We start from the raw sequence: 72,089 nt of genomic DNA, 5'->3' as shown, positions 1-72,089 counted from the left end.
AGTCCTGCCCGGTTCCTGGGGCCTAGTCCTGACCCTAGGTCGGCTAGGGAGGGCCCCTCCCCCAGGGCCCGGTGCCGCAGCCCCAGGGACTGGGGACACCTGAGCCCCACTGCAGGACAAAGCCTGCCACCCCGCAGGAAACCATGCCCCTTGGGAGGCTGTAGAGCATTCAGGGTGGGAGAACCGGGAGGGCCCCCAGAGCCCCCGGAGAACTTCAGCGATCCCTAAGCCCCAACCTTGATGCCCATGCTCACCCCACCCCGTACCCTCACCTCAACCCGTGGCAGAGCTCGCCACATAGCAGGCAGATCTGGCCTGCGGGGTTCCTGGGCCCCAACCCTAACCCTAGTTCATCTGTGGAGGGGCCCCTCCCCAGGAGCCTGGAGCCACAGCCGCAGGGATTCGGAACACCTGAGCCCCACCGCAGGACTCAGTCTGCCACCCTGCAGGAAACCGTGCCCCTTGGGAGGCCATAGAGCATTCAGGGCGGGAGAACCAGGAGGGCCCCCCTGAGCCCCCAGCGAACTTTGGCGGCCTCCCGCACCCCAACCCTGAGGCCCACGCTCACCCTCCCCACACCCTCACCTCAGCCCGTGTAGCTCACCATACAGCCAGCAGATAGGGCCTGCGGGGCTCCTGGGGCCTAACCCTAACCCTAGGTCAGCCGCGGGTTTGGCGGCCTCCCCAGGAGCCTTACACCGCAGCCCTGGGGAATTGGGATACCTGTGCCCCGCCTCAGGACTCAGCTTGCCAGTCCACAGGAAACCGTGCCCCTTGGGGCGCTACAGAGCATACAGGGCACGAGAACTTGGGGAGGCCCCCGGAGCCCATCCCCACCTTTGGCAACCCCCCCTGAGTCCCATGCTCACCCTCCCGCATGGCCTCATCTCAGCCCTCCACGGAGCTCGCCGCACAGCTTGCTAGATTGGCCCTGCCGGGCCCCTGGGCCCTAACCCTTACCCTAGTTTGGCCACAGAGGGGCCCCTCCCCAGGATCCTGGCGCCCAACTCCGGGGGATTGGGGACACCCAAGCCCCACCGTAGGACTCAGCCTGCAGCCCACAGGAAACTGTACCGTTTTGGGGCACAATAGAGCATTCAGGGCAAGAGAACTGGGACACCCCCTCAGAGCCCCTGCTGGTGAACCCCGACCTTTGTGAGCCCTTCCGGATCAAACCCCAAGGCTCACACTCACCCGCCCTTGTGCCCTCATCTCAGTCGGCCTGGGAGTTCTCTGAGCACTGGGCAGTTCGCACCTGCTGTCTCTTGAGGCCTAACCTAACCCTGGGTCTTCTGCTGAGGGTCCCCTCCCCATTTGCCTGCCTCCAAGGTACCAGGCATTGGGCTCACCTCTGCACGACTAGAGGACTCAGCCTGCCCCACTGCAGGAAACTGTTTGGGGCTGCAGAAAGGATTCATAGCAGGAAAATCGGAGGGCCCCCCTCAGCCCATCCCAGGGAACCCCCACTTTCAGAGATCTCCCCGGATCCAATTAGTAGCTTCACACTGACCTTTAAACTTGCTCTCCATGGAGATCTTTTGAAATTCTCCACAATTCCAACCGATTGCATCATCCAGCTTCAGTGCCTTACCCAGCTTTAGGTCTTGAGATGGATTAAAATGGGAAGTCATTTCACTGATGACGATGTACTGGTGACCAAAAGATACATGCATAAATGCTTCATATCACTTGGCTTCAGGGAAATGCAAATCTAAACCCCTATAGATGCCATATCACACGAGGCCGAATATCTAAAAATAAGAAGACATGAAACTATACATGTTGGAGAGGATGTGGAGAAACGGGAACCCTCTTACACCCCTGTGCGAATGCAGTCCGGTACAGCCACTCTGGAAAATGGTACGGAGTTTCCTCAAGACGTTATAAATAAAGCTACCCTATGTCCCAGCAATTGCACTACTGGGGATTTACCCCAAAGAGACAGAGGTAGTGAAGACGGGACACATGCACCCCAGTGTTCATAGCAGCAATATCCATAATAGACAAACTGTGGAAAGAGTGCAGATGACCATGGACAGATGAATGGATAAAGAAGATGTGGATCATATATATAATGGAATATTACTCAGCCATCAGAAAGGATGAATACTTACCATCACACCGATCTGGGTGGAGCTGGAGGGTATTATGCTGAGTGGAATAAGCCAATGAAAGAAAGACAATGATCATATGCTTTCACTCCTATGTGGAATATCAGAAACAGGGAAGAAGACCATAGGGAGGGAAAATAGAAAGGGAAGTCATCAGAGGGAGAAAACCCATGATAGACTCTTAACTATCACAACAAACTGATGATTGCTGGAGGAGAAGTTGGGGGGGGGTAACTGGGTGAGTGGCATTAAGGAGGTCACACGATACAATGAGCACTGGGTGTTCCACACGACTGGTAATTTATTGAAGACTACATCTGAAACTAATGATGTACTGTAAGTTGGCTAATTGAATTTAAATTAAAGAATAAAAGACCTCGAATAAACAATCCTAAACATTTGTATGGAACCACTAAAGATACTGAACAGCCAGTGCAATGTGGAAAAGAAAAACAAAGCTGGAGGACTCACAATTTCAGATTTCAGGTTATACTACAAAGCTGCAGTCATCCTAACAAGAGAGTACGGCACAAAAATAGACACAGCGACCAAAGGAACAGGATACAAGTTCAGACAGAAACCCACAATTATGTGGTCCATGAATCTTCCACAAGGCAAGCAATGATATCAAAAGGGAAAAGGACAGTCTCTACAACAAATGGTGTTAGGAAAACTAGACAGCTACGCACAAAAGAATGAAATTAGACTGCTTTCTTACACAATACAGACAAACACAAAACAGTTTCAAGACCTCAATATGAGACCTAAATCCACAAAAATTCTACAGGAGGGAAGACAGTAACTTCTTGACATGGACCATACCAACGTTTTTCTAGACTGTCTCCTGAGGCAAAGGAAATGAAAGCAAAAATAAACTATTGGGAATAGAGCAAAATAAAAAGTTTCCACACGGCAGAAGAACAATGAAAACATAAAAAAAATAAGACAACCTACTCAAAGGGAGAAGATGTTTGCAAAGATCATATGCAATAAAAGGATAGTGTCCAAAACATATAGAACTGATACTACTCGACCCCCAAAAAACAAATAATTCAGTTAAAAAATAGGCAGAAGACATGAACAGACATTTCTCCAAAGAAATACAAATGGCCAACAGTCCCGTGAAAAGATGTTCACCATCACCCATCATCAGGAAAATGTAAATCCAAAGGACAATGAGGTATTACCTCACACCTGTCAGAATGGCTAACATCAAAAGCACAAGAAAGAGCAGGCGTTGGGAGGATGTGGATAAAGGGGAATCCTCGCGAACTGTGGGTGGGAATGCAAACTATGGTGGCCACCGTGGAAAACAGTATGAAGGTTCCTCAAAAAATTAAATATAGAACTACCCTACGATCCAACAATCACACTACTGGTATTTGCCCAAAGACTATGAAAACAGCAACTTAAAAGGATACGTGCACCCCTATGTTTCTTGCACCATTATTTACAATATCACAATATGGAAGCAACCCAAGTGTCTGTAGAAAAATTGACAAATGAGATGATAGATGTGTGTATTCACACACACACACACACAATGGAGTATTACTAGGCTTGAAAACGAATGAAACCTTGCCATTTGCAGCCACATGGATGGAGCTAGAGAGTATTATCCTAACTGAAATCAGTCAGTCAGAGAAAGACAAATCCCACATGATGTCACTCTTATAGGGAACTTAAAAAACAAACAAAACTAAATAAATAAAAGAGAAAAAGGAGACACACCAAAATACAAACTCTTAACAAGAGAGAACAAACGGATGGTTACCAGAGAGGAGGTGGATAGAGGGATGAGTGAAATAGATGAAGCGGATTAAGAGGACACTTTTCTGGATGACCACTGAGTAATATATAGAATTACTGAATCACTCTCTTGTACACCTGAAACGAATGTAACACTGTATGTTAGCTCTACTGGAATTAAAATAAATTTTTTAAAAAGATTTTTCTTTCAGGAACCTCTTTGAAAAAGCTTTTCCTCTGCAATGTGCATAAGCCCTACTTGGGAGGATTCACTCTACAATAATTATTCACTCTATGCCTCGAATTCAGATTTCACTGAGTTCTTACTGTGGATCCCAGCCCACGGGAGCCATGGTCCTTTTCTGTCCAGGCTCAGCACCTATGCATTCAAGATTGGAAGTAGAGACACATGTCACTTCACAGTCCAGAAAGCTATTATTGTTTCTGTTTCAGTGTGAGAGAGTCACAGACTTTGGGACAGGTTTCAGAGCAGGTTTATTATGGATCCTGGATCTCTACTTCAATGTTCATTACCTGGATCCATTTGGCTAATAGGTTCCCTGTGGATGGGCTTGCTTCCAAGCACATACATGGAAGATGCAAAGGTGGGTGGGCTTGGTGCGGGACAGGAAGAAGACCAAAAACAGACAAGGGTCTGACCCCTCCCCTATTCCAGCAACTGCTATGGGAGAGGGTTCAGGAGGTAGAATCCATGCGAAACTCCAAGGTCACCAGCTGAACACAGGAGGCATAGAACAAGGGATCTGGAGATGCAGGGGTTGAAGGCTACTCTGAGCTACCTCTGGGAGGAAGGGAGGGAAGGAATGAGAAGGAGACACTGCCTGCCCCTGGCCCATGCCAGCTGCCCACCGCTCCGACACGCATCCGTCTACACAGCTGACACACAGCCTGGGCTCAGGATGGGCTGGCTCGGGTCCCTCAATCCTCAGAGGGACAGCTGGCCCCAGGGCTCAGAGACAGGCTGAGGGAGATGAGAGGGAAAGCTGCCCCACCCAGGTCATCCCCTCCTTGAGCAGACAGCCCTTCAGAACTGCTAAAAAAAAAAAAAAAACCCACTAACGGCGTTGAAAGACATGCCATGGATGAACTAAGGCATAGAGATATGTAAAATAACATTCACTTTTAAGTTCAGAGCTGTCATCTCAGGAAGTGGGGAGAGCTTCCCTGAAGAAGACTGAGGGGAGGGCAGGCCATGCTGAAAAGGGAGACATGGCTCTCCTGATTGGGGACCTGCAGCCCCCTTCCAGGGCAGGACATCATCCTCGCATCACACGAGATCCATGGAAGTGTTCCATCAGGGCCAGATGTTTGCCTCGAGAAGGCTACCCTGGCATCGGACTGCACAGGGCACCAGGGACGAGGGCCAGATGGAGGACGGACAATACCCCGGAGGCCATGGGGCAAGAGCAGAGGCACACGACCTTGAAGATGATGATGAAAAGCAGGAGGTGGCAGCATGGAGCCGGCCCGAAAGTGCCATGGGAGCAGTGCCCACAGCTACACTGACTGGGGGCCTTCTGTGCCAGGTGTGGCTGACTTCAGTGGGCTCCAGACTAGTCCTGACCACAAGTCTAGGAAGTGTGCACCACCCCCGGCCTCCTCTCCCCTTGCAGCTGCTAGGAATCACGGTCACAGACCCTGGTCAGCTTTCGTGGAAACCAAGCAGTGGCTCCCCCGCATGCTGCACCTCTGGTGGTGGTCCAGTGTGACCCTCGTGCCTGGCCAGACACTGATGTCTACCTGTCTCCACACAAATCCACAGACAGGAGGGTGTCCCTGAATTCCACAGCACCTGATGAAACAGATCCACGGAACCCAACACCCAGTGGGTCCCTCGGGACCTCACCTATGAGGTCATGGAGCTCACCATACCCTATTTCCGTCACTTCCCACAGAAAGCCTGGTTCTGATCCCCCACAATACCATACATCCTGGTTGCTGACCTGGGGTCATGCCATGAACCCACATGGCACCTTTCTTTTAGAGAAGCCTATGCCTACACCTCCTAGAAAATATTTCTAATGAAGTACAAGCCCATCAGGACTACGGTGTGAACGGTAGCACACAGCCTGCATGGTAGTAGTCAGTAATTCTAACAAGGGTTAACCCCACCCCCCGTCTCACAAAACCTTCCTCCGTCCCCACGGAACTCATGGTCTGCCCTCAGAAAACCCTCCAGGAAACAAACCTTTCATCTGAATGCTCTCTTCACCTTCTGCTACAAATCTTGTCCAACCACAATGATATGAAACTAGAAATCAGTCTCAAGAAAAAAATGGGACAGTCAAAAACAGGTGGAGATTGGGGGGCCTGGGTGGCTCAGTCATTAAGGATCTGCCTTCAGCTCAGGTCGTGATCCCAGGAGCCTGGGATCTAGCCCCGAATCAGGCTCCTTGCTCAGTGGGAAGCCCGCTTCTCCCTCTCCCACCCCCCTGCTTGCGTTCCCTCTCTCGCTGCCTCACTCTCTGCCAGATACTTAAATAATCTTAAAAAAATATGTGGAGATTTAACACCATGCTACTGAACAACCAACAGTCAAAGAAGAAATCAAAAAAAATTTAGAAGTACCTTGACACTGATGAAAAAGACAACCTACAAAAACTTATGGGATGCAGCAAAAGTAGCTCTACGGGGGGGACGTTCATAGAAATTCAAGTCTTCATCAATCCATGAGAATGCTCTCCAATAAACAACCTGATTTCTGTGGTAAAGAAGTAGAAAAAAAAAAACAGCAAACAAAGCCCCAAATTAGTAGAAATAAGGAAATAACAAAAAGGAATGCATAAATAAATCCAACAGAGACTAAAAAGACAAAAAAAAAAACAACACACAATGAAAATGAGAGCTGCCTTTTTTGGAAAGATAAACAAAACTGACAAACTTAGCTAGACTCACCAAGAAAGACAGAGGACTCGAATGCAATCAGGAAAGAAAGATAATGGATTCCTGTCTCATATCAAAATCAAAAGAACTCTTCAACCTTGGACACAACAACTTCTTGCAAGCCACGTCTCTAAAGGCAAAGGAAATAAAAGCAAAAATGAACTATTGGCACTTCATCAAGATAAAAAGTTTCTGCACGGCAAAGCAAACGATCAACAAAACAAAAAGGCAACCTATGGAATCGAAGAAGATATCTGCAAATGATATTACAGATAAAGGGCTGGTATCCAAGATCTATAAAGAACTCCTCAAACTCGACACCCAAAAAATGGGCAGAAGACACAAAGAGATACTTGTCCAGAGAAGACATACAAATGGCCAACAGACACATGAAAAAAATGCTCCACATCACTTGCCATCAGGCAAATACAAATCAAAACTACAATGAGATACCACCTTACACCAGTTAGAATGGTTAAAATTAACAAGGCAGGGGGCACCTGGGTGGCACAGCGGTTAAGCGTCTGCCTTCGGCTCAGGGCGTGATCCCGGCATTATGGGATGGAGCCCCACATCAGGCTCCTCCGCTATGAGCCTGCTTCTTCCTCTCCCACTCCCCCTGCTTGTGTTCCCTCTCTCGCTGGCTGTCTCTATCTCTGTGGAATAAATAAATAAAATCTTGAAAAGAAATTAACAAGACAGGAAATAAAAAAAAGTCAGAGAGGATGTGGAGAAAGGGGAGCCCTCTAACACTACTCGTGAGAATTCAAGCTGGTACAGCCACTTTTGAAAACAATATGGAGATTCCTCAAGACGTTGAACACAGAGCTATCCTACGACCCACCAATTGCACTACTGGGTATTTACCCCATAGACACAGAGTAATGAAAAGAAGGGGCACCTGTATCCCAATGTTCATAGCAGCAATGTCCCTAATAGCCAAACTGTGGAAGGAGCCAAGATGTCCTTCAGCAGATGAATGGACAAAGAAGATGTGGTTCATCTATACAATGGAATATTACTCAGTCATCAGAAAGGATGAATACCCACCATTTGCACCAACGTGGATGGACCAGGAGGGGATTATGCTAAGTGAAATTAAGTCAAGCAGAGAAAGACAATTATGATATCGTTTCACTCCTATGTGGAATGGAAGGAATAGCATGGAGGACATTAGGAGAAGGAAGGGAAAAGTGAAGGTGGGGAATGAGAGGGGGAGATGAACCATGAGAGACTATTGACACTGGGAAACAAACTGAAGGTTGCAGAAAGGGAGGGGTAGGGGAATGGGTTATCCTGGTGATGGGTATTAAGGAGGGCACGTGTCATAATGAGCACTAGGTGTTATATGCAAACAATGAATCCTGGAACACTACATCAAAAACAAATGAAGTACTGTAGGGTGACTAACATAATTTTAAAAAAAGAGAAAGATATGAAATCCATACAGGAAAACTGTCACTATTTGCAAATGACATGAAATCCCAAAGGATTCCACACACACACACACAAAAACTGTTAGAATAAACAAATTCAAGAAAGCTGCAGGATATAAAGTCAATATACAGAGACCTGTTGTCTTTATTTTTTTTTTCAGATTTTATTTATTTATTTGACAGGAAGAGAAAAAGCACGAGCCGGGGGAGTGTCAGAAAGACGGAGAAGCAGACCCTCGCTAAGCGGGGAGCCCAACACGGGGCTCGATCCCAGAACTCTGACCTGAGCAGAAGGCAGACGCTTCACCTATGGAGCCACCCAGATGACCCAACTTCTTGCATTTCTGTATACTGATGACACACTTTCGCAAAGAGAAATTAAAAAAGCAATGCCATTTACAATTGCATCAAAAAAAAAAATCTAGGAATAAAAGTAACCAACAATGAGAAAGACATAGTACACTCAACACATGGCAGAAAAGAAATGAAAAACATGTGTGTCGAGGGGGGCAGAATGTATGGGTCAAAGATTTGGAAGGCAACACAAACAAATGGAAGCATACGCCATGCTCCTTAACTGGAAGAGTTAATTATGTGAACATGTCCATCGTACCCAAAGCAATCGACAGATGTGATGAAATCCCCATCTGAATTCCAGTGGCATTATTCGAGGAAATAGAAAACAGTCCTCAAACTTGTATGGAATCACAAAAGACTCCAAATACCCAAAGCAACCTGGAGAAAGAAAGGTGCAGTCAACACACTCCTGGATTTCAAGCTAGATTACAAAGCTGTTGTCATCAAAACAGGATGGTACTGGCAGAAACACAGACACCAGGTCAGTGGAACAGAACAGAAAGCTCAGAAACTTACCCACACGTAGATGATCCTAACTTACGACACAGCAGCAGAAGATATGCCATGAGGGAAGGACTGTCTCTTCAGTGAGCGGTAACAGGCAAACTGGACACTAAATGCAGAAGAATATAACTGGGTCACTTTCTTACACCACACACAAAATTTTTAATGGATGAATGATTTGAACATAAGACCCGAATCCATAAACCTCCAAGAAGACACAGGTACTAAGTCTCTCGACATTGGTTTTGGCAAAGAGTCTTCAGATCGGACACCAAATGCAAAGGCAACAAAAGCAAAAATAAACAAGTGGAACAACACCAAACTGAAATCTTCCACACGGCAAAAGAAACCATCAAAAACTTAAAAGGCCACTGACCCAATAAGAAAAAAATATCTGCGAATCATATGTGTGAGAAGAGGCTAATATCCAAAATGCACACAACACTCATACAAATCAAAACAAAAGAAACTGTATAAAAAATGGGGTGAATATGTGAATAGATACTGTCCAAAGATGGCACACAGGTGCCAACAGACAGAAAAAGTTGTTCGACATCACTAGTCATCGTCAGGGAAACATCAGTCAAACCCACAATCGGCTATCCCCTCACAACTGTTGGAACAGCAATTGTCCCAGAGACAGACACCAGGTGGGGTCAAGGGTGTGCAGACGAGGAGACGCTGTGCGCTGTTGGTGGGAATGGAAATTGGTGCAGCCACTGTGACAAACGGTATGGAGGTTCCTGAAAAAATAAATACAACTACCACATGACCCAGTAATGGCTCTACTGAGTATTGATTTGGAGAACACAAAAATACTGCCTCAAAAAGACAGATGCACTCCCACGTTCACTGCAGCATTATTCACAATAACCAGACATGGAAACACAGACCTTGGGGGCCTTATGCCAAGTAACTCAGACACAGAAAGACCAATACCAGATGCTCTCATGTACATTCCACGTGGAATAAACAAATACTGAACGCATAGCTACTGAGAGCAGATTGGTAGGTGCCAGATTCGGGGGTGGGGTGGTAGAAACGGGTGAAGGTGGTCCAAGTCTCAATGTTTGAGTGAGAAAATCCGACAGTCATGAAATGTTCTGTCCAGCATGGAGACTAAAACTAACCCCGCAGCATGGGGTATAGGTTTCCCTGCTCTTTGAAAGTACAGGGCTTCTGAGAAACCTTGCACAGCAGAAATGGTGTAAAGAAGGAATGACCATTCATTTACACGGAAAAATTGGACAGTGTGCTCAGACTCCAAGATTCCTTCTCTTTGGCTTTTCTTAGGCCTCAGGACACAAGTTTCTAACGGAGGCCCAGCATAAATGAAGATAAAGCACAGCAGAGGCTCACAGACACAATTCAAAGTGCTGGTGGCTGGATGCGGAGAGCGGTTCCCAGCGGAAGGAGCTGGTTGGGGTGCACGCCGCCTCTGTCGTGCTTCTCCCCAAAACAGATGCTGAACGCGATTCTCACTGTTCACCTTTTTTCATAAGAGGGAAATCCTCTTTAGGTCTCTTCCTCTCACTGAAGCTGGGTAATAACGTAGTTCTTTCAAGAAAGCCAAGTGTCTTACTGTGAACGTTTAAAAGCTGGGGGATACTTGTACTTGAGCATTGCTGAGGGAGGAGATGTGAAAGGTTCTCCCAGACACAAACCTCAGCAGATCCACCGGGAAAGGCACCTTCCTCAGCATGCGGAACACGGACTACCTCCTTACCCCAGAAACCCTCTCCTTCCCCTCGATCAGGACAACCCACAACAGCTGGGAGTTACCCCAATTCCTCCGTTCTCCTGCTCCTAATATCTAACTCATCAGCAAATCCTGTGAGCTCCATCTTCAAAATGGACCCAGAATAGGTCTAACCACTCCATCCAAGGCCACCTGTCTGGTCCACAGTGCCTGAGTTCCTGGAAAAGCTTCGTCATTGACCTGCCTTGCCATCTTCAACCCTCTGTCATCTGTTCTCAACGCTGTAGCCACGATGGCCTAGTGAAACAGGGTCTCATGGGGTTATAGCCCTGGAATGGCTTTCTGTCGCCCTCTGTCACCTCCCTGAGGTCATGTCCTAAGCTGTCCCCTGTGGCCACAGGGCCTTCTTGCTGCTCCTGGACATATCTGGAATTCTCCTGCCCCAGAGCCTTTGCACATGCTTTCCCTTCTGTTTAGAAATGCTCTTGATGTGTTCTCACTCGCCTTCTGAGAAGTCTGAATTGGAGTGACAGGGACAGAAGGTGAGGCTGTGTGTGTTGGGTGAGGCTGGTGGCCCAGAAAAAGGTTTTCTGCCAGCTCTCCACCTGTGCCTCACTTGTCCTCAGCCAGGAACTTGCACACAGCCCTCACCTGTCACAACTCTCACACAGGAGACCCACAGCCACCCCTGGAGCCCACCCTGCCCACACCCTGCTGCAGAATGCATTCAGCTCTCCTCTGGGACCCCTGTCAGCTTTACCCAGACCTGGAACTCCCCCGTCTCCTGCAAAGCTCCCGGATTCCCCCTCTTCTTGCAAAATCACACTGGCGCAAGGCTTTCATGAGAAAGCTATAATGCTAACTAATGAAAGGTTCACACCTACTTTCCCCTTCCGTTGCCTTTCTCTCCTTCTGTCCTACCTGTGCAAACTGTAACATATCAGTGGAACATGAACATGCTCTGAGATCTGAATCTTTCCTTGCAGCTTTCTGAGGACTCCTTATGTGATAAGAAACTAGTGTATCTTACAACAGGGTGTTTTACAACTATCATCTATAGAACAGTACAGCCCAAATCACTACAATTTTACCTCACTCTTCATGAAGCAGAACACTTTTTCCTTTCTTCTTTTACTTAAATTCCAGTTAGTTCACATGCCATGGAATATTCGCTTCAGGGGTAGGATTTAGTGATTCCTCACCTGCATACAGTACCCAGTGCTCATCACAAGCGCCCTCCTTAATACCCCTCACCCATTTAACTCTTCCCCCCACGCCCCTGTCCTGCAGCAACACTCAGTTTGTTCTCCAAGGTTGAGTCTATTTCCTTGTTTGCCTTTCTCATCACCCCTCAACTCTGTTCATCTGTTTTCTTTCTGAAATTCCACAAGCGTGAGAGCATAGGATATTTGTCTTTCCTCACTAATTTTGCTTAGCTTAATACACTCTAGATCCATCCACATCCTTGCAAATGGTAAGATTTCATTCTTTTTGAAGCTGGGTCATATTCCCATATATATATATATATATATATACACACATATATATACGTATCCCACATCTGCTTTATCCATTCATCAGTGCATGGACTTTGGGATTCTCTCCATAGTTTGGCTACTGTGGACATTGTTGCTATAAACATCATGGTGCATGTACCCCCTTCGAATGTGCATTTTTGTATCTTTTGGGTAAGCACCTAGGAGAGCAATTGCTGGATCATGTGGTTGTTCAATGTTTAACTTTTTGAGGAACCCCCACACTGTTTCCCAGACTGTCTGCACCACTCTGCATTCCCACCAACAGGATGGGAGGGTTCCCCTTTAAGCAGAACATTATCTGCTGGCAATTTCATAAGAGGAAACAAAACCTCTGCGAGATGCACCCAGGGTCAGGCAAGCAGTTGCAGAATTCACCCCAAGGCTCCTGACGCCAAGCCCCTTGAAGCCACCAGCATGCCACTATCCAAAAGAATTCCCAGACTCTCCTTCTGACTCCACCACCAAAGAAACTACAGACAGAATATGGCACCTCAAAATATCGAGATAATAGTAAAACTAGAAAGTCAAGCTCAACTTTTAAACAGGAACAGGCCCATTTGGATAATTTTGAATTTTCCCTCCACCCTAATTTTAACTCTTCTGATGAATAAACTAATCAATGATGAAACATCACCTTTGTCAAATGACATCATCCAAGTCTGTATCAGACGAAAAAAAGCCATCTAACTCTAGATGCTGGCCACTCAACCATATCTTAGGCCCAATTGAATAAACATTGTTAGATGAAGGAACAAATTAGATGTTACAAACAGGCACAGAGTGAATCTCACCTTCCCTTTCTAATAAAAGAGGGTTCCTAGGAAACAGATAGTCAAAATACATTTGTAAGCAATAAATGGACAGAGAAATTGTGATCCCCTGCAAAGTTCTACCTGCAGGGAAACTAAGTAATTCTTGCACCAAACCCAGAATGCTGACAGCTACTTCAATTTTACTTTGTGGCTCAACTAGAGAAAAGAGAAAAGCCCAGGAGGTTTTGGGATAATGAGAGGTTTTACCTCCAGTCCTGACATAGATAGGACATTATGCCAAAATAGCTGTGTTTTCTCTGAACACTGGCGTCCTGTGACAAGCTGCCTCCCTGACTCAGATGCTGACGTTCAAAACCTCGGGTCTCATGGAGCCAGAGCAGAGAAGTGCTGTCAGCTGGGGAGAAGAAGGCACCTCTGACCTAAAGCCTGCACACCTGCTTCGGTTTCTGGACGAAGGGGCAACACATACTTGTTGTTTAGCAGTAATTATCTTCATTCTCAATAGACCAATGACCTTGCCTTTTCTGGAAAGCAGACTTACTCTTCTAAAGAAACCCTCAATTCGTCTATTCCCAATGCAACTAGAGTGGGGTCTGGTTTACGCCCGCCTCCAGGCCCCCACCTGGAGGATTTTCCTGCATGATTCTAACAGCCAATTACCACTAACTCGGGGGCACACGGGGCATAATGCTGAAGTTGGGGGATGGCTCTGGGGCTTGCTACTGCCACACCTGTGCCTGGGGGACCAGGGCACACCCTGCTGAACTCGGGGTACTGCTCAAGATGCATCACCTGCACTGTGTCAGAGAACCGGGGGACACCCCACTGAAGGTGGGGATTCTGTGAGGTCCTTACCCGCACTCTTCCCGGGGAAGAGGGGAAACCCTGAAATTCTGCAACCCATCCCACAAAAGCTCAGGTGAGTGGGCGCCCTGGAGTTCACGGGTATGGGGAATAAGGCCAGTTGAGGACATGGGGCGGAAGAGACTTTAAAGGGAAAAAGAAAACTCACCTGAGTCCCCACAATGAACCCTCTCCACGTGCCCTTCCAGAACCCTGCCTCCCACCTGGGGCGCACCCTACCCCCCGACCCCCACCCCGGGGCATGCTGCTCACTCACCAGCCCGGACCTCCGCAGGGCAACTCTCTCTCTCCCAGTGCCCCTTCTTCTGCCCCAGGTCTGCAACCCGCTGCAACTCTGGGACCGCCCACAGAGACGTAGCTCCACCCCCAAGCGGTGACTGGTCGGGGAGGGTGGTGCCCTAGCCCCTTGGATGCCGGGCAACCCGCCCTCAAGCCCCTGGAACCCTGAAAGTGCAGGGGCTCCAAGAGGCGCCTCCTCTACTCAACACCCAGCACAGGCATGGGTGGGGTCGTGGGCCGGGCTCCCCCCACACACCTGGCCCCTTCCAGGGACCCCTCTAGCTGCAGACCACCCTCAGCGTCCTGCCCCTTCCCTTTCTGCACCAGCCCTCCCTGCTGGGGTGTGCCTGGTTCTGGGCAAGGTCAGTGGCTCTCAGACCCTCCAAGGCTTGGGCTTTAGGACATGCAATGATTTCATGCATTTTCAGTATGTACATGTCAGTATGACTTTAATCGTATGGGAGCCAAAGAGGTTCTTTATTTTTTCTTATCTTCATGTTGGCATTTTTGCTTATTGTTTTCTTCTCGAAACAGATGTACAACATGTGCTTGGGGCAGAAATAGGGCCCATGCTTTGAGGTTTTGCCCAGTCATTTTGAGCCGGGTAAAATGTTAAAGGATAGCTTCCCTGGGAGCCCAGGATCAGGGCCCACAGATGATATAAGATAAACATTACTTTTATCATTATAATTGCTCCTAAATGGAGGAATTTGAGACAAAAGCACCTTTCACAAGAGTACCAAGAAATCAAAATGATGCCCACAGAAGGCTACCTGCTCCATGGTCAGCACAGGTAACAGAAGTGTTCACAGTCTCTGGACTCCTGCCCTTCTCCTGCCCAAATCTCTGAAGCACACAGACCACTTAAAATCAGAATTGTAGAACTGCTAGACACCTTAGAGATGTCTGGCACCATTCCCTTGGACTGCAGTATAAAACACAGTAGCTCGTTGTCACAAACTAATTTCAACATGAAGTGCCCCCTGGATGCACTAAGTTCTTTCTCTGCAAATGTTGACTAATGTAAGTCACAGTCATACCAGTTAAACACTACGATGGCTGGGAAGTCATCGTCGGTAAGGGAATATTTTAGCCATGTTTATAAGCATTGGCTCACTTTGTAGAAGAGGCTGAGCTGAGTGTTTTTAAATACTATTTCAGGTACAAGAGAGGAGTTAAGATGGCGGAGGAGTAGGGGACCCCTTTTTCACAGGTCCCCTGAGTCGAGCTGGATAGGTACCAGACCAGCCTAAACAACCACGGAATCAGCCTGAGACGCAGGAAGATACATCTGGATCTCTACAAATGAACATCTCCAGCGCTGAGTATTGAGGTACGAAGCGGGGAGCCGGGAAACCGGGCACAGATATCGGAAGATAAACGGAAGGGGGAGGGAGCCGCCGCGTTCGGGCGCCGGGAAGCGGCAGCCACCTGCACGGGGGGGGGGGGGGGGGGGGAGCGGGCGGACTCACAGAGGGCACCCGCGAGAGAGCGGACTGAGACCGGTGAGCCGGGAGCGCGCGCCACCAGGCATCTCGCAGAACCCGGGAATCCCGTGTGCTCACGGGATCCAGACTGAGACCGGGAGCTCCCGGAGCGCATGCGGGGCAGCTGGCAGCTGGCAGGCCACCTGCACGGGGGAGCGGGCGGACTCACGGTCGGCACCCGCGAAACAGCAGACTGAGACCCTGAACCGGGTGCGCGCGCCACCAGGCTTCTCACGGAATTCCTGAATCCCGGTGTGCTCACGGGATCCAGACTGAGACCAGGAGCTTCTGGAGCGCGCGCAGGGCGGCTGGCGGTTGGCGGGCCACCTGCACGGGGGAGCGGGCGGACTCGCGGTCGGCACCCACGAAACAGCAGACTGAGACCCTGAACCGGGTGCGCGCGCCACCAGGCTTCTCAAGGAACTCCGGAATCCTGGTGTGCTCACGGGATCCAGACTGAGACCGGGAGATCCGGGAGCGCGCGGGGGCGGCTGGCGGCTGGCGGCTGGCGGCATTAGAAACACAAAGGACAGAGACGCGCCTGCCCTGGAAGTGAGGGCAGGGACGCCGGGTGTGGGGCGCACATCCCGGGACGCTACAGGGTTGAGCAGCACCAACAGTAACGGAGTTAAAGTGGCCAGAACATCGGTGGAGAATGGGCCGCAATCCCTCTGTTCTGTGACAATTCAGCCTCTGCTGCTCTGACTCTCAGAAGAGGCACAGCAGACCGCCAGAGAAAGCCGCCAGGGAACAAAAGCCTGGAAATACCGGCTCACAGCGTGCCCACCCCCATCCCCCCTCGCAGGGGACACGGAAACTCTACCCAAACAGGGTTGCCTGAGTATGGGCCTGGCAAAATACAAACTCTTAACAATAGAGAACAAACGGATGGTTACCAGAGAGGAGGAGGTGGATAGAGGGATGAGTGAAATAGATGAAGCGGATTAAGAGGACACTTTTCTGGATGACCACTGAGTAATATATAGAATTACTGAATCACTCTCTTGTACACCTGAAACGAATGTAACACTGTATGTTAGCTCTACTGGAATTAAAATAAATTTTTTAAAAAGATTTTTCTTTCAGGAACCTCTTTGAAAAAGCTTTTCCTCTGCAATGTGCATAAGCCCTACTTGGGAGGATTCACTCTACAATAATTATTCACTCTATGCCTCTGATTCAGATTTCACTGAGTTCTTACTGTGGATCTCAGCCCACGGGAGCCATGGTCCTTTTCTGTCCAGGCTCAGCACCTATGCCTTCAAGATTGGAAGTAGAGACACATGTCACTTCACAGTCCAGAAAGCTATTACTGTTTCTGTTTCAGTGTGAGAGAGTCACAGACTTTGGGACAGGTTTCAGAGCAGGTTTATTATGGATCCTGGATCTCTACTTCAATGTTCATTACCTGGATCCATTTGGCTAATAGGTTCCCTGTGGATGGGCTTGCTTCCAAGCACATACATGGAAGATGCAAAGGTGGGTGGGCTTGGTGCGGGACAGGAAGAAGACCAAAATCAGACAAGGGTCCGACCCCTCCCCTGATCCAGGAACTGCTACAGGAGAGGGTATGGGAGGTAGAATCCATGCGAAACTCCAAGGTCACCAGCTGAACACAGGAGGCATAGGTCAAGGGATCTGGAGATGCAGGGGTTGAAGGCTGCTCTGAGCTACCTCTGGGAGGAAGGGAGGGAAGGAATGGGGAGACACTGCCTGCCCCTGGCCTATGCCAGCTGCCCACCGCTCCGACACGCATCAGTCTACACAGCTGACACACAGCCTGGGCTCAGGATGGGCTGGCTCGGGTCCCTCAATCCTCAGAGGGACAGCTGGCCCCAGGGCTCAGAGACAGGCTGAGGGAGATGAGAGGGAAAGCTGCCCCACCCAGGTCATCCCCTCCTTGAGCAGACAGCCCTTCAGAACTGCTAAAAAAAAAAAAAAAAACCCACTAACGGCGTTGAAAGACATGCCATGGATGAACTAAGGCATAGAGATATGTAAAATAACATTCACTTTTAAGTTCAGAGCTGTCATCTCAGGAAGTGGGGAGAGCTTCCCTGAAGAAGACTGAGGGGAGGGCAGGCCATGCTGAAAAGGGAGACATGGCTCTCCTGATTGGGGACCTGCAGCCCCCTTCCAGGGCAGGACATCATCCTCGCATCACACGAGATCCATGGAAGTGTTCCATCAGGGCCAGATGTTTGCCTCGAGAAGGCTACCCTGGCATCGGACTGCACAGGGCACCAGGGACGAGGGCCAGATGGAGGACGGACAATACCCCGGAGGCCATGGGGCAAGAGCAGAGGCACACGACCTTGAAGATGATGATGAAAAGCAGGAGGTGGCAGCATGGAGCCGGCCCGAAAGTGCCATGGGAGCAGTGCCCACAGCTACACTGACTGGGGGCCTTCTGTGCCAGGTGTGGCTGACTTCAGTGGGCTCCAGACTAGTCCTGACCACAAGTCTAGGAAGTGTGCACCACCCCCGGCCTCCTCTCCCCTTGCAGCTGCTAGGAATCACGGTCACAGACCCTGGTCAGCTTTCGTGGAAACCAAGCAGTGGCTCCCCCGCATGCTGCACCTCTGGTGGTGGTCCAGTGCGACCCTCGTGCCTGGCCAGACACTGATGTCTACCTGTCTCCACACAAATCCACAGACAGGAGGGTGTCCCTGAATTCCACAGCACCTGATGAAACAGATCCACGGAACCCAACACCCAGTGGGTCCCTCGGGACCTCACCTATGAGGTCATGGAGCTCACCATACCCTATTTCCGTCACTTCCCACAGAAAGCCTGGTTCTGATCCCCCACAATACCATACATCCTGGTTGCTGACCTGGGGTCATGCCATGAACCCACATGGCACCTTTCTTTTAGAGAAGCCTATGCCTACACCTCCTAGAAAATATTTCTAATGAAGTACAAGCCCATCAGGACTACGGTGTGAACGGTAGCACACAGCCTGCATGGTAGTAGTCAGTAATTCTAACAAGGGTTAACCCCACCCCCCGTCTCACAAAACCTTCCTCCGTCCCCACGGAACTCATGGTCTGCCCTCAGAAAACCCTCCAGGAAACAAACCTTTCATCTGAATGCTCTCTTCACCTTCTGCTACAAATCTTGTCCAACCACAATGATATGAAACTAGAAATCAGTCTCAAGAAAAAAATGGGACAGTCAAAAACAGGTGGAGATTGGGGGGCCTGGGTGGCTCAGTCATTAAGGATCTGCCTTCAGCTCAGGTCGTGATCCCAGGAGCCTGGGATCTAGCCCCGAATCAGGCTCCTTGCTCAGTGGGAAGCCCGCTTCTCCCTCTCCCACCCCCCTGCTTGCGTTCCCTCTCTCGCTGCCTCACTCTCTGCCAGATACTTAAATAATCTTAAAAAAATATGTGGAGATTTAACACCATGCTACTGAACAACCAACAGTCAAAGAAGAAATCAAAAAAAATTTAGAAGTACCTTGACACTGATGAAAAAGACAACCTACAAAAACTTATGGGATGCAGCAAAAGTAGCTCTACGGGGGGGACGTTCATAGAAATTCAAGTCTTCATCAATCCATGAGAATGCTCTCCAATAAACAACCTGATTTCTGTGGTAAAGAAGTAGAAAAAAAAAAACAGCAAACAAAGCCCCAAATTAGTAGAAATAAGGAAATAACAAAAAGGAATGCATAAATAAATCCAACAGAGACTAAAAAGACAAAAAAAAAAAAAAAAAACAACACACAATGAAAATGAGAGCTGCCTTTTTTGGAAAGATAAACAAAACTGACAAACTTAGCTAGACTCACCAAGAAAGACAGAGGACTCGAATGCAATCAGGAAAGAAAGATAATGGATTCCTGTCTCATATCAAAATCAAAAGAACTCTTCAACCTTGGACACAACAACTTCTTGCAAGCCACGTCTCTAAAGGCAAAGGAAATAAAAGCAAAAATGAACTATTGGCACTTCATCAAGATAAAAAGTTTCTGCACGGCAAAGCAAACGATCAACAAAACAAAAAGGCAACCTATGGAATCGAAGAAGATATCTGCAAATGATATTACAGATAAAGGGCTGGTATCCAAGATCTATAAAGAACTCCTCAAACTCGACACCCAAAAAATGGGCAGAAGACACAAAGAGATACTTGTCCAGAGAAGACATACAAATGGCCAACAGACACATGAAAAAAATGCTCCACATCACTTGCCATCAGGCAAATACAAATCAAAACTACAATGAGATACCACCTTACACCAGTTAGAATGGTTAAAATTAACAAGGCAGGGGGCACCTGGGTGGCACAGCGGTTAAGCGTCTGCCTTCGGCTCAGGGCGTGATCCCGGCATTATGGGATGGAGCCCCACATCAGGCTCCTCCGCTATGAGCCTGCTTCTTCCTCTCCCACTCCCCCTGCTTGTGTTCCCTCTCTCGCTGGCTGTCTCTATCTCTGTGGAATAAATAAATAAAATCTTGAAAAGAAATTAACAAGACAGGAAATAAAAAAAAGTCAGAGAGGATGTGGAGAAAGGGGAGCCCTCTAACACTACTCGTGAGAATTCAAGCTGGTACAGCCACTTTTGAAAACAATATGGAGATTCCTCAAGACGTTGAACACAGAGCTATCCTACGACCCACCAATTGCACTACTGGGTATTTACCCCATAGACACAGAGTAATGAAAAGAAGGGGCACCTGTATCCCAATGTTCATAGCAGCAATGTCCCTAATAGCCAAACTGTGGAAGGAGCCAAGATGTCCTTCAGCAGATGAATGGACAAAGAAGATGTGGTTCATCTATACAATGGAATATTACTCAGTCATCAGAAAGGATGAATACCCACCATTTGCACCAACGTGGATGGACCAGGAGGGGATTATGCTAAGTGAAATTAAGTCAAGCAGAGAAAGACAATTATGATATCGTTTCACTCCTATGTGGAATGGAAGGAATAGCATGGAGGACATTAGGAGAAGGAAGGGAAAAGTGAAGGTGGGGAATGAGAGGGGGAGATGAACCATGAGAGACTATTGACACTGGGAAACAAACTGAAGGTTGCAGAAAGGGAGGGGTAGGGGAATGGGTTATCCTGGTGATGGGTATTAAGGAGGGCACGTGTCATAATGAGCACTAGGTGTTATATGCAAACAATGAATCCTGGAACACTACATCAAAAACAAATGAAGTACTGTAGGGTGACTAACATAATTTTAAAAAAAGAGAAAGATATGAAATCCATACAGGAAAACTGTCACTATTTGCAAATGACATGAAATCCCAAAGGATTCCACACACACACACACAAAAACTGTTAGAATAAACAAATTCAAGAAAGCTGCAGGATATAAAGTCAATATACAGAGACCTGTTGTCTTTATTTTTTTTTTCAGATTTTATTTATTTATTTGACAGGAAGAGAAAAAGCACGAGCCGGGGGAGTGTCAGAAAGACGGAGAAGCAGACCCTCGCTAAGCGGGGAGCCCAACACGGGGCTCGATCCCAGAACTCTGACCTGAGCAGAAGGCAGACGCTTCACCTATGGAGCCACCCAGATGACCCAACTTCTTGCATTTCTGTATACTGATGACACACTTTCGCAAAGAGAAATTAAAAAAGCAATGCCATTTACAATTGCATCAAAAAAAAAATCTAGGAATAAAAGTAACCAACAATGAGAAAGACATAGTACACTCAACACATGGCAGAAAAGAAATGAAAAACATGTGTGTCGAGGGGGGCAGAATGTATGGGTCAAAGATTTGGAAGGCAACACAAACAAATGGAAGCATACGCCATGCTCCTTAACTGGAAGAGTTAATTATGTGAACATGTCCATCGTACCCAAAGCAATCGACAGATGTGATGAAATCCCCATCTGAATTCCAGTGGCATTATTCGAGGAAATAGAAAACAGTCCTCAAACTTGTATGGAATCACAAAAGACTCCAAATACCCAAAGCAACCTGGAGAAAGAAAGGTGCAGTCAACACACTCCTGGATTTCAAGCTAGATTACAAAGCTGTTGTCATCAAAACAGGATGGTACTGGCAGAAACACAGACACCAGGTCAGTGGAACAGAACAGAAAGCTCAGAAACTTACCCACACGTAGATGATCCTAACTTACGACACAGCAGCAGAAGATATGCCATGAGGGAAGGACTGTCTCTTCAGTGAGCGGTAACAGGCAAACTGGACACTAAATGCAGAAGAATATAACTGGGTCACTTTCTTACACCACACACAAAATTTTTAATGGATGAATGATTTGAACATAAGACCCGAATCCATAAACCTCCAAGAAGACACAGGTACTAAGTCTCTCGACATTGGTTTTGGCAAAGAGTCTTCAGATCGGACACCAAATGCAAAGGCAACAAAAGCAAAAATAAACAAGTGGAACAACACCAAACTGAAATCTTCCACACGGCAAAAGAAACCATCAAAAACTTAAAAGGCCACTGACCCAATAAGAAAAAAATATCTGCGAATCATATGTGTGAGAAGAGGCTAATATCCAAAATGCACACAACACTCATACAAATCAAAACAAAAGAAACTGTATAAAAAATGGGGTGAATATGTGAATAGATACTGTCCAAAGATGGCACACAGGTGCCAACAGACAGAAAAAGTTGTTCGACATCACTAGTCATCGTCAGGGAAACATCAGTCAAACCCACAATCGGCTATCCCCTCACAACTGTTGGAACAGCAATTGTCCCAGAGACAGACACCAGGTGGGGTCAAGGGTGTGCAGACGAGGAGACGCTGTGCGCTGTTGGTGGGAATGGAAATTGGTGCAGCCACTGTGACAAACGGTATGGAGGTTCCTGAAAAAATAAATACAACTACCACATGACCCAGTAATGGCTCTACTGAGTATTGATTTGGAGAACACAAAAATACTGCCTCAAAAAGACAGATGCACTCCCACGTTCACTGCAGCATTATTCACAATAACCAGACATGGAAACACAGACCTTGGGGGCCTTATGCCAAGTAACTCAGACACAGAAAGACCAATACCAGATGCTCTCATGTACATTCCACGTGGAATAAACAAATACTGAACGCATAGCTACTGAGAGCAGATTGGTAGGTGCCAGATTCGGGGGTGGGGTGGTAGAAACGGGTGAAGGTGGTCCAAGTCTCAATGTTTGAGTGAGAAAATCCGACAGTCATGAAATGTTCTGTCCAGCATGGAGACTAAAACTAACCCCGCAGCATGGGGTATAGGTTTCCCTGCTCTTTGAAAGTACAGGGCTTCTGAGAAACCTTGCACAGCAGAAATGGTGTAAAGAAGGAATGACCATTCATTTACACGGAAAAATTGGACAGTGTGCTCAGACTCCAAGATTCCTTCTCTTTGGCTTTTCTTAGGCCTCAGGACACAAGTTTCTAACGGAGGCCCAGCATAAATGAAGATAAAGCACAGCAGAGGCTCACAGACACAATTCAAAGTGCTGGTGGCTGGATGCGGAGAGCGGTTCCCAGCGGAAGGAGCTGGTTGGGGTGCACGCCGCCTCTGTCGTGCTTCTCCCCAAAACAGATGCTGAACGCGATTCTCACTGTTCACCTTTTTTCATAAGAGGGAAATCCTCTTTAGGTCTCTTCCTCTCACTGAAGCTGGGTAATAATGTAGTTCTTTCAAGAAAGCCAAGTGTCTTACTGTGAACGTTTAAAAGCTGGGGGATACTTGTACTTGAGCATTGCTGAGGGAGGAGATGTGAAAGGTTCTCCCAGACACAAACCTCAGCAGATCCACCGGGAAAGGCACCTTCCTCAGCATGCGGAACACGGACTACCTCCTTACCCCAGAAACCCTCTCCTTCCCCTCGATCAGGACAACCCACAACAGCTGGGAGTTACCCCAATTCCTCCGTTCTCCTGCTCCTAATAGCTAACTCATCAGCAAATCCTGTGAGCTCCATCTTCAAAATGGACCCAGAATAGGTCTAACCACTCCATCCAAGGCCACCTGTCTGGTCCACAGTGCCTGAGTTCCTGGAAAAGCTTCGTCATTGACCTGCCTTGCCATCTTCAACCCTCTGTCATCTGTTCTCAACGCTGTAGCCACGATGGCCTAGTGAAACAGGGTCTCATGGGGTTATAGCCCTGGAATGGCTTTCTGTCGCCCTCTGTCACCTCCCTGAGGTCATGTCCTAAGCTGTCCCCTGTGGCCACAGGGCCTTCTTGCTGCTCCTGGACATATCTGGAATTCTCCTGCCCCAGAGCCTTTGCACATGCTTTCCCTTCTGTTTAGAAATGCTCTTGATGTGTTCTCACTCGCCTTCTGAGAAGTCTGAATTGGAGTGACAGGGACAGAAGGTGAGGCTGTGTGTGTTGGGTGAGGCTGGTGGCCCAGAAAAAGGTTTTCTGCCAGCTCTCCACCTGTGCCTCACTTGTCCTCAGCCAGGAACTTGCACACAGCCCTCACCTGTCACAACTCTCACACAGGAGACCCACAGCCACCCCTGGAGCCCACCCTGCCCACACCCTGCTGCAGAATGCATTCAGCTCTCCTCTGGGACCCCTGTCAGCTTTACCCAGACCTGGAACTCCCCCGTCTCCTGCAAAGCTCCCGGATTCCCCCTCTTCTTGCAAAATCACACTGGCGCAAGGCTTTCATGAGAAAGCTATAATGCTAACTAATGAAAGGTTCACACCTACTTTCCCCTTCCGTTGCCTTTCTCTCCTTCTGTCCTACCTGTGCAAACTGTAACATATCAGTGGAACATGAACATGCTCTGAGATCTGAATCTTTCCTTGCAGCTTTCTGAGGACTCCTTATGTGATAAGAAACTAGTGTATCTTACAACAGGGTGTTTTACAACTATCATCTATAGAACAGTACAGCCCAAATCACTACAATTTTACCTCACTCTTCATGAAGCAGAACACTTTTTCCTTTCTTCTTTTACTTAAATTCCAGTTAGTTCACATGCCATGGAATATTCGCTTCAGGGGTAGGATTTAGTGATTCCTCACCTGCATACAGTACCCAGTGCTCATCACAAGCGCCCTCCTTAATACCCCTCACCCATTTAACTCTTCCCCCCACGCCCCTGTCCTGCAGCAACACTCAGTTTGTTCTCCAAGGTTGAGTCTATTTCCTTGTTTGCCTTTCTCATCACCCCTCAACTCTGTTCATCTGTTTTCTTTCTGAAATTCCACAAGCGTGAGAGCATAGGATATTTGTCTTTCCTCACTAATTTTGCTTAGCTTAATACACTCTAGATCCATCCACATCCTTGCAAATGGTAAGATTTCATTCTTTTTGAAGCTGGGTCATATTCCCATATATATATATATATATATATACACACATATATATACGTATCCCACATCTGCTTTATCCATTCATCAGTGCATGGACTTTGGGATTCTCTCCATAGTTTGGCTACTGTGCACATTGTTGCTATAAACATCATGGTGCATGTACCCCCTTCGAATGTGCATTTTTGTATCTTTTGGGTAAGCACCTAGGAGAGCAATTGCTGGATCATGTGGTTGTTCAATGTTTAACTTTTTGAGGAACCCCCACACTGTTTCCCAGACTGTCTGCACCACTCTGCATTCCCACCAACAGGATGGGAGGGTTCCCCTTTAAGCAGAACATTATCTGCTGGCAATTTCATAAGAGGAAACAAAACCTCTGCGAGATGCACCCAGGGTCAGGCAAGCAGTTGCAGAATTCACCCCAAGGCTCCTGACGCCAAGCCCCTTGAAGCCACCAGCATGCCACTATCCAAAAGAATTCCCAGACTCTCCTTCTGACTCCACCACCAAAGAAACTACAGACAGAATATGGCACCTCAAAATATCGAGATAATAGTAAAACTAGAAAGTCAAGCTCAACTTTTAAACAGGAACAGGCCCATTTGGATAATTTTGAATTTTCCCTCCACCCTAATTTTAACTCTTCTGATGAATAAACTAATCAATGATGAAACATCACCTTTGTCAAATGACATCATCCAAGTCTGTATCAGACGAAAAAAAGCCATCTAACTCTAGATGCTGGCCACTCAACCATATCTTAGGCCCAATTGAATAAACATTGTTAGATGAAGGAACAAATTAGATGTTACAAACAGGCACAGAGTGAATCTCACCTTCCCTTTCTAATAAAAGAGGGTTCCTAGGAAACAGATAGTCAAAATACATTTGTAAGCAATAAATGGACAGAGAAATTGTGATCCCCTGCAAAGTTCTACCTGCAGGGAAACTAAGTAATTCTTGCACCAAACCCAGAATGCTGACAGCTACTTCAATTTTACTTTGTGGCTCAACTAGAGAAAAGAGAAAAGCCCAGGAGGTTTTGGGATAATGAGAGGTTTTACCTCCAGTCCTGACATAGATAGGACATTATGCCAAAATAGCTGTGTTTTCTCTGAACACTGGCGTCCTGTGACAAGCTGCCTCCCTGACTCAGATGCTGACGTTCAAAACCTCGGGTCTCATGGAGCCAGAGCAGAGAAGTGCTGTCAGCTGGGGAGAAGAAGGCACCTCTGACCTAAAGCCTGCACACCTGCTTCGGTTTCTGGACGAAGGGGCAACACATACTTGTTGTTTAGCAGTAATTATCTTCATTCTCAATAGACCAATGACCTTGCCTTTTCTGGAAAGCAGACTTACTCTTCTAAAGAAACCCTCAATTCGTCTATTCCCAATGCAACTAGAGTGGGGTCTGGTTTACGCCCGCCTCCAGGCCCCCACCTGGAGGATTTTCCTGCATGATTCTAACAGCCAATTACCACTAACTCGGGGGCACACGGGGCATAATGCTGAAGTTGGGGGATGGCTCTGGGGCTTGCTACTGCCACACCTGTGCCTGGGGGACCAGGGCACACCCTGCTGAACTCGGGGTACTGCTCAAGATGCATCACCTGCACTGTGTCAGAGAACCGGGGGACACCCCACTGAAGGTGGGGATTCTGTGAGGTCCTTACCCGCACTCTTCCCGGGGAAGAGGGGAAACCCTGAAATTCTGCAACCCATCCCACAAAAGCTCAGGTGAGTGGGCGCCCTGGAGTTCACGGGTATGGGGAATAAGGCCAGTTGAGGACATGGGGCGGAAGAGACTTTAAAGGGAAAAAGAAAACTCACCTGAGTCCCCACAATGAACCCTCTCCACGTGCCCTTCCAGAACCCTGCCTCCCACCTGGGGCGCACCCTACCCCCCGACCCCCACCCCGGGGCATGCTGCTCACTCACCAGCCCGGACCTCCGCAGGGCAACTCTCTCTCTCCCAGTGCCCCTTCTTCTGCCCCAGGTCTGCAACCCGCTGCAACTCTGGGACCGCCCACAGAGACGTAGCTCCACCCCCAAGCGGTGACTGGTCGGGGAGGGTGGTGCCCTAGCCCCTTGGATGCCGGGCAACCCGCCCTCAAGCCCCTGGAACCCTGAAAGTGCAGGGGCTCCAAGAGGCGCCTCCTCTACTCAACACCCAGCACAGGCATGGGTGGGGTCGTGGGCCGGGCTCCCCCCACACACCTGGCCCCTTCCAGGGACCCCTCTAGCTGCAGACCACCCTCAGCGTCCTGCCCCTTCCCTTTCTGCACCAGCCCTCCCTGCTGGGGTGTGCCTGGTTCTGGGCAAGGTCAGTGGCTCTCAGACCCTCCAAGGCTTGGGCTTTAGGACATGCAATGATTTCATGCATTTTCAGTATGTACATGTCAGTATGACTTTAATCGTATGGGAGCCAAAGAGGTTCTTTATTTTTTCTTATCTTCATGTTGGCATTTTTGCTTATTGTTTTCTTCTCGAAACAGATGTACAACATGTGCTTGGGGCAGAAATAGGGCCCATGCTTTGAGGTTTTGCCCAGTCATTTTGAGCCGGGTAAAATGTTAAAGGATAGCTTCCCTGGGAGCCCAGGATCAGGGCCCACAGATGATATAAGATAAACATTACTTTTATCATTATAATTGCTCCTAAATGGAGGAATTTGAGACAAAAGCACCTTTCACAAGAGTACCAAGAAATCAAAATGATGCCCACAGAAGGCTACCTGCTCCATGGTCAGCACAGGTAACAGAAGTGTTCACAGTCTCTGGACTCCTGCCCTTCTCCTGCCCAAATCTCTGAAGCACACAGACCACTTAAAATCAGAATTGTAGAACTGCTAGACACCTTAGAGATGTCTGGCACCATTCCCTTGGACTGCAGTATAAAACACAGTAGCTCGTTGTCACAAACTAATTTCAACATGAAGTGCCCCCTGGATGCACTAAGTTCTTTCTCTGCAAATGTTGACTAATGTAAGTCACAGTCATACCAGTTAAACACTACGATGGCTGGGAAGTCATCGTCGGTAAGGGAATATTTTAGCCATGTTTATAAGCATTGGCTCACTTTGTAGAAGAGGCTGAGCTGAGTGTTTTTAAATACTATTTCAGGTACAAGAGAGGAGTTAAGATGGCGGAGGAGTAGGGGACCCCTTTTTCACAGGTCCCCTGAGTCGAGCTGGATAGGTACCAGACCAGCCTAAACAACCACGGAATCAGCCTGAGACGCAGGAAGATACATCTGGATCTCTACAAATGAACATCTCCAGCGCTGAGTATTGAGGTACGAAGCGGGGAGCCGGGAAACCGGGCACAGATATCGGAAGATAAACGGAAGGGGGAGGGAGCCGCCGCGTTCGGGCGCCGGGAAGCGGCAGCCACCTGCACGGGGGGGGGGGGGGGGAGCGGGCGGACTCACAGAGGGCACCCGCGAGAGAGCGGACTGAGACCGGTGAGCCGGGAGCGCGCGCCACCAGGCATCTCGCAGAACCCGGGAATCCCGTGTGCTCACGGGATCCAGACTGAGACCGGGAGCTCCCGGAGCGCATGCGGGGCAGCTGGCAGCTGGCAGGCCACCTGCACGGGGGAGCGGGCGGACTCACGGTCGGCACCCGCGAAACAGCAGACTGAGACCCTGAACCGGGTGCGCGCGCCACCAGGCTTCTCACGGAATTCCTGAATCCCGGTGTGCTCACGGGATCCAGACTGAGACCAGGAGCTTCTGGAGCGCGCGCAGGGCGGCTGGCGGTTGGCGGGCCACCTGCACGGGGGAGCGGGCGGACTCGCGGTCGGCACCCACGAAACAGCAGACTGAGACCCTGAACCGGGTGCGCGCGCCACCAGGCTTCTCAAGGAACTCCGGAATCCTGGTGTGCTCACGGGATCCAGACTGAGACCGGGAGATCCGGGAGCGCGCGGGGGCGGCTGGCGGCTGGCGGCTGGCGGCATTAGAAACACAAAGGACAGAGACGCGCCTGCCCTGGAAGTGAGGGCAGGGACGCCGGGTGTGGGGCGCACATCCCGGGACGCTACAGGGTTGAGCAGCACCAACAGTAACGGAGTTAAAGTGGCCAGAACATCGGTGGAGAATGGGCCGCAATCCCTCTGTTCTGTGACAATTCAGCCTCTGCTGCTCTGACTCTCAGAAGAGGCACAGCAGACCGCCAGAGAAAGCCGCCAGGGAACAAAAGCCTGGAAATACCGGCTCACAGCGTGCCCACCCCCATCCCCCCTCGCAGGGGACACGGAAACTCTACCCAAACAGGGTTGCCTGAGTATGGGCCTGGCAAAATACAAACTCTTAACAATAGAGAACAAACGGATGGTTACCAGAGAGGAGGAGGTGGATAGAGGGATGAGTGAAATAGATGAAGCGGATTAAGAGGACACTTTTCTGGATGACCACTGAGTAATATATAGAATTACTGAATCACTCTCTTGTACACCTGAAACGAATGTAACACTGTATGTTAGCTCTACTGGAATTAAAATAAATTTTTTAAAAAGATTTTTCTTTCAGGAACCTCTTTGAAAAAGCTTTTCCTCTGCAATGTGCATAAGCCCTACTTGGGAGGATTCACTCTACAATAATTATTCACTCTATGCCTCTGATTCAGATTTCACTGAGTTCTTACTGTGGATCTCAGCCCACGGGAGCCATGGTCCTTTTCTGTCCAGGCTCAGCACCTATGCCTTCAAGATTGGAAGTAGAGACACATGTCACTTCACAGTCCAGAAAGCTATTACTGTTTCTGTTTCAGTGTGAGAGAGTCACAGACTTTGGGACAGGTTTCAGAGCAGGTTTATTATGGATCCTGGATCTCTACTTCAATGTTCATTACCTGGATCCATTTGGCTAATAGGTTCCCTGTGGATGGGCTTGCTTCCAAGCACATACATGGAAGATGCAAAGGTGGGTGGGCTTGGTGCGGGACAGGAAGAAGACCAAAATCAGACAAGGGTCCGACCCCTCCCCTGATCCAGGAACTGCTACAGGAGAGGGTATGGGAGGTAGAATCCATGCGAAACTCCAAGGTCACCAGCTGAACACAGGAGGCATAGGTCAAGGGATCTGGAGATGCAGGGGTTGAAGGCTGCTCTGAGCTACCTCTGGGAGGAAGGGAGGGAAGGAATGGGGAGACACTGCCTGCCCCTGGCCTATGCCAGCTGCCCACCGCTCCGACACGCATCAGTCTACACAGCTGACACACAGCCTGGGCTCAGGATGGGCTGGCTCGGGTCCCTCAATCCTCAGAGGGACAGCTGGCCCCAGGGCTCAGAGACAGGCTGAGGGAGATGAGAGGGAAAGCTGCCCCACCCAGGTCATCCCCTCCTTGAGCAGACAGCCCTTCAGAACTGCTAAAAAAAAAAAAAAAAAAACCCACTAACGGCGTTGAAAGACATGCCATGGATGAACTAAGGCATAGAGATATGTAAAATAACATTCACTTTTAAGTTCAGAGCTGTCATCTCAGGAAGTGGGGAGAGCTTCCCTGAAGAAGACTGAGGGGAGGGCAGGCCATGCTGAAAAGGGAGACATGGCTCTCCTGATTGGGGACCTGCAGCCCCCTTCCAGGGCAGGACATCATCCTCGCATCACACGAGATCCATGGAAGTGTTCCATCAGGGCCAGATGTTTGCCTCGAGAAGGCTACCCTGGCATCGGACTGCACAGGGCACCAGGGACGAGGGCCAGATGGAGGACGGACAATACCCCGGAGGCCATGGGGCAAGAGCAGAGGCACACGACCTTGAAGATGATGATGAAAAGCAGGAGGTGGCAGCATGGAGCCGGCCCGAAAGTGCCATGGGAGCAGTGCCCACAGCTACACTGACTGGGGGCCTTCTGTGCCAGGTGTGGCTGACTTCAGTGGGCTCCAGACTAGTCCTGACCACAAGTCTAGGAAGTGTGCACCACCCCCGGCCTCCTCTCCCCTTGCAGCTGCTAGGAATCACGGTCACAGACCCTGGTCAGCTTTCGTGGAAACCAAGCAGTGGCTCCCCCGCATGCTGCACCTCTGGTGGTGGTCCAGTGCGACCCTCGTGCCTGGCCAGACACTGATGTCTACCTGTCTCCACACAAATCCACAGACAGGAGGGTGTCCCTGAATTCCACAGCACCTGATGAAACAGATCCACGGAACCCAACACCCAGTGGGTCCCTCGGGACCTCACCTATGAGGTCATGGAGCTCACCATACCCTATTTCCGTCACTTCCCACAGAAAGCCTGGTTCTGATCCCCCACAATACCATACATCCTGGTTGCTGACCTGGGGTCATGCCATGAACCCACATGGCACCTTTCTTTTAGAGAAGCCTATGCCTACACCTCCTAGAAAATATTTCTAATGAAGTACAAGCCCATCAGGACTACGGTGTGAACGGTAGCACACAGCCTGCATGGTAGTAGTCAGTAATTCTAACAAGGGTTAACCCCACCCCCCGTCTCACAAAACCTTCCTCCGTCCCCACGGAACTCATGGTCTGCCCTCAGAAAACCCTCCAGGAAACAAACCTTTCATCTGAATGCTCTCTTCACCTTCTGCTACAAATCTTGTCCAACCACAATGATATGAAACTAGAAATCAGTCTCAAGAAAAAAATGGGACAGTCAAAAACAGGTGGAGATTGGGGGGCCTGGGTGGCTCAGTCATTAAGGATCTGCCTTCAGCTCAGGTCGTGATCCCAGGAGCCTGGGATCTAGCCCCGAATCAGGCTCCTTGCTCAGTGGGAAGCCCGCTTCTCCCTCTCCCACCCCCCTGCTTGCGTTCCCTCTCTCGCTGCCTCACTCTCTGCCAGATACTTAAATAATCTTAAAAAAATATGTGGAGATTTAACACCATGCTACTGAACAACCAACAGTCAAAGAAGAAATCAAAAAAAATTTAGAAGTACCTTGACACTGATGAAAAAGACAACCTACAAAAACTTATGGGATGCAGCAAAAGTAGCTCTACGGGGGGGACGTTCATAGAAATTCAAGTCTTCATCAATCCATGAGAATGCTCTCCAATAAACAACCTGATTTCTGTGGTAAAGAAGTAGAAAAAAAAAAACAGCAAACAAAGCCCCAAATTAGTAGAAATAAGGAAATAACAAAAAGGAATGCATAAATAAATCCAACAGAGACTAAAAAGACAAAAAAAAAAAAAAAACAACACACAATGAAAATGAGAGCTGCCTTTTTTGGAAAGATAAACAAAACTGACAAACTTAGCTAGACTCACCAAGAAAGACAGAGGACTCGAATGCAATCAGGAAAGAAAGATAATGGATTCCTGTCTCATATCAAAATCAAAAGAACTCTTCAACCTTGGACACAACAACTTCTTGCAAGCCACGTCTCTAAAGGCAAAGGAAATAAAAGCAAAAATGAACTATTGGCACTTCATCAAGATAAAAAGTTTCTGCACGGCAAAGCAAACGATCAACAAAACAAAAAGGCAACCTATGGAATCGAAGAAGATATCTGCAAATGATATTACAGATAAAGGGCTGGTATCCAAGATCTATAAAGAACTCCTCAAACTCGACACCCAAAAAATGGGCAGAAGACACAAAGAGATACTTGTCCAGAGAAGACATACAAATGGCCAACAGACACATGAAAAAAATGCTCCACATCACTTGCCATCAGGCAAATACAAATCAAAACTACAATGAGATACCACCTTACACCAGTTAGAATGGTTAAAATTAACAAGGCAGGGGGCACCTGGGTGGCACAGCGGTTAAGCGTCTGCCTTCGGCTCAGGGCGTGATCCCGGCATTATGGGATGGAGCCCCACATCAGGCTCCTCCGCTATGAGCCTGCTTCTTCCTCTCCCACTCCCCCTGCTTGTGTTCCCTCTCTCGCTGGCTGTCTCTATCTCTGTGGAATAAATAAATAAAATCTTGAAAAGAAATTAACAAGACAGGAAATAAAAAAAAGTCAGAGAGGATGTGGAGAAAGGGGAGCCCTCTAACACTACTCGTGAGAATTCAAGCTGGTACAGCCACTTTTGAAAACAATATGGAGATTCCTCAAGACGTTGAACACAGAGCTATCCTACGACCCACCAATTGCACTACTGGGTATTTACCCCATAGACACAGAGTAATGAAAAGAAGGGGCACCTGTATCCCAATGTTCATAGCAGCAATGTCCCTAATAGCCAAACTGTGGAAGGAGCCAAGATGTCCTTCAGCAGATGAATGGACAAAGAAGATGTGGTTCATCTATACAATGGAATATTACTCAGTCATCAGAAAGGATGAATACCCACCATTTGCACCAACGTGGATGGACCAGGAGGGGATTATGCTAAGTGAAATTAAGTCAAGCAGAGAAAGACAATTATGATATCGTTTCACTCCTATGTGGAATGGAAGGAATAGCATGGAGGACATTAGGAGAAGGAAGGGAAAAGTGAAGGTGGGGAATGAGAGGGGGAGATGAACCATGAGAGACTATTGACACTGGGAAACAAACTGAAGGTTGCAGAAAGGGAGGGGTAGGGGAATGGGTTATCCTGGTGATGGGTATTAAGGAGGGCACGTGTCATAATGAGCACTAGGTGTTATATGCAAACAATGAATCCTGGAACACTACATCAAAAACAAATGAAGTACTGTAGGGTGACTAACATAATTTTAAAAAAAGAGAAAGATATGAAATCCATACAGGAAAACTGTCACTATTTGCAAATGACATGAAATCCCAAAGGATTCCACACACACACACAAAAAAACTGTTAGAATAAACAAATTCAAGAAAGCTGCAGGATATAAAGTCAATATACAGAGACCTGTTGTCTTTATTTTTTTTTTTCAGATTTTATTTATTTATTTGACAGGAAGAGAAAAAGCACGAGCCGGGGGAGTGTCAGAAAGACGGAGAAGCAGACCCTCGCTAAGCGGGGAGCCCAACACGGGGCTCGATCCCAGAACTCTGACCTGAGCAGAAGGCAGACGCTTCACCTATGGAGCCACCCAGATGACCCAACTTCTTGCATTTCTGTATACTGATGACACACTTTCGCAAAGAGAAATTAAAAAAGCAATGCCATTTACAATTGCATCAAAAAAAAAAATCTAGGAATAAAAGTAACCAACAATGAGAAAGACATAGTACACTCAACACATGGCAGAAAAGAAATGAAAAACATGTGTGTCGAGGGGGGCAGAATGTATGGGTCAAAGATTTGGAAGGCAACACAAACAAATGGAAGCATACGCCATGCTCCTTAACTGGAAGAGTTAATTATGTGAACATGTCCATCGTACCCAAAGCAATCGACAGATGTGATGAAATCCCCATCTGAATTCCAGTGGCATTATTCGAGGAAATAGAAAACAGTCCTCAAACTTGTATGGAATCACAAAAGACTCCAAATACCCAAAGCAACCTGGAGAAAGAAAGGTGCAGTCAACACACTCCTGGATTTCAAGCTAGATTACAAAGCTGTTGTCATCAAAACAGGATGGTACTGGCAGAAACACAGACACCAGGTCAGTGGAACAGAACAGAAAGCTCAGAAACTTACCCACACGTAGATGATCCTAACTTACGACACAGCAGCAGAAGATATGCCATGAGGGAAGGACTGTCTCTTCAGTGAGCGGTAACAGGCAAACTGGACACTAAATGCAGAAGAATATAACTGGGTCACTTTCTTACACCACACACAAAATTTTTAATGGATGAATGATTTGAACATAAGACCCGAATCCATAAACCTCCAAGAAGACACAGGTACTAAGTCTCTCGACATTGGTTTTGGCAAAGAGTCTTCAGATCGGACACCAAATGCAAAGGCAACAAAAGCAAAAATAAACAAGTGGAACAACACCAAACTGAAATCTTCCACACGGCAAAAGAAACCATCAAAAACTTAAAAGGCCACTGACCCAATAAGAAAAAAATATCTGCGAATCATATGTGTGAGAAGAGGCTAATATCCAAAATGCACACAACACTCATACAAATCAAAACAAAAGAAACTGTATAAAAAATGGGGTGAATATGTGAATAGATACTGTCCAAAGATGGCACACAGGTGCCAACAGACAGAAAAAGTTGTTCGACATCACTAGTCATCGTCAGGGAAACATCAGTCAAACCCACAATCGGCTATCCCCTCACAACTGTTGGAACAGCAATTGTCCCAGAGACAGACACCAGGTGGGGTCAAGGGTGTGCAGACGAGGAGACGCTGTGCGCTGTTGGTGGGAATGGAAATTGGTGCAGCCACTGTGACAAACGGTATGGAGGTTCCTGAAAAAATAAATACAACTACCACATGACCCAGTAATGGCTCTACTGAGTATTGATTTGGAGAACACAAAAATACTGCCTCAAAAAGACAGATGCACTCCCACGTTCACTGCAGCATTATTCACAATAACCAGACATGGAAACACAGACCTTGGGGGCCTTATGCCAAGTAACTCAGACACAGAAAGACCAATACCAGATGCTCTCATGTACATTCCACGTGGAATAAACAAATACTGAACGCATAGCTACTGAGAGCAGATTGGTAGGTGCCAGATTCGGGGGTGGGGTGGTAGAAACGGGTGAAGGTGGTCCAAGTCTCAATGTTTGAGTGAGAAAATCCGACAGTCATGAAATGTTCTGTCCAGCATGGAGACTAAAACTAACCCCGCAGCATGGGGTATAGGTTTCCCTGCTCTTTGAAAGTACAGGGCTTCTGAGAAACCTTGCACAGCAGAAATGGTGTAAAGAAGGAATGACCATTCATTTACACGGAAAAATTGGACAGTGTGCTCAGACTCCAAGATTCCTTCTCTTTGGCTTTTCTTAGGCCTCAGGACACAAGTTTCTAACGGAGGCCCAGCATAAATGAAGATAAAGCACAGCAGAGGCTCACAGACACAATTCAAAGTGCTGGTGGCTGGATGCGGAGAGCGGTTCCCAGCGGAAGGAGCTGGTTGGGGTGCACGCCGCCTCTGTCGTGCTTCTCCCCAAAACAGATGCTGAACGCGATTCTCACTGTTCACCTTTTTTCATAAGAGGGAAATCCTCTTTAGGTCTCTTCCTCTCACTGAAGCTGGGTAATAACGTAGTTCTTTCAAGAAAGCCAAGTGTCTTACTGTGAACGTTTAAAAGCTGGGGGATACTTGTACTTGAGCATTGCTGAGGGAGGAGATGTGAAAGGTTCTCCCAGACACAAACCTCAGCAGATCCACCGGGAAAGGCACCTTCCTCAGCATGCGGAACACGGACTACCTCCTTACCCCAGAAACCCTCTCCTTCCCCTCGATCAGGACAACCCACAACAGCTGGGAGTTACCCCAATTCCTCCGTTCTCCTGCTCCTAATAGCTAACTCATCAGCAAATCCTGTGAGCTCCATCTTCAAAATGGACCCAGAATAGGTCTAACCACTCCATCCAAGGCCACCTGTCTGGTCCACAGTGCCTGAGTTCCTGGAAAAGCTTCGTCATTGACCTGCCTTGCCATCTTCAACCCTCTGTCATCTGTTCTCAACGCTGTAGCCACGATGGCCTAGTGAAACAGGGTCTCATGGGGTTATAGCCCTGGAATGGCTTTCTGTCGCCCTCTGTCACCTCCCTGAGGTCATGTCCTAAGCTGTCCCCTGTGGCCACAGGGCCTTCTTGCTGCTCCTGGACATATCTGGAATTCTCCTGCCCCAGAGCCTTTGCACATGCTTTCCCTTCTGTTTAGAAATGCTCTTGATGTGTTCTCACTCGCCTTCTGAGAAGTCTGAATTGGAGTGACAGGGACAGAAGGTGAGGCTGTGTGTGTTGGGTGAGGCTGGTGGCCCAGAAAAAGGTTTTCTGCCAGCTCTCCACCTGTGCCTCACTTGTCCTCAGCCAGGAACTTGCACACAGCCCTCACCTGTCACAACTCTCACACAGGAGACCCACAGCCACCCCTGGAGCCCACCCTGCCCACACCCTGCTGCAGAATGCATTCAGCTCTCCTCTGGGACCCCTGTCAGCTTTACCCAGACCTGGAACTCCCCCGTCTCCTGCAAAGCTCCCGGATTCCCCCTCTTCTTGCAAAATCACACTGGCGCAAGGCTTTCATGAGAAAGCTATAATGCTAACTAATGAAAGGTTCACACCTACTTTCCCCTTCCGTTGCCTTTCTCTCCTTCTGTCCTACCTGTGCAAACTGTAACATATCAGTGGAACATGAACATGCTCTGAGATCTGAATCTTTCCTTGCAGCTTTCTGAGGACTCCTTATGTGATAAGAAACTAGTGTATCTTACAACAGGGTGTTTTACAACTATCATCTATAGAACAGTACAGCCCAAATCACTACAATTTTACCTCACTCTTCATGAAGCAGAACACTTTTTCCTTTCTTCTTTTACTTAAATTCCAGTTAGTTCACATGCCATGGAATATTCGCTTCAGGGGTAGGATTTAGTGATTCCTCACCTGCATACAGTACCCAGTGCTCATCACAAGCGCCCTCCTTAATACCCCTCACCCATTTAACTCTTCCCCCCACGCCCCTGTCCTGCAGCAACACTCAGTTTGTTCTCCAAGGTTGAGTCTATTTCCTTGTTTGCCTTTCTCATCACCCCTCAACTCTGTTCATCTGTTTTCTTTCTGAAATTCCACAAGCGTGAGAGCATAGGATATTTGTCTTTCCTCACTAATTTTGCTTAGCTTAATACACTCTAGATCCATCCACATCCTTGCAAATGGTAAGATTTCATTCTTTTTGAAGCTGGGTCATATTCCCATATATATATATATATATATATACACACATATATATACGTATCCCACATCTGCTTTATCCATTCATCAGTGCATGGACTTTGGGATTCTCTCCATAGTTTGGCTACTGTGCACATTGTTGCTATAAACATCATGGTGCATGTACCCCCTTCGAATGTGCATTTTTGTATCTTTTGGGTAAGCACCTAGGAGAGCAATTGCTGGATCATGTGGTTGTTCAATGTTTAACTTTTTGAGGAACCCCCACACTGTTTCCCAGACTGTCTGCACCACTCTGCATTCCCACCAACAGGATGGGAGGGTTCCCCTTTAAGCAGAACATTATCTGCTGGCAATTTCATAAGAGGAAACAAAACCTCTGCGAGATGCACCCAGGGTCAGGCAAGCAGTTGCAGAATTCACCCCAAGGCTCCTGACGCCAAGCCCCTTGAAGCCACCAGCATGCCACTATCCAAAAGAATTCCCAGACTCTCCTTCTGACTCCACCACCAAAGAAACTACAGACAGAATATGGCACCTCAAAATATCGAGATAATAGTAAAACTAGAAAGTCAAGCTCAACTTTTAAACAGGAACAGGCCCATTTGGATAATTTTGAATTTTCCCTCCACCCTAATTTTAACTCTTCTGATGAATAAACTAATCAATGATGAAACATCACCTTTGTCAAATGACATCATCCAAGTCTGTATCAGACGAAAAAAAGCCATCTAACTCTAGATGCTGGCCACTCAACCATATCTTAGGCCCAATTGAATAAACATTGTTAGATGAAGGAACAAATTAGATGTTACAAACAGGCACAGAGTGAATCTCACCTTCCCTTTCTAATAAAAGAGGGTTCCTAGGAAACAGATAGTCAAAATACATTTGTAAGCAATAAATGGACAGAGAAATTGTGATCCCCTGCAAAGTTCTACCTGCAGGGAAACTAAGTAATTCTTGCACCAAACCCAGAATGCTGACAGCTACTTCAATTTTACTTTGTGGCTCAACTAGAGAAAAGAGAAAAGCCCAGGAGGTTTTGGGATAATGAGAGGTTTTACCTCCAGTCCTGACATAGATAGGACATTATGCCAAAATAGCTGTGTTTTCTCTGAACACTGGCGTCCTGTGACAAGCTGCCTCCCTGACTCAGATGCTGACGTTCAAAACCTCGGGTCTCATGGAGCCAGAGCAGAGAAGTGCTGTCAGCTGGGGAGAAGAAGGCACCTCTGACCTAAAGCCTGCACACCTGCTTCGGTTTCTGGACGAAGGGGCAACACATACTTGTTGTTTAGCAGTAATTATCTTCATTCTCAATAGACCAATGACCTTGCCTTTTCTGGAAAGCAGACTTACTCTTCTAAAGAAACCCTCAATTCGTCTATTCCCAATGCAACTAGAGTGGGGTCTGGTTTACGCCCGCCTCCAGGCCCCCACCTGGAGGATTTTCCTGCATGATTCTAACAGCCAATTACCACTAACTCGGGGGCACACGGGGCATAATGCTGAAGTTGGGGGATGGCTCTGGGGCTTGCTACTGCCACACCTGTGCCTGGGGGACCAGGGCACACCCTGCTGAACTCGGGGTACTGCTCAAGATGCATCACCTGCACTGTGTCAGAGAACCGGGGGACACCCCACTGAAGGTGGGGATTCTGTGAGGTCCTTACCCGCACTCTTCCCGGGGAAGAGGGGAAACCCTGAAATTCTGCAACCCATCCCACAAAAGCTCAGGTGAGTGGGCGCCCTGGAGTTCACGGGTATGGGGAATAAGGCCAGTTGAGGACATGGGGCGGAAGAGACTTTAAAGGGAAAAAGAAAACTCACCTGAGTCCCCACAATGAACCCTCTCCACGTGCCCTTCCAGAACCCTGCCTCCCACCTGGGGCGCACCCTACCCCCCGACCCCCACCCCGGGGCATGCTGCTCACTCACCAGCCCGGACCTCCGCAGGGCAACTCTCTCTCTCCCAGTGCCCCTTCTTCTGCCCCAGGTCTGCAACCCGCTGCAACTCTGGGACCGCCCACAGAGACGTAGCTCCACCCCCAAGCGGTGACTGGTCGGGGAGGGTGGTGCCCTAGCCCCTTGGATGCCGGGCAACCCGCCCTCAAGCCCCTGGAACCCTGAAAGTGCAGGGGCTCCAAGAGGCGCCTCCTCTACTCAACACCCAGCACAGGCATGGGTGGGGTCGTGGGCCGGGCTCCCCCCACACACCTGGCCCCTTCCAGGGACCCCTCTAGCTGCAGACCACCCTCAGCGTCCTGCCCCTTCCCTTTCTGCACCAGCCCTCCCTGCTGGGGTGTGCCTGGTTCTGGGCAAGGTCAGTGGCTCTCAGACCCTCCAAGGCTTGGGCTTTAGGACATGCAATGATTTCATGCATTTTCAGTATGTACATGTCAGTATGACTTTAATCGTATGGGAGCCAAAGAGGTTCTTTATTTTTTCTTATCTTCATGTTGGCATTTTTGCTTATTGTTTTCTTCTCGAAACAGATGTACAACATGTGCTTGGGGCAGAAATAGGGCCCATGCTTTGAGGTTTTGCCCAGTCATTTTGAGCCGGGTAAAATGTTAAAGGATAGCTTCCCTGGGAGCCCAGGATCAGGGCCCACAGATGATATAAGATAAACATTACTTTTATCATTATAATTGCTCCTAAATGGAGGAATTTGAGACAAAAGCACCTTTCACAAGAGTACCAAGAAATCAAAATGATGCCCACAGAAGGCTACCTGCTCCATGGTCAGCACAGGTAACAGAAGGGTTCACAGTCTCTGGACTCCTGCCCTTCTCCTGCCCAAATCTCTGAAGCACACAGACCACTTAAAATCAGAATTGTAGAACTGCTAGACACCTTAGAGATGTCTGGCACCATTCCCTTGGACTGCAGTATAAAACACAGTAGCTCGTTGTCACAAACTAATTTCAACATGAAGTGCCCCCTGGATGCACTAAGTTCTTTCTCTGCAAATGTTGACTAATGTAAGTCACAGTCATACCAGTTAAACACTACGATGGCTGGGAAGTCATCGTCGGTAAGGGAATATTTTAGCCATGTTTATAAGCATTGGCTCACTTTGTAGAAGAGGCTGAGCTGAGTGTTTTTAAATACTATTTCAGGTACAAGAGAGGAGTTAAGATGGCGGAGGAGTAGGGGACCCCTTTTTCACAGGTCCCCTGAGTCGAGCTGGATAGGTACCAGACCAGCCTAAACAACCACGGAATCAGCCTGAGACGCAGGAAGATACATCTGGATCTCTACAAATGAACATCTCCAGCGCTGAGTATTGAGGTACGAAGCGGGGAGCCGGGAAACCGGGCACAGATATCGGAAGATAAACGGAAGGGGGAGGGAGCCGCCGCGTTCGGGCGCCGGGAAGCGGCAGCCACCTGCACGGGGGGGGGGGGGGGGGGGAGCGGGCGGACTCACAGAGGGCACCCGCGAGAGAGCGGACTGAGACCGGTGAGCCGGGAGCGCGCGCCACCAGGCATCTCGCAGAACCCGGGAATCCCGTGTGCTCACGGGATCCAGACTGAGACCGGGAGCTCCCGGAGCGCATGCGGGGCAGCTGGCAGCTGGCAGGCCACCTGCACGGGGGAGCGGGCGGACTCACGGTCGGCACCCGCGAAACAGCAGACTGAGACCCTGAACCGGGTGCGCGCGCCACCAGGCTTCTCACGGAATTCCTGAATCCCGGTGTGCTCACGGGATCCAGACTGAGACCAGGAGCTTCTGGAGCGCGCGCAGGGCGGCTGGCGGTTGGCGGGCCACCTGCACGGGGGAGCGGGCGGACTCGCGGTCGGCACCCACGAAACAGCAGACTGAGACCCTGAACCGGGTGCGCGCGCCACCAGGCTTCTCAAGGAACTCCGGAATCCTGGTGTGCTCACGGGATCCAGACTGAGACCGGGAGATCCGGGAGCGCGCGGGGGCGGCTGGCGGCTGGCGGCTGGCGGCATTAGAAACACAAAGGACAGAGACGCGCCTGCCCTGGAAGTGAGGGCAGGGACGCCGGGTGTGGGGCGCACATCCCGGGACGCTACAGGGTTGAGCAGCACCAACAGTAACGGAGTTAAAGTGGCCAGAACATCGGTGGAGAATGGGCCGCAATCCCTCTGTTCTGTGACAATTCAGCCTCTGCTGCTCTGACTCTCAGAAGAGGCACAGCAGACCGCCAGAGAAAGCCGCCAGGGAACAAAAGCCTGGAAATACCGGCTCACAGCGTGCCCACCCCCATCCCCCCTCGCAGGGGACACGGAAACTCTACCCAAACAGGGTTGCCTGAGTATGGGCCTGGCAAAATACAAACTCTTAACAATAGAGAACAAACGGATGGTTACCAGAGAGGAGGAGGTGGATAGAGGGATGAGTGAAATAGATGAAGCGGATTAAGAGGACACTTTTCTGGATGACCACTGAGTAATATATAGAATTACTGAATCACTCTCTTGTACACCTGAAACGAATGTAACACTGTATGTTAGCTCTACTGGAATTAAAATAAATTTTTTAAAAAGATTTTTCTTTCAGGAACCTCTTTGAAAAAGCTTTTCCTCGGCAATGTGCATAAGCCCTACTTGGGAGGATTCACTCTACAATAATTATTCACTCTATGCCTCTGATTCAGATTTCACTGAGTTCTTACTGTGGATCTCAGCCCACGGGAGCCATGGTCCTTTTCTGTCCAGGCTCAGCACCTATGCCTTCAAGATTGGAAGTAGAGACACATGTCACTTCACAGTCCAGAAAGCTATTACTGTTTCTGTTTCAGTGTGAGAGAGTCACAGACTTTGGGACAGGTTTCAGAGCAGGTTTATTATGGATCCTGGATCTCTACTTCAATGTTCATTACCTGGATCCATTTGGCTAATAGGTTCCCTGTGGATGGGCTTGCTTCCAAGCACATACATGGAAGATGCAAAGGTGGGTGGGCTTGGTGCGGGACAGGAAGAAGACCAAAATCAGACAAGGGTCCGACCCCTCCCCTGATCCAGGAACTGCTACAGGAGAGGGTATGGGAGGTAGAATCCATGCGAAACTCCAAGGTCACCAGCTGAACACAGGAGGCATAGGTCAAGGGATCTGGAGATGCAGGGGTTGAAGGCTGCTCTGAGCTACCTCTGGGAGGAAGGGAGGGAAGGAATGGGGAGACACTGCCTGCCCCTGGCCTATGCCAGCTGCCCACCGCTCCGACACGCATCAGTCTACACAGCTGACACACAGCCTGGGCTCAGGATGGGCTGGCTCGGGTCCCTCAATCCTCAGAGGGACAGCTGGCCCCAGGGCTCAGAGACAGGCTGAGGGAGATGAGAGGGAAAGCTGCCCCACCCAGGTCATCCCCTCCTTGAGCAGACAGCCCTTCAGAACTGCTAAAAAAAAAAAAAAAAACCCACTAACGGCGTTGAAAGACATGCCATGGATGAACTAAGGCATAGAGATATGTAAAATAACATTCACTTTTAAGTTCAGAGCTGTCATCTCAGGAAGTGGGGAGAGCTTCCCTGAAGAAGACTGAGGGGAGGGCAGGCCATGCTGAAAAGGGAGACATGGCTCTCCTGATTGGGGACCTGCAGCCCCCTTCCAGGGCAGGACATCATCCTCGCATCACACGAGATCCATGGAAGTGTTCCATCAGGGCCAGATGTTTGCCTCGAGAAGGCTACCCTGGCATCGGACTGCACAGGGCACCAGGGACGAGGGCCAGATGGAGGACGGACAATACCCCGGAGGCCATGGGGCAAGAGCAGAGGCACACGACCTTGAAGATGATGATGAAAAGCAGGAGGTGGCAGCATGGAGCCGGCCCGAAAGTGCCATGGGAGCAGTGCCCACAGCTACACTGACTGGGGGCCTTCTGTGCCAGGTGTGGCTGACTTCAGTGGGCTCCAGACTAGTCCTGACCACAAGTCTAGGAAGTGTGCACCACCCCCGGCCTCCTCTCCCCTTGCAGCTGCTAGGAATCACGGTCACAGACCCTGGTCAGCTTTCGTGGAAACCAAGCAGTGGCTCCCCCGCATGCTGCACCTCTGGTGGTGGTCCAGTGCGACCCTCGTGCCTGGCCAGACACTGATGTCTACCTGTCTCCACACAAATCCACAGACAGGAGGGTGTCCCTGAATTCCACAGCACCTGATGAAACAGATCCACGGAACCCAACACCCAGTGGGTCCCTCGGGACCTCACCTATGAGGTCATGGAGCTCACCATACCCTATTTCCGTCACTTCCCACAGAAAGCCTGGTTCTGATCCCCCACAATACCATACATCCTGGTTGCTGACCTGGGGTCATGCCATGAACCCACATGGCACCTTTCTTTTAGAGAAGCCTATGCCTACACCTCCTAGAAAATATTTCTAATGAAGTACAAGCCCATCAGGACTACGGTGTGAACGGTAGCACACAGCCTGCATGGTAGTAGTCAGTAATTCTAACAAGGGTTAACCCCACCCCCCGTCTCACAAAACCTTCCTCCGTCCCCACGGAACTCATGGTCTGCCCTCAGAAAACCCTCCAGGAAACAAACCTTTCATCTGAATGCTCTCTTCACCTTCTGCTACAAATCTTGTCCAACCACAATGATATGAAACTAGAAATCAGTCTCAAGAAAAAAATGGGACAGTCAAAAACAGGTGGAGATTGGGGGGCCTGGGTGGCTCAGTCATTAAGGATCTGCCTTCAGCTCAGGTCGTGATCCCAGGAGCCTGGGATCTAGCCCCGAATCAGGCTCCTTGCTCAGTGGGAAGCCCGCTTCTCCCTCTCCCACCCCCCTGCTTGCGTTCCCTCTCTCGCTGCCTCACTCTCTGCCAGATACTTAAATAATCTTAAAAAAATATGTGGAGATTTAACACCATGCTACTGAACAACCAACAGTCAAAGAAGAAATCAAAAAAAATTTAGAAGTACCTTGACACTGATGAAAAAGACAACCTACAAAAACTTATGGGATGCAGCAAAAGTAGCTCTACGGGGGGGACGTTCATAGAAATTCAAGTCTTCATCAATCCATGAGAATGCTCTCCAATAAACAACCTGATTTCTGTGGTAAAGAAGTAGAAAAAAAAAAACAGCAAACAAAGCCCCAAATTAGTAGAAATAAGGAAATAACAAAAAGGAATGCATAAATAAATCCAACAGAGACTAAAAAGACAAAAAAAAAAAAAAACAACACACAATGAAAATGAGAGCTGCCTTTTTTGGAAAGATAAACAAAACTGACAAACTTAGCTAGACTCACCAAGAAAGACAGAGGACTCGAATGCAATCAGGAAAGAAAGATAATGGATTCCTGTCTCATATCAAAATCAAAAGAACTCTTCAACCTTGGACACAACAACTTCTTGCAAGCCACGTCTCTAAAGGCAAAGGAAATAAAAGCAAAAATGAACTATTGGCACTTCATCAAGATAAAAAGTTTCTGCACGGCAAAGCAAACGATCAACAAAACAAAAAGGCAACCTATGGAATCGAAGAAGATATCTGCAAATGATATTACAGATAAAGGGCTGGTATCCAAGATCTATAAAGAACTCCTCAAACTCGACACCCAAAAAATGGGCAGAAGACACAAAGAGATACTTGTCCAGAGAAGACATACAAATGGCCAACAGACACATGAAAAAAATGCTCCACATCACTTGCCATCAGGCAAATACAAATCAAAACTACAATGAGATACCACCTTACACCAGTTAGAATGGTTAAAATTAACAAGGCAGGGGGCACCTGGGTGGCACAGCGGTTAAGCGTCTGCCTTCGGCTCAGGGCGTGATCCCGGCATTATGGGATGGAGCCCCACATCAGGCTCCTCCGCTATGAGCCTGCTTCTTCCTCTCCCACTCCCCCTGCTTGTGTTCCCTCTCTCGCTGGCTGTCTCTATCTCTGTGGAATAAATAAATAAAATCTTGAAAAGAAATTAACAAGACAGGAAATAAAAAAAAGTCAGAGAGGATGTGGAGAAAGGGGAGCCCTCTAACACTACTCGTGAGAATTCAAGCTGGTACAGCCACTTTTGAAAACAATATGGAGATTCCTCAAGACGTTGAACACAGAGCTATCCTACGACCCACCAATTGCACTACTGGGTATTTACCCCATAGACACAGAGTAATGAAAAGAAGGGGCACCTGTATCCCAATGTTCATAGCAGCAATGTCCCTAATAGCCAAACTGTGGAAGGAGCCAAGATGTCCTTCAGCAGATGAATGGACAAAGAAGATGTGGTTCATCTATACAATGGAATATTACTCAGTCATCAGAAAGGATGAATACCCACCATTTGCACCAACGTGGATGGACCAGGAGGGGATTATGCTAAGTGAAATTAAGTCAAGCAGAGAAAGACAATTATGATATCGTTTCACTCCTATGTGGAATGGAAGGAATAGCATGGAGGACATTAGGAGAAGGAAGGGAAAAGTGAAGGTGGGGAATGAGAGGGGGAGATGAACCATGAGAGACTATTGACACTGGGAAACAAACTGAAGGTTGCAGAAAGGGAGGGGTAGGGGAATGGGTTATCCTGGTGATGGGTATTAAGGAGGGCACGTGTCATAATGAGCACTAGGTGTTATATGCAAACAATGAATCCTGGAACACTACATCAAAAACAAATGAAGTACTGTAGGGTGACTAACATAATTTTAAAAAAAGAGAAAGATATGAAATCCATACAGGAAAACTGTCACTATTTGCAAATGACATGAAATCCCAAAGGATTCCACACACACACACACAAAAATCTGTTAGAATAAACAAATTCAAGAAAGCTGCAGGATATAAAGTCAATATACAGAGACCTGTTGTCTTTATTTTTTTTTTTCAGATTTTATTTATTTATTTGATAGGAAGAGAAAAAGCACGAGCCGGGGGAGTGTCAGAAAGACGGAGAAGCAGACCCTCGCTAAGCGGGGAGCCCAACACGGGGCTCGATCCCAGAACTCTGACCTGAGCAGAAGGCAGACGCTTCACCTATGGAGCCACCCAGATGACCCAACTTCTTGCATTTCTGTATACTGATGACACACTTTCGCAAAGAGAAATTAAAAAAGCAATGCCATTTACAATTGCATCAAAAAAAAAAAATCTAGGAATAAAAGTAACCAACAATGAGAAAGACATAGTACACTCAACACATGGCAGAAAAGAAATGAAAAACATGTGTGTCGAGGGGGGCAGAATGTATGGGTCAAAGATTTGGAAGGCAACACAAACAAATGGAAGCATACGCCATGCTCCTTAACTGGAAGAGTTAATTATGTGAACATGTCCATCGTACCCAAAGCAATCGACAGATGTGATGAAATCCCCATCTGAATTCCAGTGGCATTATTCGAGGAAATAGAAAACAGTCCTCAAACTTGTATGGAATCACAAAAGACCCCAAATACCCAAAGCAACCTGGAGAAAGAAAGGTGCAGTCAACACACTCCTGGATTTCAAGCTAGATTACAAAGCTGTTGTCATCAAAACAGGATGGTACTGGCAGAAACACAGACACCAGGTCAGTGGAACAGAACAGAAAGCTCAGAAACTTACCCACACGTAGATGATCCTAACTTACGACACAGCAGCAGAAGATATGCCATGAGGGAAGGACTGTCTCTTCAGTGAGCGGTAACAGGCAAACTGGACACTAAATGCAGAAGAATATAACTGGGTCACTTTCTTACACCACACACAAAATTTTTAATGGATGAATGATTTGAACATAAGACCCGAATCCATAAACCTCCAAGAAGACACAGGTACTAAGTCTCTCGACATTGGTTTTGGCAAAGAGTCTTCAGATCGGACACCAAATGCAAAGGCAACAAAAGCAAAAATAAACAAGTGGAACAACACCAAACTGAAATCTTCCACACGGCAAAAGAAACCATCAAAAACTTAAAAGGCCACTGACCCAATAAGAAAAAAATATCTGCGAATCATATGTGTGAGAAGAGGCTAATATCCAAAATGCACACAACACTCATACAAATCAAAACAAAAGAAACTGTATAAAAAATGGGGTGAATATGTGAATAGATACTGTCCAAAGATGGCACACAGGTGCCAACAGACAGAAAAAGTTGTTCGACATCACTAGTCATCGTCAGGGAAACATCAGTCAAACCCACAATCGGCTATCCCCTCACAACTGTTGGAACAGCAATTGTCCCAGAGACAGACACCAGGTGGGGTCAAGGGTGTGCAGACGAGGAGACGCTGTGCGCTGTTGGTGGGAATGGAAATTGGTGCAGCCACTGTGACAAACGGTATGGAGGTTCCTGAAAAAATAAATACAACTACCACATGACCCAGTAATGGCTCTACTGAGTATTGATTTGGAGAACACAAAAATACTGCCTCAAAAAGACAGATGCACTCCCACGTTCACTGCAGCATTATTCACAATAACCAGACATGGAAACACAGACCTTGGGGGCCTTATGCCAAGTAACTCAGACACAGAAAGACCAATACCAGATGCTCTCATGTACATTCCACGTGGAATAAACAAATACTGAACGCATAGCTACTGAGAGCAGATTGGTAGGTGCCAGATTCGGGGGTGGGGTGGTAGAAACGGGTGAAGGTGGTCCAAGTCTCAATGTTTGAGTGAGAAAATCCGACAGTCATGAAATGTTCTGTCCAGCATGGAGACTAAAACTAACCCCGCAGCATGGGGTATAGGTTTCCCTGCTCTTTGAAAGTACAGGGCTTCTGAGAAACCTTGCACAGCAGAAATGGTGTAAAGAAGGAATGACCATTCATTTACACGGAAAAATTGGACAGTGTGCTCAGACTCCAAGATTCCTTCTCTTTGGCTTTTCTTAGGCCTCAGGACACAAGTTTCTAACGGAGGCCCAGCATAAATGAAGATAAAGCACAGCAGAGGCTCACAGACACAATTCAAAGTGCTGGTGGCTGGATGCGGAGAGCGGTTCCCAGCGGAAGGAGCTGGTTGGGGTGCACGCCGCCTCTGTCGTGCTTCTCCCCAAAACAGATGCTGAACGCGATTCTCACTGTTCACCTTTTTTCATAAGAGGGAAATCCTCTTTAGGTCTCTTCCTCTCACTGAAGCTGGGTAATAACGTAGTTCTTTCAAGAAAGCCAAGTGTCTTACTGTGAACGTTTAAAAGCTGGGGGATACTTGTACTTGAGCATTGCTGAGGGAGGAGATGTGAAAGGTTCTCCCAGACACAAACCTCAGCAGATCCACCGGGAAAGGCACCTTCCTCAGCATGCGGAACACGGACTACCTCCTTACCCCAGAAACCCTCTCCTTCCCCTCGATCAGGACAACCCACAACAGCTGGGAGTTACCCCAATTCCTCCGTTCTCCTGCTCCTAATAGCTAACTCATCAGCAAATCCTGTGAGCTCCATCTTCAAAATGGACCCAGAATAGGTCTAACCACTCCATCCAAGGCCACCTGTCTGGTCCACAGTGCCTGAGTTCCTGGAAAAGCTTCGTCATTGACCTGCCTTGCCATCTTCAACCCTCTGTCATCTGTTCTCAACGCTGTAGCCACGATGGCCTAGTGAAACAGGGTCTCATGGGGTTATAGCCCTGGAATGGCTTTCTGTCGCCCTCTGTCACCTCCCTGAGGTCATGTCCTAAGCTGTCCCCTGTGGCCACAGGGCCTTCTTGCTGCTCCTGGACATATCTGGAATTCTCCTGCCCCAGAGCCTTTGCACATGCTTTCCCTTCTGTTTAGAAATGCTCTTGATGTGTTCTCACTCGCCTTCTGAGAAGTCTGAATTGGAGTGACAGGGACAGAAGGTGAGGCTGTGTGTGTTGGGTGAGGCTGGTGGCCCAGAAAAAGGTTTTCTGCCAGCTCTCCACCTGTGCCTCACTTGTCCTCAGCCAGGAACTTGCACACAGCCCTCACCTGTCACAACTCTCACACAGGAGACCCACAGCCACCCCTGGAGCCCACCCTGCCCACACCCTGCTGCAGAATGCATTCAGCTCTCCTCTGGGACCCCTGTCAGCTTTACCCAGACCTGGAACTCCCCCGTCTCCTGCAAAGCTCCCGGATTCCCCCTCTTCTTGCAAAATCACACTGGCGCAAGGCTTTCATGAGAAAGCTATAATGCTAACTAATGAAAGGTTCACACCTACTTTCCCCTTCCGTTGCCTTTCTCTCCTTCTGTCCTACCTGTGCAAACTGTAACATATCAGTGGAACATGAACATGCTCTGAGATCTGAATCTTTCCTTGCAGCTTTCTGAGGACTCCTTATGTGATAAGAAACTAGTGTATCTTACAACAGGGTGTTTTACAACTATCATCTATAGAACAGTACAGCCCAAATCACTACAATTTTACCTCACTCTTCATGAAGCAGAACACTTTTTCCTTTCTTCTTTTACTTAAATTCCAGTTAGTTCACATGCCATGGAATATTCGCTTCAGGGGTAGGATTTAGTGATTCCTCACCTGCATACAGTACCCAGTGCTCATCACAAGCGCCCTCCTTAATACCCCTCACCCATTTAACTCTTCCCCCCACGCCCCTGTCCTGCAGCAACACTCAGTTTGTTCTCCAAGGTTGAGTCTATTTCCTTGTTTGCCTTTCTCATCACCCCTCAACTCTGTTCATCTGTTTTCTTTCTGAAATTCCACAAGCGTGAGAGCATAGGATATTTGTCTTTCCTCACTAATTTTGCTTAGCTTAATACACTCTAGATCCATCCACATCCTTGCAAATGGTAAGATTTCATTCTTTTTGAAGCTGGGTCATATTCCCATATATATATATATATATATACGTATCCCACATCTGCTTTATCCATTCATCAGTGCATGGACTTTGGGATTCTCTCCATAGTTTGGCTACTGTGGACATTGTTGCTATAAACATCATGGTGCATGTACCCCCTTCGAATGTGCATTTTTGTATCTTTTGGGTAAGCACCTAGGAGAGCAATTGCTGGATCATGTGGTTGTTCAATGTTTAACCTTTTGAGGAACCCCCACACTGTTTCCCAGACTGTCTGCACCACTCTGCATTCCCACCAACAGGATGGGAGGGTTCCCCTTTAAGCAGAACATTATCTGCTGGCAATTTCATAAGAGGAAACAAAACCTCTGCGAGATGCACCCAGGGTCAGGCAAGCAGTTGCAGAATTCACCCCAAGGCTCCTGACGCCAAGCCCCTTGAAGCCACCAGCATGCCACTATCCAAAAGAATTCCCAGACTCTCCTTCTGACTCCACCACCAAAGAAACTACAGACAGAATATGGCACCTCAAAATATCGAGATAATAGTAAAACTAGAAAGTCAAGCTCAACTTTTAAACAGGAACAGGCCGCTTTGGATAATTTTGAATTTTCCCTCCACCCTAATTTTAACTCTTCTGATGAATAAACTAATCAATGATGAAACATCACCTTTGTCAAATGACATCATCCAAGTCTGTATCAGATGAAAAAAAGCCATCTAACTCTAGATGCTGGCCACTCAACCATATCTTAGGCCCAATTGAATAAACATTGTTAGATGAAGGAACAAATTAGATGTTACAAACAGGCACAGAGTGAATCTCACCTTCCCTTTCTAATAAAAGAGGGTTCCTAGGAAACAGATAGTCAAAATACATTTGTAAGCAATAAATGGACAAAGAAATTGTGATCCCCTGCAAAGTTCTACCTGCAGGGAAACTAAGTAATTCTTGCACCAAACCCAGAATGCTGACAGCTACTTCAATTTTACTTTGTGGCTCAACTAGAGAAAAGAGAAAAGCCCAGGAGGTTTTGGGATAATGAGAGGTTTTACCTCCAGTCCTGACATAGATAGGACATTATGCCAAAATAGCTGTGTTTTCTCTGAACACTGGCGTCCTGTGACAAGCTGCCTCCCTGACTCAGATGCTGACGTTCAAAACCTCGGGTCTCATGGAGCCAGAGCAGAGAAGTGCTGTCAGCTGGGGAGAAGAAGGCACCTCTGACCTAAAGCCTGCACACCTGCTTCGGTTTCTGGACGAAGGGGCAACACATACTTGTTGTTTAGCAGTAATTATCTTCATTCTCAATAGACCAATGACCTTGCCTTTTCTGGAAAGCAGACTTACTCTTCTAAAGAAACCCTCAATTCGTCTATTCCCAATGCAACTAGAGTGGGGTCTGGTTTACGCCCGCCTCCAGGCCCCCACCTGGAGGATTTTCCTGCATGATTCTAACAGCCAATTACCACTAACTCGGGGGCACACGGGGCATAATGCTGAAGTTGGGGGATGGCTCTGGGGCTTGCTACTGCCACACCTGTGCCTGGGGGACCAGGGCACACCCTGCTGAACTCGGGGTACTGCTCAAGATGCATCACCTGCACTGTGTCAGAGAACCGGGGGACACCCCACTGAAGGTGGGGATTCTGTGAGGTCCTTACCCGCACTCTTCCCGGGGAAGAGGGGAAACCCTGAAATTCTGCAACCCATCCCACAAAAGCTCAGGTGAGTGGGCGCCCTGGAGTTCACGGGTATGGGGAATAAGGCCAGTTGAGGACATGGGGCGGAAGAGACTTTAAAGGGAAAAAGAAAACTCACCTGAGTCCCCACAATGAACCCTCTCCACGTGCCCTTCCAGAACCCTGCCTCCCACCTGGGGCGCACCCTACCCCCCGACCCCCACCCCGGGGCATGCTGCTCACTCACCAGCCCGGACCTCCGCAGGGCAACTCTCTCTCTCCCAGTGCCCCTTCTTCTGCCCCAGGTCTGCAACCCGCTGCAACTCTGGGACCGCCCACAGAGACGTAGCTCCACCCCCAAGCGGTGACTGGTCGGGGAGGGTGGTGCCCTAGCCCCTTGGATGCCGGGCAACCCGCCCTCAAGCCCCTGGAACCCTGAAAGTGCAGGGGCTCCAAGAGGCGCCTCCTCTACTCAACACCCAGCACAGGCATGGGTGGGGTCGTGGGCCGGGCTCCCCCCACACACCTGGCCCCTTCCAGGGACCCCTCTAGCTGCAGACCACCCTCAGCGTCCTGCCCCTTCCCTTTCTGCACCAGCCCTCCCTGCTGGGGTGTGCCTGGTTCTGGGCAAGGTCAGTGGCTCTCAGACCCTCCAAGGCTTGGGCTTTAGGACATGCAATGATTTCATGCATTTTCAGTATGTACATGTCAGTATGACTTTAATCGTATGGGAGCCAAAGAGGTTCTTTATTTTTTCTTATCTTCATGTTGGCATTTTTGCTTATTGTTTTCTTCTCGAAACAGATGTACAACATGTGCTTGGGGCAGAAATAGGGCCCATGCTTTGAGGTTTTGCCCAGTCATTTTGAGCCGGGTAAAATGTTAAAGGATAGCTTCCCTGGGAGCCCAGGATCAGGGCCCACAGATGATATAAGATAAACATTACTTTTATCATTATAATTGCTCCTAAATGGAGGAATTTGAGACAAAAGCACCTTTCACAAGAGTACCAAGAAATCAAAATGATGCCCACAGAAGGCTACCTGCTCCATGGTCAGCACAGGTAACAGAAGGGTTCACAGTCTCTGGACTCCTGCCCTTCTCCTGCCCAAATCTCTGAAGCACACAGACCACTTAAAATCAGAATTGTAGAACTGCTAGACACCTTAGAGATGTCTGGCACCATTCCCTTGGACTGCAGTATAAAACACAGTAGCTCGTTGTCACAAACTAATTTCAACATGAAGTGCCCCCTGGATGCACTAAGTTCTTTCTCTGCAAATGTTGACTAATGTAAGTCACAGTCATACCAGTTAAACACTACGATGGCTGGGAAGTCATCGTCGGTAAGGGAATATTTTAGCCATGTTTATAAGCATTGGCTCACTTTGTAGAAGAGGCTGAGCTGAGTGTTTTTAAATACTATTTCAGGTACAAGAGAGGAGTTAAGATGGCGGAGGAGTAGGGGACCCCTTTTTCACAGGTCCCCTGAGTCGAGCTGGATAGGTACCAGACCAGCCTAAACAACCACGGAATCAGCCTGAGACGCAGGAAGATACATCTGGATCTCTACAAATGAACATCTCCAGCGCTGAGTATTGAGGTACGAAGCGGGGAGCCGGGAAACCGGGCACAGATATCGGAAGATAAACGGAAGGGGGAGGGAGCCGCCGCGTTCGGGCGCCGGGAAGCGGCAGCCACCTGCACGGGGGGGGGGGGGGGAGCGGGCGGACTCACAGAGGGCACCCGCGAGAGAGCGGACTGAGACCGGTGAGCCGGGAGCGCGCGCCACCAGGCATCTCGCAGAACCCGGGAATCCCGTGTGCTCACGGGATCCAGACTGAGACCGGGAGCTCCCGGAGCGCATGCGGGGCAGCTGGCAGCTGGCAGGCCACCTGCACGGGGGAGCGGGCGGACTCACGGTCGGCACCCGCGAAACAGCAGACTGAGACCCTGAACCGGGTGCGCGCGCCACCAGGCTTCTCACGGAATTCCTGAATCCCGGTGTGCTCACGGGATCCAGACTGAGACCAGGAGCTTCTGGAGCGCGCGCAGGGCGGCTGGCGGTTGGCGGGCCACCTGCACGGGGGAGCGGGCGGACTCGCGGTCGGCACCCACGAAACAGCAGACTGAGACCCTGAACCGGGTGCGCGCGCCACCAGGCTTCTCAAGGAACTCCGGAATCCTGGTGTGCTCACGGGATCCAGACTGAGACCGGGAGATCCGGGAGCGCGCGGGGGCGGCTGGCGGCTGGCGGCTGGCGGCATTAGAAACACAAAGGACAGAGACGCGCCTGCCCTGGAAGTGAGGGCAGGGACGCCGGGTGTGGGGCGCACATCCCGGGACGCTACAGGGTTGAGCAGCACCAACAGTAACGGAGTTAAAGTGGCCAGAACATCGGTGGAGAATGGGCCGCAATCCCTCTGTTCTGTGACAATTCAGCCTCTGCTGCTCTGACTCTCAGAAGAGGCACAGCAGACCGCCAGAGAAAGCCGCCAGGGAACAAAAGCCTGGAAATACCGGCTCACAGCGTGCCCACCCCCATCCCCCCTCGCAGGGGACACGGAAACTCTACCCAAACAGGGTTGCCTGAGTATGGGCCTGGCAAAATACAAACTCTTAACAATAGAGAACAAACGGATGGTTACCAGAGAGGAGGAGGTGGATAGAGGGATGAGTGAAATAGATGAAGCGGATTAAGAGGACACTTTTCTGGATGACCACTGAGTAATATATAGAATTACTGAATCACTCTCTTGTACACCTGAAACGAATGTAACACTGTATGTTAGCTCTACTGGAATTAAAATAAATTTTTTAAAAAGATTTTTCTTTCAGGAACCTCTTTGAAAAAGCTTTTCCTCGGCAATGTGCATAAGCCCTACTTGGGAGGATTCACTCTACAATAATTATTCACTCTATGCCTCTGATTCAGATTTCACTGAGTTCTTACTGTGGATCTCAGCCCACGGGAGCCATGGTCCTTTTCTGTCCAGGCTCAGCACCTATGCCTTCAAGATTGGAAGTAGAGACACATGTCACTTCACAGTCCAGAAAGCTATTACTGTTTCTGTTTCAGTGTGAGAGAGTCACAGACTTTGGGACAGGTTTCAGAGCAGGTTTATTATGGATCCTGGATCTCTACTTCAATGTTCATTACCTGGATCCATTTGGCTAATAGGTTCCCTGTGGATGGGCTTGCTTCCAAGCACATACATGGAAGATGCAAAGGTGGGTGGGCTTGGTGCGGGACAGGAAGAAGACCAAAATCAGACAAGGGTCCGACCCCTCCCCTGATCCAGGAACTGCTACAGGAGAGGGTATGGGAGGTAGAATCCATGCGAAACTCCAAGGTCACCAGCTGAACACAGGAGGCATAGGTCAAGGGATCTGGAGATGCAGGGGTTGAAGGCTGCTCTGAGCTACCTCTGGGAGGAAGGGAGGGAAGGAATGGGGAGACACTGCCTGCCCCTGGCCTATGCCAGCTGCCCACCGCTCCGACACGCATCAGTCTACACAGCTGACACACAGCCTGGGCTCAGGATGGGCTGGCTCGGGTCCCTCAATCCTCAGAGGGACAGCTGGCCCCAGGGCTCAGAGACAGGCTGAGGGAGATGAGAGGGAAAGCTGCCCCACCCAGGTCATCCCCTCCTTGAGCAGACAGCCCTTCAGAACTGCTAAAAAAAAAAAAAAAAAACCCACTAACGGCGTTGAAAGACATGCCATGGATGAACTAAGGCATAGAGATATGTAAAATAACATTCACTTTTAAGTTCAGAGCTGTCATCTCAGGAAGTGGGGAGAGCTTCCCTGAAGAAGACTGAGGGGAGGGCAGGCCATGCTGAAAAGGGAGACATGGCTCTCCTGATTGGGGACCTGCAGCCCCCTTCCAGGGCAGGACATCATCCTCGCATCACACGAGATCCATGGAAGTGTTCCATCAGGGCCAGATGTTTGCCTCGAGAAGGCTACCCTGGCATCGGACTGCACAGGGCACCAGGGACGAGGGCCAGATGGAGGACGGACAATACCCCGGAGGCCATGGGGCAAGAGCAGAGGCACACGACCTTGAAGATGATGATGAAAAGCAGGAGGTGGCAGCATGGAGCCGGCCCGAAAGTGCCATGGGAGCAGTGCCCACAGCTACACTGACTGGGGGCCTTCTGTGCCAGGTGTGGCTGACTTCAGTGGGCTCCAGACTAGTCCTGACCACAAGTCTAGGAAGTGTGCACCACCCCCGGCCTCCTCTCCCCTTGCAGCTGCTAGGAATCACGGTCACAGACCCTGGTCAGCTTTCGTGGAAACCAAGCAGTGGCTCCCCCGCATGCTGCACCTCTGGTGGTGGTCCAGTGCGACCCTCGTGCCTGGCCAGACACTGATGTCTACCTGTCTCCACACAAATCCACAGACAGGAGGGTGTCCCTGAATTCCACAGCACCTGATGAAACAGATCCACGGAACCCAACACCCAGTGGGTCCCTCGGGACCTCACCTATGAGGTCATGGAGCTCACCATACCCTATTTCCGTCACTTCCCACAGAAAGCCTGGTTCTGATCCCCCACAATACCATACATCCTGGTTGCTGACCTGGGGTCATGCCATGAACCCACATGGCACCTTTCTTTTAGAGAAGCCTATGCCTACACCTCCTAGAAAATATTTCTAATGAAGTACAAGCCCATCAGGACTACGGTGTGAACGGTAGCACACAGCCTGCATGGTAGTAGTCAGTAATTCTAACAAGGGTTAACCCCACCCCCCGTCTCACAAAACCTTCCTCCGTCCCCACGGAACTCATGGTCTGCCCTCAGAAAACCCTCCAGGAAACAAACCTTTCATCTGAATGCTCTCTTCACCTTCTGCTACAAATCTTGTCCAACCACAATGATATGAAACTAGAAATCAGTCTCAAGAAAAAAATGGGACAGTCAAAAACAGGTGGAGATTGGGGGGCCTGGGTGGCTCAGTCATTAAGGATCTGCCTTCAGCTCAGGTCGTGATCCCAGGAGCCTGGGATCTAGCCCCGAATCAGGCTCCTTGCTCAGTGGGAAGCCCGCTTCTCCCTCTCCCACCCCCCTGCTTGCGTTCCCTCTCTCGCTGCCTCACTCTCTGCCAGATACTTAAATAATCTTAAAAAAATATGTGGAGATTTAACACCATGCTACTGAACAACCAACAGTCAAAGAAGAAATCAAAAAAAATTTAGAAGTACCTTGACACTGATGAAAAAGACAACCTACAAAAACTTATGGGATGCAGCAAAAGTAGCTCTACGGGGGGGACGTTCATAGAAATTCAAGTCTTCATCAATCCATGAGAATGCTCTCCAATAAACAACCTGATTTCTGTGGTAAAGAAGTAGAAAAAAAAAAACAGCAAACAAAGCCCCAAATTAGTAGAAATAAGGAAATAACAAAAAGGAATGCATAAATAAATCCAACAGAGACTAAAAAGACAAAAAAAAAAACAACACACAATGAAAATGAGAGCTGCCTTTTTTGGAAAGATAAACAAAACTGACAAACTTAGCTAGACTCACCAAGAAAGACAGAGGACTCGAATGCAATCAGGAAAGAAAGATAATGGATTCCTGTCTCATATCAAAATCAAAAGAACTCTTCAACCTTGGACACAACAACTTCTTGCAAGCCACGTCTCTAAAGGCAAAGGAAATAAAAGCAAAAATGAACTATTGGCACTTCATCAAGATAAAAAGTTTCTGCACGGCAAAGCAAACGATCAACAAAACAAAAAGGCAACCTATGGAATCGAAGAAGATATCTGCAAATGATATTACAGATAAAGGGCTGGTATCCAAGATCTATAAAGAACTCCTCAAACTCGACACCCAAAAAATGGGCAGAAGACACAAAGAGATACTTGTCCAGAGAAGACATACAAATGGCCAACAGACACATGAAAAAAATGCTCCACATCACTTGCCATCAGGCAAATACAAATCAAAACTACAATGAGATACCACCTTACACCAGTTAGAATGGTTAAAATTAACAAGGCAGGGGGCACCTGGGTGGCACAGCGGTTAAGCGTCTGCCTTCGGCTCAGGGCGTGATCCCGGCATTATGGGATGGAGCCCCACATCAGGCTCCTCCGCTATGAGCCTGCTTCTTCCTCTCCCACTCCCCCTGCTTGTGTTCCCTCTCTCGCTGGCTGTCTCTATCTCTGTGGAATAAATAAATAAAATCTTGAAAAGAAATTAACAAGACAGGAAATAAAAAAAAGTCAGAGAGGATGTGGAGAAAGGGGAGCCCTCTAACACTACTCGTGAGAATTCAAGCTGGTACAGCCACTTTTGAAAACAATATGGAGATTCCTCAAGACGTTGAACACAGAGCTATCCTACGACCCACCAATTGCACTACTGGGTATTTACCCCATAGACACAGAGTAATGAAAAGAAGGGGCACCTGTATCCCAATGTTCATAGCAGCAATGTCCCAAATAGCCAAACTGTGGAAGGAGCCAAGATGTCCTTCAGCAGATGAATGGACAAAGAAGATGTGGTTCATCTATACAATGGAATATTACTCAGTCATCAGAAAGGATGAATACCCACCATTTGCACCAACGTGGATGGACCAGGAGGGGATTATGCTAAGTGAAATTAAGTCAAGCAGAGAAAGACAATTATGATATCGTTTCACTCCTATGTGGAATGGAAGGAATAGCATGGAGGACATTAGGAGAAGGAAGGGAAAAGTGAAGGTGGGGAATGAGAGGGGGAGATGAACCATGAGAGACTATTGACACTGGGAAACAAACTGAAGGTTGCAGAAAGGGAGGGGTAGGGGAATGGGTTATCCTGGTGATGGGTATTAAGGAGGGCACGTGTCATAATGAGCACTAGGTGTTATATGCAAACAATGAATCCTGGAACACTACATCAAAAACAAATGAAGTACTGTAGGGTGACTAACATAATTTTAAAAAAAGAGAAAGATATGAAATCCATACAGGAAAACTGTCACTATTTGCAAATGACATGAAATCCCAAAGGATTCCACACACACACACAAAAAAATCTGTTAGAATAAACAAATTCAAGAAAGCTGCAGGATATAAAGTCAATATACAGAGACCTGTTGTCTTTATTTTTTTTTTTCAGATTTTATTTATTTATTTGATAGGAAGAGAAAAAGCACGAGCCGGGGGAGTGTCAGAAAGACGGAGAAGCAGACCCTCGCTAAGCGGGGAGCCCAACACGGGGCTCGATCCCAGAACTCTGACCTGAGCAGAAGGCAGACGCTTCACCTATGGAGCCACCCAGATGACCCAACTTCTTGCATTTCTGTATACTGATGACACACTTTCGCAAAGAGAAATTAAAAAAGCAATGCCATTTACAATTGCATCAAAAAAAAAAAATCTAGGAATAAAAGTAACCAACAATGAGAAAGACATAGTACACTCAACACATGGCAGAAAAGAAATGAAAAACATGTGTGTCGAGGGGGGCAGAATGTATGGGTCAAAGATTTGGAAGGCAACACAAACAAATGGAAGCATACGCCATGCTCCTTAACTGGAAGAGTTAATTATGTGAACATGTCCATCGTACCCAAAGCAATCGACAGATGTGATGAAATCCCCATCTGAATTCCAGTGGCATTATTCGAGGAAATAGAAAACAGTCCTCAAACTTGTATGGAATCACAAAAGACCCCAAATACCCAAAGCAACCTGGAGAAAGAAAGGTGCAGTCAACACACTCCTGGATTTCAAGCTAGATTACAAAGCTGTTGTCATCAAAACAGGATGGTACTGGCAGAAACACAGACACCAGGTCAGTGGAACAGAACAGAAAGCTCAGAAACTTACCCACACGTAGATGATCCTAACTTACGACACAGCAGCAGAAGATATGCCATGAGGGAAGGACTGTCTCTTCAGTGAGCGGTAACAGGCAAACTGGACACTAAATGCAGAAGAATATAACTGGGTCACTTTCTTACACCACACACAAAATTTTTAATGGATGAATGATTTGAACATAAGACCCGAATCCATAAACCTCCAAGAAGACACAGGTACTAAGTCTCTCGACATTGGTTTTGGCAAAGAGTCTTCAGATCGGACACCAAATGCAAAGGCAACAAAAGCAAAAATAAACAAGTGGAACAACACCAAACTGAAATCTTCCACACGGCAAAAGAAACCATCAAAAACTTAAAAGGCCACTGACCCAATAAGAAAAAAATATCTGCGAATCATATGTGTGAGAAGAGGCTAATATCCAAAATGCACACAACACTCATACAAATCAAAACAAAAAAAACTGTATAAAAAATGGGGTGAATATGTGAATACTGTCCAAAGATGGCACACAGGTGCCAACAGACAGAAAAAGTTGTTCGACATCACTAGTCATCGTCAGGGAAACATCAGTCAAACCCACAATCGGCTATCCCCTCACAACTGTTGGAACAGCAATTGTCCCAGAGACAGACACCAGGTGGGGTCAAGGGTGTGCAGACGAGGAGACGCTGTGCGCTGTTGGTGGGAATGGAAATTGGTGCAGCCACTGTGACAAACGGTATGGAGGTTCCTGAAAAAATAAATACAACTACCACATGACCCAGTAATGGCTCTACTGAGTATTGATTTGGAGAACACAAAAATACTGCCTCAAAAAGACAGATGCACTCCCACATTCACTGCAGCATTATTCACAATAACCAGACATGGAAACACAGACCTTGGGGGCCTTATGCCAAGTAACTCAGACACAGAAAGACCAATACCAGATGCTCTCATGTACATTCCACGTGGAATAAACAAATACTGAACGCATAGCTACTGAGAGCAGATTGGTAGGTGCCAGATTCGGGGGTGGGGTGGTAGAAACGGGTGAAGGTGGTCCAAGTCTCAATGTTTGAGTGAGAAAATCCGACAGTCATGAAATGTTCTGTCCAGCATGGAGACTAAAACTAACCCCGCAGCATGGGGTATAGGTTTCCCTGCTCTTTGAAAGTACAGGGCTTCTGAGAAACCTTGCACAGCAGAAATGGTGTAAAGAAGGAATGACCATTCATTTACACGGAAAAATTGGACAGTGTGCTCAGACTCCAAGATTCCTTCTCTTTGGCTTTTCTTAGGCCTCAGGACACAAGTTTCTAACGGAGGCCCAGCATAAATGAAGATAAAGCACAGCAGAGGCTCACAGACACAATTCAAAGTGCTGGTGGCTGGATGCGGAGAGCGGTTCCCAGCGGAAGGAGCTGGTTGGGGTGCACGCCGCCTCTGTCGTGCTTCTCCCCAAAACAGATGCTGAACGCGATTCTCACTGTTCACCTTTTTTCATAAGAGGGAAATCCTCTTTAGGTCTCTTCCTCTCACTGAAGCTGGGTAATAACGTAGTTCTTTCAAGAAAGCCAAGTGTCTTACTGTGAACGTTTAAAAGCTGGGGGATACTTGTACTTGAGCATTGCTGAGGGAGGAGATGTGAAAGGTTCTCCCAGACACAAACCTCAGCAGATCCACCGGGAAAGGCACCTTCCTCAGCATGCGGAACACGGACTACCTCCTTACCCCAGAAACCCTCTCCTTCCCCTCGATCAGGACAACCCACAACAGCTGGGAGTTACCCCAATTCCTCCGTTCTCCTGCTCCTAATAGCTAACTCATCAGCAAATCCTGTGAGCTCCATCTTCAAAATGGACCCAGAATAGGTCTAACCACTCCATCCAAGGCCACCTGTCTGGTCCACAGTGCCTGAGTTCCTGGAAAAGCTTCGTCATTGACCTGCCTTGCCATCTTCAACCCTCTGTCATCTGTTCTCAACGCTGTAGCCACGATGGCCTAGTGAAACAGGGTCTCATGGGGTTATAGCCCTGGAATGGCTTTCTGTCGCCCTCTGTCACCTCCCTGAGGTCATGTCCTAAGCTGTCCCCTGTGGCCACAGGGCCTTCTTGCTGCTCCTGGACATATCTGGAATTCTCCTGCCCCAGAGCCTTTGCACATGCTTTCCCTTCTGTTTAGAAATGCTCTTGATGTGTTCTCACTCGCCTTCTGAGAAGTCTGAATTGGAGTGACAGGGACAGAAGGTGAGGCTGTGTGTGTTGGGTGAGGCTGGTGGCCCAGAAAAAGGTTTTCTGCCAGCTCTCCACCTGTGCCTCACTTGTCCTCAGCCAGGAACTTGCACACAGCCCTCACCTGTCACAACTCTCACACAGGAGACCCACAGCCACCCCTGGAGCCCACCCTGCCCACACCCTGCTGCAGAATGCATTCAGCTCTCCTCTGGGACCCCTGTCAGCTTTACCCAGACCTGGAACTCCCCCGTCTCCTGCAAAGCTCCCGGATTCCCCCTCTTCTTGCAAAATCACACTGGCGCAAGGCTTTCATGAGAAAGCTATAATGCTAACTAATGAAAGGTTCACACCTACTTTCCCCTTCCGTTGCCTTTCTCTCCTTCTGTCCTACCTGTGCAAACTGTAACATATCAGTGGAACATGAACATGCTCTGAGATCTGAATCTTTCCTTGCAGCTTTCTGAGGACTCCTTATGTGATAAGAAACTAGTGTATCTTACAACAGGGTGTTTTACAACTATCATCTATAGAACAGTACAGCCCAAATCACTACAATTTTACCTCACTCTTCATGAAGCAGAACACTTTTTCCTTTCTTCTTTTACTTAAATTCCAGTTAGTTCACATGCCATGGAATATTCGCTTCAGGGGTAGGATTTAGTGATTCCTCACCTGCATACAGTACCCAGTGCTCATCACAAGCGCCCTCCTTAATACCCCTCACCCATTTAACTCTTCCCCCCACGCCCCTGTCCTGCAGCAACACTCAGTTTGTTCTCCAAGGTTGAGTCTATTTCCTTGTTTGCCTTTCTCATCACCCCTCAACTCTGTTCATCTGTTTTCTTTCTGAAATTCCACAAGCGTGAGAGCATAGGATATTTGTCTTTCCTCACTAATTTTGCTTAGCTTAATACACTCTAGATCCATCCACATCCTTGCAAATGGTAAGATTTCATTCTTTTTGAAGCTGGGTCATATTCCCATATATATATATATATATATATACACACATATATATACGTATCCCACATCTGCTTTATCCATTCATCAGTGCATGGACTTTGGGATTCTCTCCATAGTTTGGCTACTGTGCACATTGTTGCTATAAACATCATGGTGCATGTACCCCCTTCGAATGTGCATTTTTGTATCTTTTGGGTAAGCACCTAGGAGAGCAATTGCTGGATCATGTGGTTGTTCAATGTTTAACTTTTTGAGGAACCCCCACACTGTTTCCCAGACTGTCTGCACCACTCTGCATTCCCACCAACAGGATGGGAGGGTTCCCCTTTAAGCAGAACATTATCTGCTGGCAATTTCATAAGAGGAAACAAAACCTCTGCGAGATGCACCCAGGGTCAGGCAAGCAGTTGCAGAATTCACCCCAAGGCTCCTGACGCCAAGCCCCTTGAAGCCACCAGCATGCCACTATCCAAAAGAATTCCCAGACTCTCCTTCTGACTCCACCACCAAAGAAACTACAGACAGAATATGGCACCTCAAAATATCGAGATAATAGTAAAACTAGAAAGTCAAGCTCAACTTTTAAACAGGAACAGGCCCATTTGGATAATTTTGAATTTTCCCTCCACCCTAATTTTAACTCTTCTGATGAATAAACTAATCAATGATGAAACATCACCTTTGTCAAATGACATCATCCAAGTCTGTATCAGACGAAAAAAAGCCATCTAACTCTAGATGCTGGCCACTCAACCATATCTTAGGCCCAATTGAATAAACATTGTTAGATGAAGGAACAAATTAGATGTTACAAACAGGCACAGAGTGAATCTCACCTTCCCTTTCTAATAAAAGAGGGTTCCTAGGAAACAGATAGTCAAAATACATTTGTAAGCAATAAATGGACAGAGAAATTGTGATCCCCTGCAAAGTTCTACCTGCAGGGAAACTAAGTAATTCTTGCACCAAACCCAGAATGCTGACAGCTACTTCAATTTTACTTTGTGGCTCAACTAGAGAAAAGAGAAAAGCCCAGGAGGTTTTGGGATAATGAGAGGTTTTACCTCCAGTCCTGACATAGATAGGACATTATGCCAAAATAGCTGTGTTTTCTCTGAACACTGGCGTCCTGTGACAAGCTGCCTCCCTGACTCAGATGCTGACGTTCAAAACCTCGGGTCTCATGGAGCCAGAGCAGAGAAGTGCTGTCAGCTGGGGAGAAGAAGGCACCTCTGACCTAAAGCCTGCACACCTGCTTCGGTTTCTGGACGAAGGGGCAACACATACTTGTTGTTTAGCAGTAATTATCTTCATTCTCAATAGACCAATGACCTTGCCTTTTCTGGAAAGCAGACTTACTCTTCTAAAGAAACCCTCAATTCGTCTATTCCCAATGCAACTAGAGTGGGGTCTGGTTTACGCCCGCCTCCAGGCCCCCACCTGGAGGATTTTCCTGCATGATTCTAACAGCCAATTACCACTAACTCGGGGGCACACGGGGCATAATGCTGAAGTTGGGGGATGGCTCTGGGGCTTGCTACTGCCACACCTGTGCCTGGGGGACCAGGGCACACCCTGCTGAACTCGGGGTACTGCTCAAGATGCATCACCTGCACTGTGTCAGAGAACCGGGGGACACCCCACTGAAGGTGGGGATTCTGTGAGGTCCTTACCCGCACTCTTCCCGGGGAAGAGGGGAAACCCTGAAATTCTGCAACCCATCCCACAAAAGCTCAGGTGAGTGGGCGCCCTGGAGTTCACGGGTATGGGGAATAAGGCCAGTTGAGGACATGGGGCGGAAGAGACTTTAAAGGGAAAAAGAAAACTCACCTGAGTCCCCACAATGAACCCTCTCCACGTGCCCTTCCAGAACCCTGCCTCCCACCTGGGGCGCACCCTACCCCCCGACCCCCACCCCGGGGCATGCTGCTCACTCACCAGCCCGGACCTCCGCAGGGCAACTCTCTCTCTCCCAGTGCCCCTTCTTCTGCCCCAGGTCTGCAACCCGCTGCAACTCTGGGACCGCCCACAGAGACGTAGCTCCACCCCCAAGCGGTGACTGGTCGGGGAGGGTGGTGCCCTAGCCCCTTGGATGCCGGGCAACCCGCCCTCAAGCCCCTGGAACCCTGAAAGTGCAGGGGCTCCAAGAGGCGCCTCCTCTACTCAACACCCAGCACAGGCATGGGTGGGGTCGTGGGCCGGGCTCCCCCCACACACCTGGCCCCTTCCAGGGACCCCTCTAGCTGCAGACCACCCTCAGCGTCCTGCCCCTTCCCTTTCTGCACCAGCCCTCCCTGCTGGGGTGTGCCTGGTTCTGGGCAAGGTCAGTGGCTCTCAGACCCTCCAAGGCTTGGGCTTTAGGACATGCAATGATTTCATGCATTTTCAGTATGTACATGTCAGTATGACTTTAATCGTATGGGAGCCAAAGAGGTTCTTTATTTTTTCTTATCTTCATGTTGGCATTTTTGCTTATTGTTTTCTTCTCGAAACAGATGTACAACATGTGCTTGGGGCAGAAATAGGGCCCATGCTTTGAGGTTTTGCCCAGTCATTTTGAGCCGGGTAAAATGTTAAAGGATAGCTTCCCTGGGAGCCCAGGATCAGGGCCCACAGATGATATAAGATAAACATTACTTTTATCATTATAATTGCTCCTAAATGGAGGAATTTGAGACAAAAGCACCTTTCACAAGAGTACCAAGAAATCAAAATGATGCCCACAGAAGGCTACCTGCTCCATGGTCAGCACAGGTAACAGAAGTGTTCACAGTCTCTGGACTCCTGCCCTTCTCCTGCCCAAATCTCTGAAGCACACAGACCACTTAAAATCAGAATTGTAGAACTGCTAGACACCTTAGAGATGTCTGGCACCATTCCCTTGGACTGCAGTATAAAACACAGTAGCTCGTTGTCACAAACTAATTTCAACATGAAGTGCCCCCTGGATGCACTAAGTTCTTTCTCTGCAAATGTTGACTAATGTAAGTCACAGTCATACCAGTTAAACACTACGATGGCTGGGAAGTCATCGTCGGTAAGGGAATATTTTAGCCATGTTTATAAGCATTGGCTCACTTTGTAGAAGAGGCTGAGCTGAGTGTTTTTAAATACTATTTCAGGTACAAGAGAGGAGTTAAGATGGCGGAGGAGTAGGGGACCCCTTTTTCACAGGTCCCCTGAGTCGAGCTGGATAGGTACCAGACCAGCCTAAACAACCACGGAATCAGCCTGAGACGCAGGAAGATACATCTGGATCTCTACAAATGAACATCTCCAGCGCTGAGTATTGAGGTACGAAGCGGGGAGCCGGGAAACCGGGCACAGATATCGGAAGATAAACGGAAGGGGGAGGGAGCCGCCGCGTTCGGGCGCCGGGAAGCGGCAGCCACCTGCACGGGGGGGGGGGGGGGGAGCGGGCGGACTCACAGAGGGCACCCGCGAGAGAGCGGACTGAGACCGGTGAGCCGGGAGCGCGCGCCACCAGGCATCTCGCAGAACCCGGGAATCCCGTGTGCTCACGGGATCCAGACTGAGACCGGGAGCTCCCGGAGCGCATGCGGGGCAGCTGGCAGCTGGCAGGCCACCTGCACGGGGGAGCGGGCGGACTCACGGTCGGCACCCGCGAAACAGCAGACTGAGACCCTGAACCGGGTGCGCGCGCCACCAGGCTTCTCACGGAATTCCTGAATCCCGGTGTGCTCACGGGATCCAGACTGAGACCAGGAGCTTCTGGAGCGCGCGCAGGGCGGCTGGCGGTTGGCGGGCCACCTGCACGGGGGAGCGGGCGGACTCGCGGTCGGCACCCACGAAACAGCAGACTGAGACCCTGAACCGGGTGCGCGCGCCACCAGGCTTCTCAAGGAACTCCGGAATCCTGGTGTGCTCACGGGATCCAGACTGAGACCGGGAGATCCGGGAGCGCGCGGGGGCGGCTGGCGGCTGGCGGCTGGCGGCATTAGAAACACAAAGGACAGAGACGCGCCTGCCCTGGAAGTGAGGGCAGGGACGCCGGGTGTGGGGCGCACATCCCGGGACGCTACAGGGTTGAGCAGCACCAACAGTAACGGAGTTAAAGTGGCCAGAACATCGGTGGAGAATGGGCCGCAATCCCTCTGTTCTGTGACAATTCAGCCTCTGCTGCTCTGACTCTCAGAAGAGGCACAGCAGACCGCCAGAGAAAGCCGCCAGGGAACAAAAGCCTGGAAATACCGGCTCACAGCGTGCCCACCCCCATCCCCCCTCGCAGGGGACACGGAAACTCTACCCAAACAGGGTTGCCTGAGTATGGGCCTGGCAAAATACAAACTCTTAACAATAGAGAACAAACGGATGGTTACCAGAGAGGAGGAGGTGGATAGAGGGATGAGTGAAATAGATGAAGCGGATTAAGAGGACACTTTTCTGGATGACCACTGAGTAATATATAGAATTACTGAATCACTCTCTTGTACACCTGAAACGAATGTAACACTGTATGTTAGCTCTACTGGAATTAAAATAAATTTTTTAAAAAGATTTTTCTTTCAGGAACCTCTTTGAAAAAGCTTTTCCTCTGCAATGTGCATAAGCCCTACTTGGGAGGATTCACTCTACAATAATTATTCACTCTATGCCTCTGATTCAGATTTCACTGAGTTCTTACTGTGGATCTCAGCCCACGGGAGCCATGGTCCTTTTCTGTCCAGGCTCAGCACCTATGCCTTCAAGATTGGAAGTAGAGACACATGTCACTTCACAGTCCAGAAAGCTATTACTGTTTCTGTTTCAGTGTGAGAGAGTCACAGACTTTGGGACAGGTTTCAGAGCAGGTTTATTATGGATCCTGGATCTCTACTTCAATGTTCATTACCTGGATCCATTTGGCTAATAGGTTCCCTGTGGATGGGCTTGCTTCCAAGCACATACATGGAAGATGCAAAGGTGGGTGGGCTTGGTGCGGGACAGGAAGAAGACCAAAATCAGACAAGGGTCCGACCCCTCCCCTGATCCAGGAACTGCTACAGGAGAGGGTATGGGAGGTAGAATCCATGCGAAACTCCAAGGTCACCAGCTGAACACAGGAGGCATAGGTCAAGGGATCTGGAGATGCAGGGGTTGAAGGCTGCTCTGAGCTACCTCTGGGAGGAAGGGAGGGAAGGAATGGGGAGACACTGCCTGCCCCTGGCCTATGCCAGCTGCCCACCGCTCCGACACGCATCAGTCTACACAGCTGACACACAGCCTGGGCTCAGGATGGGCTGGCTCGGGTCCCTCAATCCTCAGAGGGACAGCTGGCCCCAGGGCTCAGAGACAGGCTGAGGGAGATGAGAGGGAAAGCTGCCCCACCCAGGTCATCCCCTCCTTGAGCAGACAGCCCTTCAGAACTGCTAAAAAAAAAAAAAAAAAAACCCACTAACGGCGTTGAAAGACATGCCATGGATGAACTAAGGCATAGAGATATGTAAAATAACATTCACTTTTAAGTTCAGAGCTGTCATCTCAGGAAGTGGGGAGAGCTTCCCTGAAGAAGACTGAGGGGAGGGCAGGCCATGCTGAAAAGGGAGACATGGCTCTCCTGATTGGGGACCTGCAGCCCCCTTCCAGGGCAGGACATCATCCTCGCATCACACGAGATCCATGGAAGTGTTCCATCAGGGCCAGATGTTTGCCTCGAGAAGGCTACCCTGGCATCGGACTGCACAGGGCACCAGGGACGAGGGCCAGATGGAGGACGGACAATACCCCGGAGGCCATGGGGCAAGAGCAGAGGCACACGACCTTGAAGATGATGATGAAAAGCAGGAGGTGGCAGCATGGAGCCGGCCCGAAAGTGCCATGGGAGCAGTGCCCACAGCTACACTGACTGGGGGCCTTCTGTGCCAGGTGTGGCTGACTTCAGTGGGCTCCAGACTAGTCCTGACCACAAGTCTAGGAAGTGTGCACCACCCCCGGCCTCCTCTCCCCTTGCAGCTGCTAGGAATCACGGTCACAGACCCTGGTCAGCTTTCGTGGAAACCAAGCAGTGGCTCCCCCGCATGCTGCACCTCTGGTGGTGGTCCAGTGCGACCCTCGTGCCTGGCCAGACACTGATGTCTACCTGTCTCCACACAAATCCACAGACAGGAGGGTGTCCCTGAATTCCACAGCACCTGATGAAACAGATCCACGGAACCCAACACCCAGTGGGTCCCTCGGGACCTCACCTATGAGGTCATGGAGCTCACCATACCCTATTTCCGTCACTTCCCACAGAAAGCCTGGTTCTGATCCCCCACAATACCATACATCCTGGTTGCTGACCTGGGGTCATGCCATGAACCCACATGGCACCTTTCTTTTAGAGAAGCCTATGCCTACACCTCCTAGAAAATATTTCTAATGAAGTACAAGCCCATCAGGACTACGGTGTGAACGGTAGCACACAGCCTGCATGGTAGTAGTCAGTAATTCTAACAAGGGTTAACCCCACCCCCCGTCTCACAAAACCTTCCTCCGTCCCCACGGAACTCATGGTCTGCCCTCAGAAAACCCTCCAGGAAACAAACCTTTCATCTGAATGCTCTCTTCACCTTCTGCTACAAATCTTGTCCAACCACAATGATATGAAACTAGAAATCAGTCTCAAGAAAAAAATGGGACAGTCAAAAACAGGTGGAGATTGGGGGGCCTGGGTGGCTCAGTCATTAAGGATCTGCCTTCAGCTCAGGTCGTGATCCCAGGAGCCTGGGATCTAGCCCCGAATCAGGCTCCTTGCTCAGTGGGAAGCCCGCTTCTCCCTCTCCCACCCCCCTGCTTGCGTTCCCTCTCTCGCTGCCTCACTCTCTGCCAGATACTTAAATAATCTTAAAAAAATATGTGGAGATTTAACACCATGCTACTGAACAACCAACAGTCAAAGAAGAAATCAAAAAAAATTTAGAAGTACCTTGACACTGATGAAAAAGACAACCTACAAAAACTTATGGGATGCAGCAAAAGTAGCTCTACGGGGGGGACGTTCATAGAAATTCAAGTCTTCATCAATCCATGAGAATGCTCTCCAATAAACAACCTGATTTCTGTGGTAAAGAAGTAGAAAAAAAAAAACAGCAAACAAAGCCCCAAATTAGTAGAAATAAGGAAATAACAAAAAGGAATGCATAAATAAATCCAACAGAGACTAAAAAGACAAAAAAAAAAAAAAAACAACACACAATGAAAATGAGAGCTGCCTTTTTTGGAAAGATAAACAAAACTGACAAACTTAGCTAGACTCACCAAGAAAGACAGAGGACTCGAATGCAATCAGGAAAGAAAGATAATGGATTCCTGTCTCATATCAAAATCAAAAGAACTCTTCAACCTTGGACACAACAACTTCTTGCAAGCCACGTCTCTAAAGGCAAAGGAAATAAAAGCAAAAATGAACTATTGGCACTTCATCAAGATAAAAAGTTTCTGCACGGCAAAGCAAACGATCAACAAAACAAAAAGGCAACCTATGGAATCGAAGAAGATATCTGCAAATGATATTACAGATAAAGGGCTGGTATCCAAGATCTATAAAGAACTCCTCAAACTCGACACCCAAAAAATGGGCAGAAGACACAAAGAGATACTTGTCCAGAGAAGACATACAAATGGCCAACAGACACATGAAAAAAATGCTCCACATCACTTGCCATCAGGCAAATACAAATCAAAACTACAATGAGATACCACCTTACACCAGTTAGAATGGTTAAAATTAACAAGGCAGGGGGCACCTGGGTGGCACAGCGGTTAAGCGTCTGCCTTCGGCTCAGGGCGTGATCCCGGCATTATGGGATGGAGCCCCACATCAGGCTCCTCCGCTATGAGCCTGCTTCTTCCTCTCCCACTCCCCCTGCTTGTGTTCCCTCTCTCGCTGGCTGTCTCTATCTCTGTGGAATAAATAAATAAAATCTTGAAAAGAAATTAACAAGACAGGAAATAAAAAAAAGTCAGAGAGGATGTGGAGAAAGGGGAGCCCTCTAACACTACTCGTGAGAATTCAAGCTGGTACAGCCACTTTTGAAAACAATATGGAGATTCCTCAAGACGTTGAACACAGAGCTATCCTACGACCCACCAATTGCACTACTGGGTATTTACCCCATAGACACAGAGTAATGAAAAGAAGGGGCACCTGTATCCCAATGTTCATAGCAGCAATGTCCCTAATAGCCAAACTGTGGAAGGAGCCAAGATGTCCTTCAGCAGATGAATGGACAAAGAAGATGTGGTTCATCTATACAATGGAATATTACTCAGTCATCAGAAAGGATGAATACCCACCATTTGCACCAACGTGGATGGACCAGGAGGGGATTATGCTAAGTGAAATTAAGTCAAGCAGAGAAAGACAATTATGATATCGTTTCACTCCTATGTGGAATGGAAGGAATAGCATGGAGGACATTAGGAGAAGGAAGGGAAAAGTGAAGGTGGGGAATGAGAGGGGGAGATGAACCATGAGAGACTATTGACACTGGGAAACAAACTGAAGGTTGCAGAAAGGGAGGGGTAGGGGAATGGGTTATCCTGGTGATGGGTATTAAGGAGGGCACGTGTCATAATGAGCACTAGGTGTTATATGCAAACAATGAATCCTGGAACACTACATCAAAAACAAATGAAGTACTGTAGGGTGACTAACATAATTTTAAAAAAAGAGAAAGATATGAAATCCATACAGGAAAACTGTCACTATTTGCAAATGACATGAAATCCCAAAGGATTCCACACACACACACAAAAAAACTGTTAGAATAAACAAATTCAAGAAAGCTGCAGGATATAAAGTCAATATACAGAGACCTGTTGTCTTTATTTTTTTTTTTCAGATTTTATTTATTTATTTGACAGGAAGAGAAAAAGCACGAGCCGGGGGAGTGTCAGAAAGACGGAGAAGCAGACCCTCGCTAAGCGGGGAGCCCAACACGGGGCTCGATCCCAGAACTCTGACCTGAGCAGAAGGCAGACGCTTCACCTATGGAGCCACCCAGAT

This window comes from Ursus americanus, chromosome 5, assembly GCF_024610735.1.
Source record: "Ursus americanus isolate L20-20 chromosome 5, mUrsAme1.1.p, whole genome shotgun sequence".
Lineage (NCBI taxonomy): Eukaryota > Metazoa > Chordata > Mammalia > Carnivora > Ursidae > Ursus > Ursus americanus.
Note: the sequence above shows the minus strand (reverse complement) of the source record.